Below are 72,089 nucleotides of genomic sequence, written 5' to 3'. Positions count from 1 at the left end.
ACAGCACCGAATGAGTCGGTAATACACTCCGTCACTAGTGGATGTTAGACTTGAGGGAGCACCGTGTCCCTTTTTGAGAGGCGTTACTGACTCAACTTTCCAGGATTTAGGAACAGAGCTGTGGGAGAGAAAATCGTTGAAGAGGCGAGTGAGGACGGGGGAGATACAGCCAGCACAGGATTTAAGCAATGCAGGGTGGAGGCTGTCTGATCCAGGGCATTGAGAGGAGTTGTCACAGGCGAGGGCTTCGTAGGTTTCACTTCGAAGAATGACTATGGAAGAGAGCGTGATTGCTGGTGTGGCCTTGATTGGCTGAGTTGTGGGTTGGGTGGGACAAAGGTTAGGTGCGGTAGGGTCAAGTAATGCTACAGCCCGAGAAATGTGGTAAGAGAAGAGCTGTGCTATGTCGTCGAGATTAGAATAGGGCCTGTCGTGACGTGGAACATTTTTTTTTTTATAGTGAAAACATGCCCAAGAGTTTGGGCTGGCAGGTTGCTTTTGCTCTTAGTTGGTAGGTAATCGTTATGGGAGATATGAATGAGATGCTTGACTTCGGTACGTGCCTGGTGGGCTTGGTAAAGATGAGTGGGATTTAGAAGCACTTTTTTTAATAGTCAGTGTTTACGTCTGATTAAGACTGCAATCTCCATTGTCATCTATGGAAGGCTGCCGTGCCTCCTATTGATCCTTAGGGTGAACACATTTGTGCTGAATTGCTGATATGTTGAGTGAGAGGTTGTCGGCCTCGTCAGCCGATGGGTGATCAAACACGATGAACCAGGAAGCGAGGTGGATGAGCTGATTGAGATGAGGGAAATCGTTTTTTTAGAACTACTGGAACTTCTTGGCTTGATGACGTCGCTTAGGGCAATGGATATTGGTGAGGAGAGCACTGCGATCACTGCCTGGTAGGCTGGATTTCACTGTGCAGCGGTAGGATAAGGTGGGATTATTGGTGCAGACGAGGTCGAGGAATGTAGCGTTGCTGTTTTGAGAAATGTAGAATGAGGCGTCATGAAGTTGGGTGAGGCCAGCACTTTCCAATACGTCTTACAGCATGTCATCAAGTGGATCAGATGAACAGTGCAGAGAACTTGCTGGGGTCGACGCGCTGTAGGCTCTTTTGGAGGAGGGCGTACGATTGTTCACGGAGGGAGGGTGGGCAGTAGGTAGACACCAGAAGAAGCTTTCCATGTTTACAAAATGCCTCGACAAAGATGGCTTCTAGACCCGAAGGGGTGAGGTGGTCGAGACGTTGACAGGGCAGGTGTTATGGCATGGCGAGGACGGACTCCTTCGCCCCAAGGAGGGACAGTTTTGCTGGAATAAAGAGAATTGTGCGAGATTGATCAATTCCCCATTAATTGCCCACCAAAGACAGGCGTCCAGCCATGTCTCGCACACAGCGAATATTGTATTCGGGAAAGATTACTTCAGCGCTTTAAAGTCAGGAAGGTTGTTTTTTAGGAAGCAAATGTTGGAAAACCAAACGGGATTGGAGTCTGTAGACTCCGATCGCGCACTTTTCACACGACAACTATGCCAAACACGGAGTTGTCATGCGAACGGTGAATGCTTTCGATGTCGCTCGCCGGAGGCGAATCGGAGAACTACTTGGTAGAGTTGGCGATGATGGTGGGGTACACAGGGGCTCCGTGCTGCTTAGAGGATGGAAAGAGGTCATCGGCCAGGGGTGGGAGCTGGCACGCCGCACAGAGCCACTCGGTTGATAATGAGGAGAGGCATCTATACAAAGCGAGAGATACATCTTCACATTTCTGGTGGAACCACAAATCATAAATGTCGCATTGGAGAGTGGCGACATTGTCGACAGACAGGAAACGGCAGGGGCAGGTGGGACGTGAGCCGGAGTTTGAAGGTACGCCCATGAGCGATATGAAGGTGAACAGCCCTCTTCTTGTTTTTGACGCTCCTGCAAGTTTTGGAACAAGCTCTGTTCCAGAAGAGGGCTAGAACGCAATGTTTATACCCCAAGCCACGTACTATTTGAGACGTTGAGAGTTAATATAGCTTTAGAGAGCCGTAAAACGGGCAAGAATCCAGGTAAAGTGTTCAGTTTCATATTGCTGGCGGGTGTGCTTCACCAGTGATCAGCAATAACGAGATTAGGTGAGGTTGGCGAGGGCAATGAGTGAAGAATGCTGAGCCAGGAGGTTGCTTCCATGGATTACAATGTTCAATGGTGATGCTGCAGTCAGAAAGTGGCATTCTAGGTGCTTACGGTTTGTCGATGATAGGTGATATTTTTGTCGAAGGGCCAGTAGCCCCGTTAGGCAGATCAGGAGACGGAGAGTTGTAAAGGCGCGCTGTCATCGAACCTAACAGCTTAACACTGTGCTGAAAAAATTGACTGGCTAGATCCAACATATCATAGAAAACTGACCAGGGGGGCAATGTTCGACAAATGTCTTGTTTCTCCTAAGAAGAAAGGGAAGCGATGGAAGTGACGATATCGCGTCTGATTAGTTAGAGGCTCAAATGACGAAAGCGGGAACTTTCATCATTTGAACCTCTAACCAATCAGACGCAATATCTTCACTTCCATCACTTCCGTTTCTTTTTAGGAGAAACGAAACATTTGTCGTCGAACATACCCCCCAGGTGTGTTGAACATTCATCTTGGGGGGGAAAGGACAGGCAGGTCAAATGCACCTCCAAGCACAGCTTTATTCTTTACCACATTAGCCTGTAGTTACTGTTAGAGCAACTGGTTTGTAATTGCACTCGTTATGTAAAACTCGCGTCTGTGCAGTTTTTTTTTTTTTTTTGCATGGTTTATGAATAGCTGTTTTGAAATACCTTTACCGCGACTTTACTTCTACGTGTTTAGACTGTTTGTTGATCTTAGGTTTATCATTGTTTATGCACATAGCTTGAAGGCTAACATTCAAACTGTTTGTACTACCGTGTATGTTCGATAATACCCGTCAGCAACCGCATCATTGCATGTGCTGTTTGTAACGTTTTATAAATTGTACTATGTAGAGCGAAAATAAACATTTGCCTGCTTGAAATAACTCTTGTGTGAATAAATTACCTGTGATTGTCGTCCAGTGGTGCGCACGTCACAATAAAGCGAAAGCGCAACGCAAGCGGACGCGAGAACCGGGTACACAAAATGCCATGGGGGCCGCCATCTTGAAAAGCAAAACAATAAAAACGAAGCATAAAATGTGGTTAGTTACCCCATCCGTGGTGAGAGGGCGCTTTTACGAGTTTAAATAATTGTTTAAGGAACTTTCGCTCTTTTTGAATTATTAGGTTATCAATATAATTAATATTGTGTGAGTAATATGTAATGAGTTTAGTTCTACAATGTACTTTTATTCACACAAGGCCCTCGATCACGTGGTTTGCGATTACCACAGGCTTATTCTACAGTGGGCAAACTGTATATGATAAACTGTGGTTTCGCCGGTTTTGCGACCGTTGGGTGTGTCGCGGGATGGAAATGCCTTTAGACAGGGAAATGTGCTAATTTAATCAAGTTTATCTATCTGCGAAGTTTTCTCTTGTGATGATTATGTTCAAGAAGAACGCGGAAGGCCGACGACGCGACAGAACGAGCAACTCATCGCAGTTGGTAAGCATACTTCTTTGTTTGCATTGTACGCGTTGAACGAGAAGTGAACATTATGGAGTTTTAAAATAATCTCGTGGCTGCTGTACATGCGCAGACCCAAAACAAGCTTCGGACTCGAGCTTTGGGGCCCGTTATTTCTCGATAATAGCGTGGGTACCGCGAAAGGCGGCGTACCGCAATAGGCGGCGCCCACGACATCTCTGTTGATCGCGTCTTCGACGCCGTCGCCCGCTCGGGAACTGCGTGAGTCGCACTCGGCGACCGCGGTCGGTATGGTCGAAGCGTATTGAAAACGCCACGGATCGCTGGATTCACAGCTCAAAGCTATCGAGGCGCATAGCTATCGAGGCTCGTGTACTTACGATCGCGGAAGACATGTAAGCATGCCTGGGTAGTGGATCGTCTGGGCTTCGTAAGTACAACAGAGCAGCTTGGCAGCGACAAAAACAAAACATGCGGCATTGAGTGTAAAAAAACTATAAAAATGTTACTCTGGACAAAAAGCTTGTTTAATTTTCAAGATAAAACTTTCTAACTTTCAAATAAAAGCTGTCGCGACATCTTGGTGGCGTTTTAAGCGCGAGATGCTTGCGTTTGGAGGGGTCCCCTTCAGAGAAACGCTATTCTAAAACTCTTCGCCGCAATCCTCGTTACTTTGCCGTCCGTAACGCGCGGTAAAGTAGCGCCCGTTGTTCTAAAACTCCCTATGTTCTCGTTAAGCTAGAATGTTTTTTTTCTTTTTTTACTAGTTGGGTTTGCTTTATCTGTCCTAATGTTTGGATCTATGTGTAGCGTAATGAAAAGTTGCCACTCATTCTGTGTATGGTCCGAGAAAGTGTAGCTCATGTCAACAGAGCACGTATTGAATTCCTAATCCTACTTTCAGTCCGTTGCTATAGGAAATGTCTTATTGGTCTAGCAGTGTACTGATGTCTTTCAACTATAAATTGATTACATTGATAATACTTCATTACATTTCCGAAGTTAGACTTCCTTGGAATTCGGTTCATGCAGAGACAATATTCCTTTTCGGTCGAAATGGTTGAAGAGGATATCCATCTTTTGTCTTGAAGTTATGGAAGTGGACTAAATTGTACTGTTAGGACAAACTTCGGTCCCCTAGCTTTCTAGAATTGAACTGGGTTTACATTTGTCGGTTAGAACTTTTGATAAAGCAGTTGTTCCTTTCGCCTCTTTTTTTTCTCTTTCATTTTGCAATTGTGATGTGATCAAGCCGAGGGCCGCAGTTATTCCAATATGAAGCAGCAGCAGTGTGTTCCCAGCTTGCGTCACTTCGATTAATTTCAGGGCATGCCACGGAATGAATGCCCCTGTTCATACACCGTTGGAATTGGGACTGACTTCAAAATTCAGTTCGACAGAGTGTTTAAGCGGTATAAGACGTGTGTTGAATGACCTATGCGGTTGTCACAGGTTCGTGGTTGGTCAACCCGAAACGCTTGTCTTCCTCTTCCCATTGGTTTGAAGCTTGGCCGGCATTATACTCTGTTTCATACTTAGCGTGCAACGCTGTCAAAGCTACTGGCGCGAGTGCGTAGCTTCATCTACGGTTTTGCTTGCGCTAGAAGGCGTGCAAATGATCAACAAGATCAAGCCCCACGCTCGCGCCAGTAGCTTTGACAGCGTTGCACCTTAAGTATGAAAAGGAGTATAGTCTCATCCGAGCTCAAGCCTTTGACGCTCAGGTAAATATGTGCGAAGATTGTAATTGACCCTCCCCCCAAACCACCCTTAAACAGACAAAAATGACAAAAAAAGACAAAATTTGTGACAGCGGTGTTCGAGAGAAACTGCAGACGTTTAATTACCCTGCCTGAAACTTTGCAAACATTTCAGTGTGGTTGCAGCTGTGTGGGCAAGGTAAATCCAATATGAAAAGTGGACCCTGAAGCGACACCTTCAGGATGCCGAAAATAATTTTGGTAAGTCAGAAATTAACCCATTAGTATACTTCCTAAATATTTGGGCCGGGTGTCAATTAAAAAATTTTAACCCAATTAATTTGTCACAAATTTTCAGGCATAATATCTTGAAAAGAATAGAATTGAAGATGTTCCAAACTGGCTGAGGTAAATCAGCCTTGCGTTGCACCAAGGTTTACACTGAACATACTTTTGTGTATTGTCCACGAGGTGTAGCTCTTGCATTGACGTTTTATGTTGTAGTTTCTTCAATGTTTGAACTTTCAGCGTGCCAGCTGGGTAGTGTGTAAATGTTTTTTTTTTTTTTATAGCGCAAGCAATAGCTTAATCCTGGTGGCAGAAAGTTTCGGCTAGCAGTTGACATGGTTGGACAACGGTTTGCATGCTTGCTTTTTTTGAAGCGGCCAATGAAGCGAAATAACAGCATGTGCGGATTGTCCATGCATTTAATTTTTTTGTTGTTCGTTTCAGACAAGGGGGTGGCCCTCCAGGCGCTGACGACCAGCATGTCATCTCTGCTGCGCTGTCGAGGGAAATTTAAAGGGTAAATATTGCAGCTGCAGTTTTCTATTCTGTCCCTGCTACACTTCCTGCGAATTTCTGTGCATACTTGGTCTTTTTGTTTTCATAGTACTGTAAACTTTTGTTTTAGTCCGTTGCAAATATAGAATAGCACAAGCCCCTCCCACAATTCCCTTTGCTCGCCATGATTGGCGGTGTCCTCTCGGCTCTCCTCCTCTCTAGTGTTTGCCTATTAAAAAGAGTGAAGGGCTTTGTGGGAGGGCCTTCTACTATTCTAGAGTGGCAACAGAGTATAGCATGACCTCAGTTAATTTAACCATTTCGAAGAGTCCTAGCGGGGGCACCCATGCATTTTTATGGGAAGGACTCTGCATCATATTTTGAACCGAGAAAATGACCCCACAAACGGGAAAGCACGGGCTTTCTGCTACAAAATTAACCGAACCAAACTTCGTTTTCAAGATCAGACCGGAAAAAGTCGACTCCTGTCTTAAACGGCGAGTAACAGAAATCGTGTGCTAGTCTCGCCACGTTGGGAAGCTAATGCTATGACCCCCATCTTGATTTCTTTAATGCTTGTTATGGCTTTTTTCACATCTGGTATTTTCACTGTTCTTTGGCCAAAAGTGAGTGGCAGGTCACCATAGGTTTCCAGAAGAAAGTGGTCGCATATGCAGAAATTTCTAGCAAGTTCGTAGCGCAGTGGCACTTCGCCGAAACCGAGGAAAAACTACGGTATTGTTGGTGCAAAACATTAAGCCTCACAACTAGCAGCAACTTAATCATGGATATACTGCACCGTACGGAGTTTATTTGAGCTCTACTCCACACAAAATATTACAGGGGCACTTAGGTATCCCTTTGTGGATTGAATGCGAAAGCATTGCCATTCCTAACGACACTTCCTTTTTTTTTTTCCTCTATTGTTAGGAATGGCCATGCTTTCGCATTCAATCCACGTAGGTATAACTAAGTGCCCCTCTAATATTTGTATTACGCTACATCATACGGCGTCACACATCATGGTACGTCATGTCGTCACGTGAAGTGTGATGTCATCGAACCGAGGACATATTTTTATGACCATCTTTCGGGCACATCAACGCCGATGCCGTCAAACATGATGAAAAAACAGCCTCAGATAAACAGGGACAAAGAACGGGTAAAGACATGCCATCTTTTGCTGTAATGGGACAAGCTTCTTTTTGAGGGGAGAGTAATGTCGCATTCCGAAGCGGCTGAGATAGCACAGCAGCTAGCATGCCCGGCTCTCACACAGCAGCACCGGGTTCAAATATCAGCCGTGGAAGCACATTTTATTATTTCTTTTCTTCCTCTGTTAACGTTTGGTACAACTCGAATTTTCAGCTCCATGGACATATAATGCTTTGGCATTAAAAAAGCACATCCAGTCAGGAATGTGCCTTTTCGTGTGGTAGGGTCGCACAGCTGCTCACCACTTTGAAAATCACTACCGAAGTACGAGGGGGCGCTAGTGATCACCAAATCAGGTTCACGCCATTTATAGGTGAAGGATCCTTTTGGGTGCACTGAAGATTTATTTATTTATTTATTGTACATACCCTCAAGCGCCGAAGCATTGTAGAGGGGAGGGGCAAAGCAAACAAAAATAAAACAAACTGACAAAACAATAAAAAACAAACAACAAGAAATTGAAATATCAAAAACACACAGCCATTGGCAAAAGCGGCAAGCAATATATTTCACGGAAAAAAATAAACAAAATAAAATGACTCATGTTGGCTCACCAAACAGAAATGTAGACAAAGATTGGCGAAAAAGAGAATAATCAGGTATAGTTGCGATATCTGCTGGAAGGTGGTTCCAGTCGTTTGATGTATGCGGGATAAATGAGTAAAAAAAAGTGTTTGTTTGGCAACGTGTTAATCCAACTTTATTCCGATGGTCCAGACGCGAAGAGTAATAGCTAGGCAATGTAAAGAAATGGTCTCGCAGCGACTGATGATGATACACTTTATGAAACAGGCAAAGTCGAAAAAACTTTCTGCGCAATGACAAAGAGGGTAACAATAAACTGGATTTCATTGATGATATGCTAGCTGTTCGATTATAATTAGACAGAATGAAACGAACGGCGTTATTTTGAACTATTTCGAGAGCTTTATGCAGAAACGTGTGGTTAGGATCCCAAATAGAGGCTGCGTATTCCAATTTTGACCGTACAAGAGTGTTATAAAGAAGAAGTTTTAAGTTAACTGGGGCCGTTCTGAAGTTTCGTCGTAAGTATCCTAACATGCGGTTAGCGTTGGCGATTATTATATCAATATGAGGCTTCCAGGTTAATGTCGACGATATAGTAACACCCAGATAACGGTATGAGTTTACAGATTCAAGTTGAATGTCAGTTAGTGTATATTTTGAAGGGCGTGCGCCTTGCCGGGAAACGCGCATTAGTTTGCATTTGTTAGGGTTTAGTTCCATACGCCATTTTTTGCACCAAAGAGTAATATTATTTAAATCAGATTGCAAAATGCCTACGTCATCATCATCATGAACTTCCCGATAAATTACACAGTCATCTGCATATAAATGCATGGAGGAAGAAACACAACTTGGTAAATCATTAATGAATATTAGAAAAAGAAGCGGGCCTAAAACTGAACCTTGGGGTACGCCCGATACAACATCAGTCAGGGATGAATTAACGCCATTTAGAGTTACATATTGTGAGCGGTTGGTTAGAAAGCATTCCAGCCAGGTTAACAAGTTAGGATCTAGGCTTAATGAAGAAAGTTTAAGCATTAGTAACTTACGATTAACCTTGTCGAATGCTTTAGAAAAATCGAGAAAAATACAGTCAGCCTGATGGTTTTTGTCCAGTATAGCATGCAAACAATGGGTGAAATGAAGCAGCTGCGTTTCACAAGAAAATGAGCGACGGAAACCATGTTGAGCAGGACCGAAAAATGAATTGGATTCTAGGTAATTGAAAATATGAGAGTACAAAATGTGCTCCATTATTTTACAAGGAATACTTGTTAGTGAAATGGGTCCATAATTTAATGGAGAATGCTTGTTACCGGACTTATGCAGTGGAACCACCTTCGCAGTTTTCCATTCTATTGGGAGCGTTCCACACTCAAGAGATTGCTGGAAAATTTTGGCCAAAAAAAAGGATGAGTACATTTTAGTTTGTCTTAGAAATTTTGAGTTAATATTATCGCTTCCACATGACGATGATATTTTCAAAGAATCAATTAACTTTACAATTCCAGTAGGTTCCATGGAAATTGGAAACATAGGGCTAAACTCACAACGTGGAACGTCATACGATACATTTCCATCAGCTACAGAAAAACTATTTGAAAAAACATTATTAAACACTGATGGATATTCTGCTGGAGGGATTAACGCCCCAGACTCATCGCTAAGAGAAATTAAGCCGTCGTCATTTATATTAACAGTCTTCCACAACTTTTTGGGGTCATTCAACAATAGACCCGGTAAAGTGTTCTTAAAAAAATTCTCTTTGACGTCAGATACAGCTCGGGAATATTCGACCTCAGCTGCAAAGTATGCTTCCCACCTATCAATCGTGTTACGTTGTTTAGCTGAACGAAAAAAGTCGCTGTTTTTTATTGGAAAGACGTTTTAGGGTGTTAGTATACCAAGGTGCTTTAGCATCAGATTGAATACGCCTGACGGGTACATGCGCATCAATCAGTTCGTTTACTTTTAAACAAAATAATCTCCAATTTTCCTGCACGCTTCGCTGATCAAATTCTGGCAGATATGTGTCCAGATAGCTGCACAGTTTTTCATTAATAAGATCAAAATTGGCTTTATTGTAATCAGAAATAAGCTTTACTTTTTTACTATTGATTGGGGGAGCAACTTTGAGATCAAAATTTAACAACGAGTGATCACTTAAGCCTGGAAGATACGTAAGGGAAGATAGAAGGTCAGGGTGTGTGGACAGAATTAAATCAATTGTGTTCGCTGTATCATTGACATACCTTGTTGGTTTCATTACCAGCTGTGTCAAATTAAAACACGCACACAGATCCAAAAAAAGTTGACTCTGAGTTGAAACACGTTGAAAAGAAGGTGGGTCAGACCACATGATATCGGGAAAATTAAAATCTCCTAATAAAAAAATAGGAGAACTGGGATACTGACAAACAATAGAATTCATAACGTCATGTAAATCATCAATAAATGTCACTGCGCTGTTTGGGGGGCGGTAGCAGACGCCCAATAAAATTCTTGTGTTATTTAAAGTGATACAAGCCCAAACAATTTCTAGATTGGAAGGAACATCTACGCAGTGTGGCATTTGCTTTCGTTGATTCATTGGCGCATCTCGCCGTTGATCGCAGTCCTGCACCTTGTTAGCTCTAACGGGCAGGATGGACAGCTCCGCAGACTCGTCGGCTGAATCCTCTGTGTGTAGTTTAGCGTTGCCCTCATACTGCTTCAAATAGGGATGCATGTGAACAGTGCGCAAAACACATGCCTCTTGCCCACGCTTCTATATTCATTGCTGGTCGCGGCGAAATAGCCAAGTGATGTGTGGCCATGTTTGCCCTAAAAAGTTTGTGAGACACTTTGGATAATGTCGTAATATTTCGTTGTAAGTCACACAAAAGTTGCGACAAATTTTGTTTTGTTAATACGGATTCCTCCTCGGGTTTTGTCATACACAATTTTTTATCGTAAGTTTGCTTTTTGAACTCGGCCTCTGATGTCTCGATCCTCCCAATAATTGAAACTTAGTGTGGCGGATCCAGACCTTTGTTTTGGGGTGAGCAGAACATTTTTAAGGATACTATTCTCCCATTCTTTCTTGTGCAAGGGGGTCCACTCATGTCCAGTTGCCCTCCGAGAAAGGGGGGAGGGAGGGGACTCCCCCCCCCGCCTGGATCCGCCACTGTTGTGAAACCTGCAGTTCACACTCACCCATTCGGAGCATGGCTTTATGATCCGCATAGAAGCCTATTACCGTTTCCTTCCTGTCCGTTGTGATTAAAAATACTTGTTCAAGATAGTAAACAAACAAAAAAAGTAAATAAAAATACACAGGGACAACAAGTGGACATAAAACACTGGCGCCAGTGTTTACCACCACTTATTGTCCATGTGTTTCTTGCGGCGCTTGTCTACGATCATGGATCAGTTGGCCCAAATTGCCATGTTAATTCTGCGAGATGCTTATAAGTCTTAGCTTCTCTATGTTCAAATGTGGTAAACTTCATAAGCGATAACATCTGCTCGCTTATCTTTGGTAGACCTTTTCAAAAGCCGAAATTAAAAGAGTGCAATGCGGCGGCGAAAACAGTGAGCGATTGATTCTCGCAGACTCGGGGGCAAAATATACTTTTGCATTATGGTGCCCCTGACAATGTTATTAGTGCCACTCATTAAACTATCAAGGTATTTTGTAAATTAAGTGCCTGGGTGAGCAAAAATGTAGGAATTTTGAATGTGACTTTCCGCATTTAGGGCTGCTTCACACATACAGTGCAGCACTAACTTAGTCCTGTTAAGGCAACGAGTCACTGCTACTGCCATGGCTTGTATCGTGTGTTCTGAGGGTCCTCCTTTCCTAAAGGACTGATGTCCCGGTTTGTAATACTGATTCAGCGCTGAGGTAGTGCTGCGCTGTGAACAGGATGCCTTGCGTGGACATTGAAGTTTAGATAAGCAGATCAACGTGTAACTGTGCATCTTTTTTCTTTATAGGTTACCAGTACAAGGTTTCCCATGGACATGAAGGCAGTACAAGGTCTCCCATGGACACGAAGGCAGTACAAGGTCCCCCATGGACACGAAAGCAGTGTACCGTATACTCGAATTTTGCATTTTTAATAAACCAGTTATTACTCCTTCACACGGTTTTATGCAGGCATTTTCCGAACACTGCATGCGTATATAGGCATACATAAAAGAGACACTTGCACTCACTTTCCCGTTCCCTCAAAACAACGGTTAGATCCGGACCACATGTCATGCAACCTATTGCCGTCTTCCCTCTTGGAGCCGTCTATCTAGAAACCCACGCTAGGAGTATAATTTCTAATACATTTCATTTGAAAGTCTAGATACACTGCTTTGAGTCTCTGTTGAAAATCAAATGTTATTTTCTACTGCGTTGCAGTTCAGGTTTTGATGGGCCATCTCATTAGGTATATTCCGACTCGTCGGAATATACCTAATGAGATGGCACGTCAAAACCTCAAGTACAACGTGGTAGAAAAAACATTTGATTTTCAACAGAGACTCAAAGCAGTGTATCTAGACTTTCAAATGAAATCTATTAGAAATTCTTATGAGGTGGCACGGCTGAACCCCAATTGAAACGCGGTGGCCAATAGTTTCCGTAAACTCCTTAGGGACTCGTTACAAAAAATCAATTGTTTTTCAACACAGACTCGAAACGGTGTCAATAGACTTTCAAATTATATTCATATGAAATACATTAGAAACTTTATGCGGTAGCTTTGTCGAAACATTAATTGGAACGCGGTGGCCAATAGTTTTCGTAAACTCCTTACGGATTCATTACAAAACTCATTTGCATTTCTATTGAGGCTCGAAAAGACACAATGAGTAGACTCCATAAACTTTCAAAAGAAATTCATTAAACATTTTTGTAAGCGCATGCGGGTGCCACAGCTGTCTGTGGAGGTTCATTATGCGATGCCACTCTTCGCGGCCGTATGTGGTTGGTGTGCCGGCGAATTGAACCTTGCTCTACCCGAATCATCCACGATGTCCCAGCTGACGTTCGATCACTCCCTGTATCCACTTTTTACCGTCTGGAAATGTTTTAACCCACACAGCTTACCTACATTCAGCTTGCGTGGGTTTGTAAAGGTGGCAGTGCTTTCAGGTGTCTCGAAGCTGAACGTCTTTAGTCGCTCGAGAGCAGACGGAAGTTCCCTTCCAAAAAGCATCCAAGGAGGTGTCTTTCCTGTTGCCACATGGATTGTTGTATGTTGTTTGAATAAAAATCTGGCAACCACACAATTCAGGTCTTCACTTCCTCTTTTAGCTAGTGCTATTTTCAGCTCTTGAACGATGCGTTCAGCCTGGCCGTTAGTTGCTGGATGGTATGGCGCGCATGTGATGGATATTACACCGTTATTCCGGTAGAAAGTCTTGATGTCGTCGGACACAAACGCTGTGCCGTTGTCCGAAACCACCTTCCGGAAAACGCCAAAAGTTGCGAAGATAGCCCTCAATTCTCTGATGACGGCAGCCGACGTCATGTTCCGCATCACTCGGACTTCCACTCATTTAGTGTATGCGTCCACGACCACCAGAAAAACTTGGAAAAACGGGACCCGCAAAGTCCACGTGAATAGTATCCCAAGGGTGGGAGGGTCTGTGCCAGACTGGCATGGGCTCCTTCGGTGGTGTCTTGCGGTGGGTCTGGCAGGCAGTGCATTCTGCGACGAATGACTGTATGTCTGCGTCGATACCGGGCTACCAGAGGTAGCTCCGTGCGCATGTCTTCATTGCGATAATGCCACGGTGCCCCGCGTGAATCAACGTCAACGCGTCCGTCCTCAGTCACGTGGGGATCACAATGCGTGTTCCCTAGGTCACACAATTTCGGTGTGTCGACAGTTCTGCCGCCTTTTTTGTGTAAGGTGCGAACTCTAGTGATTTGAGCCGATGAAGAGTGCCCTTCTGTATTGCTTCTAACACTTCAACCAGCACAGTGTCCTTTGCTGTCGCTTCTGCTAAGGGTGCGCTGACGGAGGAGGCCGTGACAATCCTTCAAACATCAATACGTCGCCAGGTGGATTCAGTTCGTCTTCTGTGTGTGGTAACGGAAGCCGACTGAGAGCGTCTGCGTTCTGGTGACGATTTCCTGGCCTGTATTTCAGGTCGTAGTGGTAGGCTGCCAGCTTCACGCACCATCTCGTCATCCTTGGTGATAATACTTGTGGAACAGGCTTGTTGGAGCCGACGATACCTATGAGAGGCTGATGGTCTGTGAATATGGTCACGGACCTCCCAGCTATGTATTGATGGAAGTGGTTAACTCCGTAGGCGATAGCGAGGCCTTCACGATCCAGTTGCGAATAGTTCCGCTCGGCACTGCCTAGCGTTCTGGATGCAAAAGCGATCGGAGCCTCCCGCCCATCAGCATCTTGCTGTGCAAGTACGGCTCCCACTCCATATGGTGAGGCGTCGCAAGACAACACTAGAGGTCGTTTTCCATCATAGTGTGCGAGCACAGTGTAGTTCGCCTCTATAGTCGGTTACAAGTCAAGAAGGTAGGAGAAGCTCCTCCCGCAAGCGTGATGCGCCCGTTTCAAATCTCCGCAGTCGAAAGAAGAGTTTACTGGAAACTCTCCTTGTTCCGCTTCAATGGATGCCAACTTGTCACCTATCCCACTTTTTAAGAAAGCGACCTTTGTATTCATTGGAAGGGGAACCGAGCCCCTGAAAGACAGCCTTTGTATCCATATGGGGGGGGAAGCTCATCTCTGAAAGTCGTATTTGTTTCCATCGGAGGGGGAAAACTAATACCCCTCTCGTGGCTTCCACAATGCTAAGTCAAAGTCGAAAGATAAAGCAAATATGTAGAGAAAAGCAAGACCCTTATCGCGCGTTGGCCGCGACGTCACGGAAACGATGGGACGCTATTGGATGCGGAGGTGGCGGAGGGAGATATGATTCCCTTTGAGGGGCGTTTGCCGCTACCTTCTTAACCTGTAACCGACTATAGATTTTTCAGCTTTTTGAAAGCCCTTCGGTGTTTTTCTTCCCACCTCCACTCTTTGTTCTGTTCAAGTAGTTCGTACAGCTCCTTCGCGATTGTTGCGCGATCCTTTAAAAACCTGTCGTAAAACGCCAGGAGGCCTAAAAAGGACTGTAACTGCGTCTTGTTCTCTGGTTCTGGGGCTTCGACTACTGCTTGGATCTTGTCCTGGGTTGGATGAATTCCCTCGGCGTTTATGCGATGACCTAAGAATTTGACCTCCTTCACGCCGAAGAAGCACTTGCTTTGCTTGAGCTTTAGTGCTGCCTTTTCCAGTCGTGAGAGTACCTCATCCAGCCGACGCGCGTGCTCACTTGGAGTTGTTCCGCTGATGATTATATCGTCAAGGTAAACGCTAACTCCCGGAATGGCCGCGAGTGTGGTTTCCATGACTCGTTGAAATATCGCCAAGGCGGCCGCGATTCTGAAAGGTAGTCGCTTCACTCTGTAGAACCCCTTGATCGTGTTGATCGTCAGTATGTCGGCGGTCGTATCAGTTACTCGCAGCTGCTGATACGCTTGCGCGAGATCAAGCGTCGAAAAGACAGTTCCTCCTTGAAGGTTTGATAGAGCCTCCGTCGATGTCGGGAGCGGGTAGGATGTTGGCTTTGCTGCGTCGTTCACAGTGCTGCGGTAATCCCCGCAGAGTCTCACGGAACCATCTTTCTTCATGACAACCACGACAGGAGTTGCCTACGCGGAGTGTTGAACCGGCTCTATAATGCCTTGCTTCTGCAATGCTAGCAATTCGCATCAACTACTGCCCGTAGTGCAAATGGTACTTGACGGGCTTTAAGAAACTTGGGTGTTGCTGTTTCTTTCATCTCCAAGTGTACCGTTGGTCCGACGTACCCTGGGATCTCAGACTTGAAGACCTCACTGTGCACGCTGAGCACAGTGCTCAATGTGGTGCTCAATGTGCTCAATGTGGTGAATACTGCTGAGTCGAAACTGCAGTGCTGAGAACCAGTTGCTTTCCATCAGGTTGCATCCTGTTCCGGTTGTGACTAGAAGTGGCAGGATATAGTCCCTAGACTTATGCTTTACGTGTACCTGCGCTGAACCGAGAACTCGGAGTCCTTCACCGGTCCACGTCTGCAACTTTCCGGAAGTGATACTAGGTTCGATAAAGCGTTGGTGTTGCAGACTACGGAGCCGGTACGAAGGAGAGGGGTGAGAATTGCGCGGCCTCGCAAGCTAGCCAACGCGATACCTTCTCCCCCATTTCCGTGGGCTCGTCCGACTCGGCTACTCGAGCGTTGTTGCTTTGGTAACCTGCGCCTGCTCACGCATGTCACGTGGTAGCAGAGGAAAGACGATAGGGTATGAACATCAACCAAAACGATGCCTGTGGCAGCGTAAACACATTGCAACAGGTGTCACCTATTTGAATACGTAATGCGTCTTAACTTACCTTCACGTCTTCTAGTGTCACCGAATCCACTAATGTTGCATCGCAACCGTGTCAGGATTTGTCTGGGTGCGACAAAGCGTTCGCATAGCAGACGACGATGTGATTATGAACCTAAACTAAAACGGAGGACTCCCGTAATTCGTCGGGCGACGCACGCAGGCTTTTGGTATTTTTGCAAAAGTTCTATTGTCATATAGGCGGTGTATGAAATAAGACTGACTACGAGGGTTTGACTTCTAAAATGTGCTCTATTCTTTGCTTATTTTATTTTTTGTGATCTGTTGTAGTATCTTTTCCCAGCGCAGCAGGTATTTCGTTGGAACACCTCAAGTAACAATGTTGTTTCTTTGTTTGTGTATACCTTTTGCGGTATAATACATTTCTTCACTTCTGCCATGCACGAATACTCTCTTTGATAAACAGTGAAATGGGCTTTCTGGTTTGAGTCCTCTGCGTTGGCAATCTTTAACCAAGATGTTGACGGGGAGGTTGCACCCAATTAACTTGCAGAAGCTTGTGCTAGAGTCACACAACTGACTGTCACACCCGCGGATTATCAGTCTATCAAGATCATTTGCACTGAAAGTAAGGGTGAACCAGACCACTTTGCAAACCTACAGTGACCTCAAATGCCAGCAGCGCATAGCGGCACCGTTGTTCCAAGAGTAAAAGCAACGTCTGTTACTACGGCTGTGGCGCCACCGCATTACGACGAAAAGAGATTGCTGTGTGCCGGTTTCCCTTACGGAATGAGGCTGGAGGGACGCTGCGGTAGGCTGAGTTTGAAGTGCCACTGGCTTTGCTAACCCAAGGCGCGCCACAAGTAAAGTCCTGCTAAGGGTGGCTACGCATGGAAGGGACAGAGTCCCGAGTGTTTGCGGATGTTCTCATACCCGGTGAGCTCGCGCACAACACTCGGTTCACAGCTGCTGAAAAGGCCTTACTGGATAAAATTGCGGTGTTAGGGCGCCGCCCTCACACCGCAAGTGGTTGTTAGGGCGCCACCTTGGCACGAGGTATGTTGGTGAGCCGGGCCCGGGAAGGCTACGATGGAAAGGCTTGAAATTTGCCGACCAAGCTTATCCATTACGGGTCGGTTTCTTTCGACTTCGGGCGGCACCAGTTCCGTAGTTTTCCTTGCCGCTTCCACTTCCCTCACCACTGGCCATCGTCCCGGATCTATCTCCTCGCTCACTTCGAAACCAGACACACCCACGTGTTCCCTCGTGGTCTTCTTTGACCCGTTGAGTGCACAAATAACTACAGCCATCTTTGTATGGTTCGTCGGGAAAAACGTTATTGTGTTTCCAAACTAAGCTTTTTCAAGAAAATCACCCGACTATTTGAGACTGCGCTTCGGCAGACGAGATGCGGAGCACAGAAGTCGATGAGTGATGGTCGGGAGATACACGGCCTGCGGACAAAAATTACAATTCGGTTCGTTGTGTGAATCTGTCATTAACAGTGCGAAAGCTAACATTTCAAAGTCACGTCTGAATCCTTCGGTATTTTACACTCGTATGACCTCATTGTAATGTGCCACTCCACATCCATCTTGGGAAGCCTGCCCTTTAGGGGACACTAACACGGCAAATACGAACCTAACAAGGTTTTTATTTGTATATGGCACATGAAAGCCCAACTACTCAGAACACGATTCGCGGCTGTAGTTCGTTTTCTTTCCGCCCGACAACAACCAATTGAGGACTCGCCTGTTTGGGTCGTGCTCACTCTGTTGTCCATGGTCACGTGGAGCTCTCTATGATTTAGATACGCACACCAAATATAATCAAAGTCGTGGGTCATCGAAGCCATGCACTCAATATTTAAAATATAAAAATGTAATACCCATTTTTTGTGGCTTCTAAAAATATTCAAATACGTTGGTTAATAAATAAAAAAAGAAAGTTGCACAGTGAACCGGAAGCCCTCTGTGCATTCTCTGCATAATGCTCAACATGGCGTCGTAAAGCGGAGCCGCGCAGCGAAGTCGCGGGTTGAACGGCTGAACGAAGCGGAATACGCGATGGTGGCGGACGAGAGGCGTGGGATCTCTACTTCAAAACAGTTGTTCTCGGTACCGGGGAGTCGGTCTAGCTTCGAAAGAAAAATCGTTTACCGATCAAAACAATTGGGATTTATTCCGTACGAAATGCTCGACCCTGAACTGATGCGCACGAGGAAGTTGCCGAGTCGTCGTCCCCTCTCCTAGCTGAAGACAGCGCAAGTCTTACGAACACGAATTGGTAAGAGCTCGAGACGCGCGCCAACGTCAAGCACGAGGTGCTTGACTTTGGCGTTTTTCGTGCGACGTGCTAATTTTTCATCTTCCTCTCACGGATATATAAACAAAGGGAAAAGAAAAAAGAAAACGCGACTCCTCTACGTTTCATCGTCCTCAATGGTCCAGTTTCGGTTTCAGGAAGTCGCTTTTTTTAACTTTATTAAAAGTTTATCTGACGAAACAAAATATTGATTGGGTAGTCTTCTGACACCCTACTAAATCACCTGGCACATAAAATATAAAACAAAATTGGGTGGTGTCAGTGTCTCTTTAAATCTGACAAGTTCCCTATGATTGCTCTCAAAGGGGTGGTGGTTGCGCCACGGGTCTGTCACTTTAACGAGATATAAGATGCCTTTTCTCACATGGAACGCTGCGAAGTGCACTTGCAATACTTACCACTGTTTTTGATACAGGTCACGGTGAAAGAAGCGAGAGTTGTATTGAAACAAGTCCAGAAAGCGGGTCCACATTCACTCTGACTTCGCGCATTTCCCAGCAGGGGCACTCCTGGCATAGCACTCCCACGCGGCCTTGAAAATATGGGCCAATAAAAGCGATTTCTCAAGCCCCCAGTCACGTCGGAGATCTCACGGCGTTCGCCACAAATGCCAGCAAACGTTCGCCACACTTGTTTTATGGCGAGGGGGTGCGGTTCAGACACACTTCCGTCGTGACGCAGGTCTAGTCACTGGCAGGATGAGAACAACAGGGAGCTCTGTCAGTTGTCTGGCCTCTAGCACAGACTTCCCATCTTCGATGACACTTGAACGTCTCGTGAACTAATAGCGCGTGCCGGAGGCTGGGCATCTGAGAGCAGACCTATAAAAGTTGCTCATGGAGAGTAATTAAGTTACAGTTGCATGCTTCCAATTGGTGACTCGCTAAAGTTGTAGTGGCTTGCAATATACCGCATAAAGAATGGCTGTTGGGGAGGAGATCAAACTGCCATACCCGTAGCGGCTATGTTGTGTGCCACACTCCTGAGGACGACCAACAGTAGGATAATAAAAACAATACTAATATTACTTTTTTTATCGGTAGATAGGAAGAAACAATGCATATTCATGTCTGCCTATGCCAATGAAGGCTTGTGTGGCAAAGTTTGTTTGCCTTTCTGATGCGGTGTTAGGCTGGGGCTTGTGTTCAACCAGTCAAGCACCAATTTATCACAAGGCCGCACACCGATGTGGCACGCGCGTCTGATCTTTACCCTGCACTCGGTTAAGTTAGGGGTCGTAAAAAATCCAGTCTACAAGCCTTCTGTTGGTTGAACACCCTGCTCTAAGGAAAACAAGCTGGTCAAAGTGCCCTTTGGGTTTTGATCTGGACAATGGTTGATGTAAATACTGACACCCTATTCAGTTTCCAAAGATGTTTTTCGTTACTGTCAAAGAAGCTTCTTGAGTCAAGCCAATACAATCCCGGACAGGCTTTTGACTTGTATTGGCTCGTTCGACGTAGCAGTCAACCAACGTTACTAGAACACTCAGTCGGGAAGCTCGCCCTTGAAACCTGGGCCGCTGGCGTCCACCGAGACCTAGTTAAATACGATAACAGCGCCACGCTTTAGCGACGAGTTTAAACATGAAAATGGCTTTATATGGCTACTGCCACAGTCACTGAATGTTCCCCGAGTACTGAAACTCCCAGACTCGAGGTATCATATGGCGGCTCAATCTTTCTCTCGTTACTGTAGTCACCATGAGGTTTTAGGAAGCATGTTTTGCCTAAAAACAAATAAAGAAAAAAAAAACGTTTTTTGGATGAATTCTTATTGGAGATTAGAAAAGATAACAGGAACGTGATTCTTTCTAAAATGTTTAATTTACAAGTTTTTGCGGCGCAAATAATATTGCTTTTCTACAACCATGTCTCACCGATGATATCAGGTAGTGCGTCTCAGCCTGGGCGCGTCCTAACTTCGCTACCATTACGCGGCGCGTCCGCTTGGGAGACGGGGGTTGGCATCCCTGAAACAGCTTCCATCGTATATGCCTTGGCCCCAAATTGGCTGACTAAACCCAAGATAGAACAATTACAGCGGACGCTATCGAATGCGATAGTTCCGAGCCAACACAAGCAGCCGTGCAGTTCCCTGAGTGGCCGCTGCGTGATAAATGGCGGCGTTGCGATCGCTACTAGCTCTGTTCTCGAGCACGGATAGGTGCTACTTTTTCAGAGTAGCCTCTATAGCCGTTTCCCGGCTGAGTTGTTCTAGCAACGTCGCAGTCAGCGCAGAAAGTTTCCTATCGGTGCGGCATTTTGGACACTGATCTGTGCGTGATGGAGGACTTGGTTTTTATGTACGCTGTTTTACACTCACGTAGAGGCTTTTGCACTAAGTAGCGGCTGCCGTTACCTTGTTCAAACGCACAGTAATAGCTGGTCAGGCCTTTTTATGGGAGAATAACTTTGCACTCAAATGGAGCAGGAACTAATATCATGGAAATGTTAATCTCAGAGTTTCAAGTGGCAACATGCAAGCTGCCCCTGGGAAAGGCAGGGGTAGGGGCCGTGCAAGGGTACTTCCACTCACTCGAGGCCCCCCTGTTGCAGCCAGAGGTGAGCATTTTGGAGCATCTGCACGTGCCGTTATGTTCGAAGATTTCCACGGCGATGACTGAACCACGAGTCGCGTGAGAAAAGAGCAGTTGGACAGAAATATCCCTGTGTCTCTGCACTGTGCTCCAGACCCTGTGTGTGCTGCTTTATAATAAGTAGGCATGTGCAAATAGTCGAGTTTCGGAATTAGAATCTAATATTGATTGTCCGGATAACTCGACTTTTGAATTCCTGGTATTTGTTTTTCTTTTTTTTTATAATTTGCTTAAAGGCCGACCTACGAAACCATTTTCCGCGGGAGAATAGGTTTCCTCCTTGCCACCCAGAAAGGAGGAAACCCCTTCTCCTTTCCACGGAGACCAGCCTCCGGACCCGCCCTTTTGAGGGGAGGAGGAGGAAGGAGTGCGAGAGGGGAGGGAGCGAAGGTCGTTGGGGAGCACTTTCCTACCCTGCGGAAAATGGTTTCGTAAGTCGGCCTTTAATCGAACATTGGCACTGTTGGGAGAAATTCAGATTTATTCAGTAGCGCGGCTCATATGCTGAAATAGTCCTGACAGGTCTGTGAGGGATCTAAATCAAGCCTGCAGTATTCAGCGGATATGACTAGCGAATTATTTCGACATAAAGCACTCCATGCTTGTTCGGTGTGCTCAGTGAACACTCGAAAACCACGCACATTGCATGTTGTAATAGACCTCCTTCAAAATACTAGTTCTTTAAGGAATACTTAACCGACATTTGGAACTCTCAAAACAAGGCTGGAGCGATATGCGGGAAGCTGCAAAACCAAAAAACGCCACTCGTACCGCGATATTTTTAACGGATGGCAGTATTTTGGGAAAAGTGCGCGTTTGACACGGCCGATGAGACATATGACGTCACGATTCTCATTCCCCCTCCTCTTCGCTTCGTCCCCTCAAGCTGGTGAACCGATGCGAGGAGGAGAGAAGCGAGGTCGCTAAAGCGCCGTTCACACAGATACAACCGAGTACGACCAATAGAGCCAAGACCGGTCTTTAAGTCTTTTGCGAAGGCGACGGACCGGATGCGCTGCTGCGCAGCAGGTTGTACGTCGTCGCAAGAGGCTTAAAAACCGGTCTTGTCTCTCTTGGTCGTACTCGGCTGCAAGTGTTTGAACGGCACTTCACCCTCATTCTCATCTGTTCCAGGAGGATCGTGACGTCATAGTCCTTGCTTGATTGCACCCTTATTTTCTCAGAATACGGTCATCCTGTCGAGATGAGACATCGATGTATGAGTTATGCTTTGGGGTTTACAGCGTCCCGCTCAACGCATCTGCGGCCCTAATCTACGAAATCCAAATTCCGGTTCAGCATCCCTTTAAAGGTGCAGTTTAATTTGAGATTAGATACATTCTTGTTAAAGAATTTTGTATTTGTATATAAATTCAGTTTTAAATGTATCTACCCCATGTCATGTCCATGACTTGGAGGAAAGGGAGGGGGGGGGGGGTCAAAATAAATGTGTATATTATAGGCAGGATTTCGTGTTTTCGGAGTTTATTTTTTGCCAAATTTGGAGGGTGCTTTTCGGAGTTTATTTTTGTCGAAACTTTGAAGTTTATCGGGATGTACTTTTCTTCTATTCTCGATTCTTCAAAATATCAACCTTAATGTTGCAGTTCTTTTTTTTTAAGCACATATTATCAGGGCGTAAACTTGTCCTAAATTAAAAAAAAAAAAAACGAGCTTGAATCAAGGAATATTTTTTCAGCCGAATTTGGCGTTGGCACCAGTACCATTACTAATTTCTCCGAGGACAAAAGTTGCAAACAAGTGTTGCCTCGGTAAACGTCAAAATCTTAAAATCGATAAACTCCTTGAGATTGTCGCGAGGCTGCGTGGGAACAGTGGTAAGTGGTGTAATATAGAAGCTTCAACTGTCTGCCCTCTCCTTCTCCTTCTACAAAATCTCTGGTTTCAGTCTTACAAAGACGCAATCTCTGATTCCTTTTAAGAAGCCCAAATAGTATGGCCCAAACTACAAATCTTTTTTTTTTCTTTATTACAAACTACAAATCGGAACAGTGCTTTTGTCGTGTTCCGAAAGACCTATTGTCCTGATTAAACTTGATGAAATAAATGGTAAGAGTCAATGATCAGAGATTTGAACGAAAACTGGGGTGACATTGTCTCAAGGCCATTGATCCCGTGTACTGTCCAAGCATAACTGCTATTTATTTATTTTTTACTTTGCTTTTTAGAAACTTCGAGTTTACCAGATAAATCTGAGCTAACAAATTTTTTACCGGCAAGTGTTTTTCTTTTTGTTAAGTTTTATTTGAAGACCTGAAACCCTAAGTGTAGGGTCGGCTGGGTTTCGGAGGTAGCTGAACATCCATAAATCCCTGGCTACACCACAAATCCACGTAGTTGCCTCGTAATGCACCTGTTCGGTGCAGAATTCGAATCACGTATGGGTCTGTTATCTTATAATTATCCCCTTCCATCCTGGAATGCTTTACAGCTTGCATGGTCACGTAATGCTAATGAGCCAAACTGTGTTTGTGTAGCCTAAGACAAAACTTTGCCCCTGTGTTGCACAGAGGAGCTTGGTACAGGTCTTATCCTTTGACAGTAGAAACGTGATTGTGTATAATGTCTCCGAGAAACGCCCTGGCGAAGGTATCACTCCGGAGGGAGTGGAACGTGAAGTTCACGTCTCTTGCGGTCTCACGCCTCAGCTTTGAACCTGCTATTTTGCTACTCCTCGTTTTCTCAAAAGCACAGGCTTGTTCTCTTCCTTCTCTCCTTATGCACACTCTCGCGCCATACGTTCCAGCGCACTCCATAAACCTGTGCAAAGGCCCATCCACATGGTACCGTTTTACTACTTTTGACTGCATCGCACGAGTCACCAGGACGTTTGTGGTTAAGATGAAGCCTAGCAATCAAATTGGGGAGCTGTCTGTCATACGGCAGCATATGGAACACGGCTGTGCCCCATGTTGACCTCCGGAAGATGGCCAGTGCAGAGTGGAAATTAGATTGTAAACAAGTGCGGAGTCGGTGCTTGGTTGCGGACTCGCGCTCAGTCGATGAGTATGCGAGTTCCAGCCGAACGCTGACGCGCGACTCGCGTCCAATATGTTCTCAAATTATGCAAGACGAAGTGTAGCATAAACCTGAAATACTTTAGAGAAAATGTGATCCAATCACACATGGTGATTCTCGATGGGCGCTTGTTACGTTCTTAAGTCCCGCACCCAGTCATGTTCTTGAAATAGCCGACAAAGTGTCACTCTCAAAATTGCCGCGACTGCGTTCAGTGCCGAAGCAGAAAAGATTTAATGACTGTATGACTTCTCTTATAGTGGAAATTTAGACAAGCTTATTTTCGCAATTACTCTTGGCAGTTGCACCATCTTACGTCTTCTCAGTAATGTTGCCCTTGGCGTCCACAGAGCCTCCCACCCCTTCTCCAAATAATATTTCTGGCTATCCCACTGCTGTTCGTATACGGAACTCGCTAGTTGTTCAATACCATATTATAAATGAGAAGCATACTTATTACCTGCATTCCGACATAGAGCTATTCCTTGTTTTCTTGTGCCTTGTTTCCACACTGAACCTTCTGCTTCTTTTTTTAAGCACTTCTGACTGAAGTGACGCGAACTCTGCAGCAGTCTTGCCTGCAACGCACCCTTTCTGGAGCACCTCTCCCTGAAACACCTCGTGAAACAGCATCACCGAAATCGCCATCACGGCTCATGCCGGGGGCCCATTCCCTTGCTCAGCACCAGGCAAAACCAGTACTGAGCAGTGGAAAGACCGCCCTTGTTCAGAGCAGCGACGCGGTTGGCATCACACTTGCTCCCCGTGCTGAAGCATTTCCTGCACGTCCAGGCTACGGCAGAGACGGTCACCCCATTGCACTTCTCGCCAACCACTTTGAGCTCCAGCTTCCCACTGGGCTCTTCTACCACTACGACGTGGAGATTGGCAGCCTCCGCCACTCGGGAGCAGTTCAACCCGTCATCTCGAAGGACTACAAGAGACGGGCGTTCCAGCTGCTTGTCCGCCAGCACGAGCATCACCTGAACGGCAACCTGCCAGTCTTTGACGGCCAGAAGAACATGTACACGAGAAAGTTTCTCAAATTCCAGAAGAAAGTTTTCAACGTGACCATGGAGGAGGAAGGCTGGAAGCCGGATAGCTTCATCGTTTACATTCAGTATGCTGCCACCTTAGACATGAGTCTGCTCCAGGCTGTCTATGACAAAAAGTTGAAGGAAGTCCCTCAGGCAGTTGGTCAGGCATTCGACATCGTCCTGCGGTACGGGCCGTCGACTGTGCACGCTATGGTTGGGAGGTCTTTCTTTACTCCGCCGAGGAACTACGGCGGTATTGGAGGTGGCCTGGAGCTCTGGCATGGCTATCAGACGAGCGTGCGGCCCGCTCAGTGGAAGCCCCTTCTCAATGTCAACACGGTGGCAACTGCCTTTTTTGAAGCTGGCCCCCTTCTCGAGCTTGTCTCCAAGGTGCTCGGTGACCGTAAAGGAAACCTTGACGTAAACCAGTCACGAAGCTTGAATGACATCCAGTTTGTCAAACTGAACAAGAAGCTCAGGAAGCTGAAGGTGAAAGTGACTCACCTGCCCTACCCTCGTAAGTATGTCATAGAGAGGGTGACAAGGGCAACTGCGAACGAAATCGAGTTTGGAGACCCACCCACAACTGTGGCAGCTTACTTTGATTCCAAGTATCGCCCACTAAAGTTCCCATTTTTGCCATGCATCGAAGTGGGCACGAAGAAGACCTTCATTCCCTGGGAGGTGTGTGTAGTTCTCAATGGCCAGCACTGCCGGCAGAAACTGGATGAAAACCAGACTGCGACGGTTGTGAAGAAGGCCGCAGTCCCGACAGCGGAGCGTTTTCAGAACATCAAGGCAACTGTTCAAGACTGTATCAACAACAAAAAAGAATACGTGGACCACTTTGGCATTCGCATCAGCACCAACCCGGTGAAGTTAAAAGACAGAGTGCTGCCAGCTCCCGATGTCCTCTACAAAGATAATGTTCCGGTGAGCCCCAGGAATGGCGCCTGGGAGCTACAAAACACAGAGTTCTACCGACCCGCCAACATGACCAAATGGTCGGTGCTGGGCTTGTGCAGCCCTTGCTTATGTCCTCGACCGGCAATCGACAAGTTTGTATCCATGGTGGTATCCTGTGGTAAGAAGCTTGGCATGTCTGTGGAACAACCCCAGGACATTAAGGAATGTGGACTGACTAACCAAATGCTGGATCTTTTACGGAAGGAGAAGGAGGCTATTCCAGGACTACAAATTATCTTTGTGGTGGTAGTCAACAAGTCTCCCATCTACCATGAACTCAAGAGCGCGGCGGAGACGGAGATCGGTGTGTCATGGAAAAGTGTGTCACGGACAAGAGCATCACCACCAAGTGTGATCCGATGGTGGTAGTCAACATCCTGCAGAAAGTAAATGCCAAGCTTGGAGGTGTAAATAACACTTTACCGAAATCTGTCAGGTCCATTATCTTCAGCACGCCAGTCATTGTGATGGGTTCTGACGTAACTCACCCTGGTTCCAAGGAGTTCAACAGGCCCTCCATCGCAGCTGTTGTTGCAAGCACCGATCCATTTGCCTTCCGCTATATCACTACCTTACGGATCCAGAAGCAGAACATGGAGGTCAAGGCCCGTGTAGAGATCATCAAAGATATGAATAACATTGTCAAAGAGCTGCTGCTAAGCTTCTACACTGCGAAAAAACAAGTACGCCCAGAGAAGGTCCTATTCTACCGTGACGGTGTGAGTGAGAGCCAGTTTCGCCAGGTCCTGGACCATGAGCTAGCTGCGATCCGCGCTGCCTGCATGGAGCTCGAACCTGAGTACAAGCCAGGCATCACGTTTCTGATCGTGCAGAAGCGCCACCACACGCGTTTCATGTCAGAGAACCGTCGTGACGGTTGCGGGAAGAGTGGCAACATTCCACCGGGGACTACGATTGACACCACCGTCACTCACCCGGTAGACTTTGACTTTTTCCTCTGCTCCCATTCCGGAATCCAGGGTACCAGCAGGCCAGCACACTACTATGTGCTCTGGTATGACAACGAGTTCACTGCAGATGCCCTGCAGAAGCTGACCTACGGGCTGTGCCACACGTATGCCCGCTGTGCACGCTCTGTGTCCATCCCAGTGCCTGTGTACTATGCTCACCACGCCGCCCAGAGGGCCAAGTGCCACGTGGATGCCTGCTCGGACATCTACGACTCTTCTGGCAGCAGCTCCTGTGGGTCTCTGCCATCAATGGACTTCCTCGATGCTGCCGCCTCTGTGCAATCTCTCACGAAGGAGGCCATGTTCTTCGTGTAAGCGTTATGTTGCTTCTCGTTACTGTGATAATAACACCATCGAGTTTGTTTTGATCTCGAATTCAGAGCATGGAAAGCAACATGACACTACAATTGCTTTTTTTATTGTCATTTCGTATGTTATGTTACTACATAAAATATATTTACTATACTACAGTACCTGCCCAAGTTTAATGCTCGCTCGGGGCCTTTGGCTCAAGTTAACCAAACGAAGCTTGAACTCTTGGCTTTTGTGGCCTTAGTAAGCAAGTGTTCCTAATCCAGTACCTTTGGCTATTATCTGTTTTTCTTTTCTTCGTGCATAGCTGTTGCCTTGTCATTTAGCCTGGTGACTTTAAACAAGATTCCTTCTATCTTTTACAAGTGCAATGTAATTTTTGGTGTCTCAGAATGATTTCAATTTTAATGCAGAATTTGGACGTTCACTCGATAATAAAATCAATTTAGAGTGTTATTTTGTGCTGGTTTCGTTTTTGCTGTTGCAGCTATGGGAACAATTTCAATGGAAATGCGGGATGCTGAAAAGTACAAGAGCTGCTCAAACCAGTACCTAGATAGCAGTGTGTGGAGTATCTATACATGGCTTGCACGTGACATCATACAAAGACCACTCTGGTGGCCTCCAGAGAAGAAGGGAAGGAGCTCCCCTCTTACCAAGACCCTCTTTTGTGTCTCCCAGATTTCGCTATTCTCCACCCAGGATAAAATTAAAAAAAAAATAAACACGCCACACACGAATTCCCACAAAAGCAGCTTCTCTTTTTCTCTCTTACACGTGGTGGCCAAAAGTACACGATGCGGCGTCAGTGCAAGCCATGTTTAGTCAATTAGTGGCTGAGAGTTCAGGGAGTACTCCTCCCACCCCTTTCAACTTTGGAGGAGCAAACACTGGAGAGGGGGTCACCTCCTCTCCAGTGTTCACTCTGCTCAAGTGGAAAGCGCTGGGAGTAGTTTCCCCTAAACTCATGACATATGTGAGGGAAAACAAGTTATTTTTCTAAACAGCTTGAGTGGAAAAAGGATCTCATAATACGAAATTACAACGAAAACAAAATTAAGAGCTATATTGACGGCGCGAGACGAATTTGTAGTTGGCGCCCGCGGGAGTCACGTGGTAGGCCTATGTGGCGCCGCCGAAAACTAGATGAAACTAATGAATGGCAAACCGAAATTTGAATTTCGCAAAATAGGGCCGGAGAAGCGTAGAATAGGACGCCCCGAACTCCAAAACATCCTTCATACATCCATATCTCAAACAAAAAACCTTATTTTTAGAAAAAAAAAAAAAAAAGGCGCGATTTAGCGAGGATTTTGACCTCACGATACTTTTCGAACAATTGAAAATGAGGGGAAGCGGCCTCGCTTCTCTACTCGCTTCGGTTCACCAGCTCGAAGGGACGAAGCGAAGAGGCGAGGGAATGAGAATCGTGACGTCACATGTCTCGTCGGCCGTGTTCAATCGCACACTTTTCCAAAAATACGGCCATCCGTTAAAGATATCGCTGTACGAGTGACATTTTGGGGTTTGGCAGTGTCTCGCTTATCGCTTCAACCTTGTTTCGTGTGCTCCGAATTTCGGTTTCGCATCCCTTTAAACGCGGTCCCAAGCGACACGTATTCCGGATTCGTAAGCTGGAACACGTATAGGTCCCGGCTTCCGGTTCTAACTTCACCTCTCTCTTTTGGCGTGTTCCGGCACGAGCATTTGAAGTTGAAATATCAACCTCTACGCGTACAGCATTGTTACATATAGGTGCCCGTATTCTGACCTTGGCGTCCGTATTAGAGGAGTGGTCAATCACCAGCGCGCCTCCTCCTCGCCGCGGATCACGTGCTCTTTCCGTGCTTGACTAACGAACCAGCGAACGCCGTCCGCCCGGTCTCCAACGCCCGTGTTGCCGAGCGCGGACGCGTGGGGTGAGCTGCTGCCGGCTTTTCACAGTGATTTTTCTGCGCCGAGTCTCGTCTCGCCCGTCGCAAATTTGTGTCGGTATTCGCTTTTGTACGCAGTGGTTTCTGCGTGATGACGTGAGAATTGGCCTGTTCCGCTGACGATTGTTCAACGTTCGCACGCTTGGTCGAGCCGAGCGTGGTGACGAGATGCCCGTCGATACCGGAAGAAAATTTGTCTGGGCCGCTTTTCTGTTAGTTATGTTGCAAGTTACGTCCCAAACTCGTGGTAGTGTTAGCTTCTCTCGAGGTGGTTTCTCTGGATAGTTATGTCGGTATCCACCTTTGTGCGCGGTAATTTCTGTTTGATGACGTGAAACTTCGCCTGATCCGCCGACAACTGTCCAACGTTTTCGCGCTTGGTCGATCTGAGCGTGGAGACGAAGTGCCCGTCCAGACCGGGGGAAGGTGTGTCAGCGCCGCTTCTTCGTTCGTCAAGTTTCGTCGCAAACTCGTGGTGGTGTGAGCTTCCCTCGCGATGCTTTCTGTGGGCGGCGTGGAGAGAGAGAGAGTGAGAGATGAAACTTTATTAGGCCCAAAAAGTACAAGCAGGGGGCCCCTGTCTAAGCCCCCTCTGCTGGCATACTCCAGAGTGCACGGATTGAACGAACGCAAACAGGTAAATTTGATCTAAGAGTGTGGTGACCGTAGTCAGCCACCCGGCATTGGGGAGGAAGGACAGGAAGGAGTGAGGTTAGAGAGGAGGTGTGGAAAGGGGATGGCAGATCCATAAGATGTGATGGGTATTTGGGTGATCGCAATGGATGCAGGGGGAAGGATCCTCAGGGTGTAAACCTTGTAGGAGGTGGATGCGGGCTTTGGTGGGGAGGGTGTTACTTTGTGCGTTAACGATAATGGTGCCATTACCGGCGTGTGAGGTGAGGGTGAAAGGGGGGGGGGGAGGGAGAAGAGACTCGACGGGCGTGTCTATATATGATCGAGTGAAGGTAAGGTCACGGGAACCGTCTGGCAGATATGGGAATGTCGGGTGCCCGGTAGAGCATTTCGCTGGCGAGCAGGTGTGTTTTCTCGTGGGCCGGCGTGCCCCCATGACCTGGGATCCGTACGATCTGAACGGGTGATAGTAGATCGCGTTGTATTTGTTTTGCCATGACAAGTGGAAGAAAGTTGTGTATTAATTACGGCCAGGCAGCTCTAGAGTATGCGAAGACGATGGGAATAGGGAAGGTAAAAGAACCCGCGGAGGTGTATATGATAGCCGCTGCAATAGCGTGTAGTTTGGCAAGCATGGGTTCATGGGAGGAAGAACGGCGGTGTGTATTGCATTCCTGACGGCGTTTGTGGATAGCAACGAGCTCATCTGCGGTACTGTGATAGCCCACATCGAAGAGACTGTGGGTTTTAGCCGTAATGGGTAGGCCTATGGCGAGCTTGGTGTCTTTACGAATGAGAGCATTTAGTTTGGTTTTTTGTCCCTGTGTGAGTCTGGTGAACGGAAGGTGTAGCGGAGGCGGTATTTCAGTAAGGCATCCCAGAGCCTCATTATGCCCCTTTCTTTGAGTCCGCGAGAGGATGGTTATTTAGGTGGCGTGTTTCGCTGCTGCAGACATCAGATAGCGCCGACTTCGCTCCATGAGAGTTAATGCTTTCGCATTGAAAGAAAATCAGAGAGGCTGTGAAGCCCTGACGCACGAAGCACAAGCAGTAATCTGAAGCCGCGGGCATGTTTTTTTTTTTAATTTTTAAAGTTTCAATGTAAACAGTAACTTTGAGTCGATTTTATTCATTAAAAAAGGTCGCTCACAAAAACGTGATTTACGTATCTTTAATGAATAAGCCGTTTCTAGTCGGCATAAAGGCGAACTGACATAGCCACTCCGTGCCTTGACATAGCGCGTCGTCTGCTCGCAGCCTAGCAGCTCCGTCGAAGGAGGTTGTCCGCGAGGTGGCGACGATAAAGTCCCTCTATATTGGAAAAGTAGCGACAACCTTTCATCACGTCAACGAGCTCAGCGGTAGGCCGGTGTATGACACGTGACCTTCCCTAGCGCTCCACCCCTTTGGCCGCCAGGAAGGATCCAGCAGATTTGGCCGTGTCTCGTCGCTGGCTGCGCCATCGCCGGGTTCGCTTTACGTCGCGTAGATCCGCACTTGTTTTTATGCTCGTGCTAATTTTGTTGTTGTTGCTTATATAAAGCGTATACATCCCTATTTGAATCGTGCACTGCCCTATATGCCAGATACATTGGTGTAAATAAGGCAAATTTCGGGAAGGGCATAGTACCTTTTGCTTATCACTGAGCCCTGCATATCCGCGAATTATCGCGGATATCCGCAGTAAACTGGCGGATGCGGATAAAAAATGAATCAGATTTGAAGGATTGTGGATAGGATGAGGATGCCAGGGAGTGCGGATGCGGTTCGGATGCAGATATCCGCGGGTACGGATCTACATTTTTGCCTAGGCGGCCTACAAACGTGTGCGACCGCACAGTAGAGTGAATAAGTGGTGACATTATGAAGTGCATAAGCTGACACTCGCGTGCCGAAGAATCTGAGCAGAATATACGGCACGCCTTGTCCGCTGGTATTTGAGACCGCTCACTAACGGAGCCTGGGACAAAAACGCTGAGAAGGGATATTGGTCTGACAGTTCCACGCTTATTTTTCTTAAGAGTCGGAAGAAACGTTTGAACCTAATGTCAAATTGGCAGTTAGTAACCGTTTTGGCCAGGCCGACGCTCTCGTCATGCCTTCGCCCCGAAGACCGCTACCTTGCACCGCCAACGGTCTATCCTGACGCGAATTCATCGCGGTGCCGGGACACCATCGTCGAAATGCGAAGCTCGGGGGATTCTTGTATTAATCCACTGTTTTTCAATGAATGTAAATGCGCATCGCGGCGAATGACGTCAAAGTAAACGAGTGCGCGAGGAAACGAAAGAAGGCGGGCGATAACCTTAAAAATGCAGACTATCAAATTTTGTTTTGAAAACGTTTTTTTTGTCCGTTCGAATAAAAAAATGTTCCGCTAGATTTAGCAGGGAAAATTTTCCGCTAGATTTAGCGGGGAAAATCTCCCGCTAGATTCAGCGGGGAAATTCTTCCGCTAGATTCAGCGGGAAAATTTTTCCGCTAGATTTAGCGGGGAAATTTTTCCGCTAGATTTAGCGGGGAAATATTTCCGCTAGATTTAGTGGGAAAATTTTCCGCTAGATTTAGCGGGAAAATTTTTCCGCTAAGTTTAGCGGGGAAAATTTTCCGCTAAATTTAGCGGGAAAACTTTTCCGCTAGATTTAGTGGTGAAATTTTTCCGCTAAAATTTGCCGGGAATTTTTTCCGCTAGATTTAGCGGGAAACTTTTTCCGCTAGATTTGGCGGGAAAGTTTCCGCTAGATTTAGCCGGGAAATTTCACCGCTAAATTTAGCGGGGAAATTTTTCTGCTAGGTTTAGCGGGGAAATTTTCCCGCTAGATTCAGCGAAGAAATTTTCCCGCTAAATTAAGCGGGTAAATTTTCCGCTAGATTTGGCGGGGAAATTCACCCATAATGCACCGCGCGGTTACGCCGACGGCGACGGCGACGCTGACGCCGACGCCGCGCAAGCCAGAAAAGGGCGCCTAAGAGCTGCGCTCTAAAATTCAAAGAAAATATAATCTTTAGATACTTAAAAGAAAAATTATGACATATTATCCCATCACACCACAAATAACGTAGCATACGGCGTGCGGTGGAGACACACAAGAGCTAACAGGAAGAGATGACAACCTGCGTTGCCTTTCCGGAAGTCGATGAAAGCACCAGTTTTAAAGCGGTGGCTGCACTGGCTTTAGACCGTCACTGAGAGACTCCTGAACCCAAGTGAACTCGTCCTGAGCTAGCTCTGGGCTTTGTGGGTGAATCGAACAGACCTGAACACTCAAGTGATTATTGCGAAGCTGATTTTTGTTTCTTCTAAAAACTAGCAATGGTGTAGTATAAATCCGCTTTTTGTGTGTGTTGGACGTGTTCTATGATAAGTAGTTCGTTTAGTTCATTATTTTGCGTAATTATAGCGTAAAGAGGTGCCCTCACCCACGATTCAATCAGACTTCTGGGCCCCGTATGTTCACGACAAATTGTTCACGAGAAAAGTCAGACCAAGTCGACTTCAGTGAAGGTAGCTCTTCATAGGCTTAGCGCACGTCGCGGCTAATAATACTATTCACAAAAAAAAAAGTATATTCTGGAGTTTTTTCTATTTTTTTATATTAGCTCTACCGTTTTGAACACAGCCGCACAGTGGACGCCGCCGGGTGAAATTCGTCGCGTACCAGTTGTATATTCCTTGCAGAGAGTTCAGCCAGCCACGACTCGGCACTCAAGGAAATCTGGAGCGTCTCCACTCCCGCAAAGCATTTGGGTGATCCAATGGCCAAAATATACGGAGGTCGTTCGGCAATGTTAAGAAAAAAAATAATAGTCAGCGCTATGAAACTAAGCATGACGTTTCACAGTGCTGAAGTGATCATACTTCTGGGACCAATTCCACTACCCATGATTTCTTTTTTTTTAAACTCTGCTATTCCCAAGTTTTTCACAGGCAACTTTCATAACGCAACTTGTTTTAGATGGACCTTTTATACAATTCCTACTTTTCGAGGGCTCGGGAGATCTTCTCTTTAAATGTAAACATAGTTTTTATGACAATATTTTTCTTCCAAATAGTACACATTCGCCTCAAGAGCGCCTTTTCAAAATTAAGAGTATTACATTATGTTGTGAATTTACTTTTTTTTATTTTTACAAGTTACGCTGTTTTCCTATCACGTTTATCCAGAGTCGTACAAAGTTGTTTGAGAACTTTAAAATTATTCACGTCCCGCAATTTTCTGCAAACATTCTAGCTTTCGGATAACCTTGTGTGTCATGAAACGGTTCACTCTGCGGTCAATACGTGATCGGACGGACGATAACGCACGGCAGAGGTTTAATGCAGCTAACAAATGCCGTGACGTTGCTGGAGGGACAACTTTATAGATACAGAATGACATCAAGCTGACAGGGTGGTGACTCAGACTCATCTTAGGGGGAACTTTCCTGTCACCGAGGAAGGGCTCTTCAGTACACCTACTCCCAAAGCCGTCTCTTCTGACTACCCAAACCTCGAAGAACAATGCAACCTGCACGGTCACATGTCCATCAGCTGCCAAGCACGAAGGCCAAAGTTGGCCTAATTTCTCTCCTCTGAAAACCGTGTTCGGGTGTGCCACGCTAATCCGCACTGTCGCGTTCCGCCAACAGCACTCCGTTTATTGTCAGCACTTTTTACATTACAATACGTGGCAGTCAACGTTCTTGCACGTACGAAGTCGGCTATGCCGCGTCGGCGGCGTCGCTACCCTCCCGCGCAATTGGGCTCCTCGCGACTTCAGACTCCCAGTGTAATGGCGGGGATATTTTTGTGCTCTGCCAACGGCTGGAACGCCTACTTGTTCCATCGGGGGTCCTCTGGACATATACTCCTTCAGGATACACCGGAAGATCTAAAACAATTAGAGGCGGAACCCGAATCAGCGGAGCTAAAAGCCTTGGCGTCCGACTACTTCGGCAAGCGACGGACCAGCCAAGAATCAAGATGGACTTTTCGTAACATGTGGCGCGTTACAGACAGTTAACTAATGGCGCGTGCCGCCGACGTGAACGGTTCAGTTTTCTTCGATTTTTTTTTACGTTTAGTGAATATTTTGGGTTTAGCGGATGTGATGTTTGGATTCATCAGGCACAAATTCCTCAAAATTAACAATTAACTCAATTTTCTTTTTAAATCTCTTCAGCTCTCTTAATGGTTCGCGAAGCGGTTTTACATCTCTCTCTTCATGGTTCGCGAAGCGAACTTTCTGCCGGGTACGAAGGACGTTGGGGGTCCCGGGAGTATTCACTCCACCAAGTTTAGCCTTAAAAATGAATACTCAACCCTGCACCCAAACCCAATATAAGTCTTTGCCATCTGGATTATGGATATGGTAATCTTATTGGATTGTATATGAATTTCAGGATTTCGGAAATCATTTATTTTTCTGTAATATGTATTTTAGGTTTCCAGAAATAAATCGAGTTAGATTTACAGCTCCATAATCCAGACAGCGAAACGTTACACTGGGTTTCGGGGTAGGGAACTGTTCAGGAATCTACAGTCTACCTTAATATACTAACTTCGAATATATGAGCTAGAATATACACTATTTTATTCAATTTGATCTGTTCATCTACAGCCAATCATCGTGGTTATTCCTGGAATGAAGCTTCGTGTCGTGCCATGCTCAACACACGGCAACGCGAGGAGGAACTTTGATGCCCAGAGTGCGCTCATCCTCTTGTTGAAACAGTCTGGATACGTGTGCATTCCGCGCTGATTGCTACAGTCACTCACTTCTCATTGTAGAAAAAAATCCTGGAGTATAAGACACATCCTGGCAGTCTGCAAAAGGAAACACGATCTGATATGTTTTAAACCAACACGCTTATGCAGTTTCTGGCACCATACAACTAAAGCCAGTCGTTCTTGGATGTCTCAGGGTCTGACGTGATGGGTCTTCGCTTCATTCTGGGGTGACTTCATTGTGCGGCTCTGGGAATGAGTGTCACCTCAAGACCATTCGCTGGCCTTAAAGTTAACTCCAGCGACAGTTGGACGTCCTCCATGGGAATCTTAGACACCACCTTGAAGCTTCGCATGATATGAGCCAGCAAGATTTTGTCTTCAAGCTGTGCAAACTTGAATCCTAAAAAGGCAAAATAAAAAAAAACATTTTTCTTAGAATTTGGGAGTACGACCTTAATTACGTCAAAGACCTAAATGTATGTATTCCAGCACCGAAGCATAATGTGAGATAAGCTCGTGGCAGTTCTTTACAAACTCATTATATTACATATTTAGGTAGGGTCGACTCTGTCAACTTCGGTCAGTTCCGTCAAGACCGAAATCTTTGTAGATTTTGAATGCTTCTAAGAATAAGAGATAACAAAGTTTCATAATAACAGCACTCCTGAGGTTTGTAAGACATATAATCCCAGACGCACACACTAAAAACGTAGGGGCACCGCGTAATCTCGGCACTTTATTGATTTAGCCTATGAAAGCACACCCCCAGAAGGACGTCAATTTCCATGACCTTGCGTTTTCTTAGTTGACTTCATCGACTCGTAGTGTCGGCTACGCGCTAGGAATTATAATTCTTCAAATATATTGACCGTACATGAATGGTTGCGATCTTTAGGTAATTCCAAATTGTCAAATTTTTCCGCGGTTGCTAACATATGCACAGTAACCACATCTTCAATGCACGCAAATACTTTAGCTAAATTATCCGCTCACGCGTCAAAAGGCGTTAATGTAGCGTTTTATTAATATGTTTTTGGAATAATTTTATTTAAAAATAAAATCGTATATTTTGTTCTTGATAGCCGTAAGACACTGAACATAAGCATGGCGAGATTGCGACACGAGAGATGGAAGCAAACACTATATGCTTCCCAATGTGACTGATCTTCGCCAGCTTTGCTGCGTTCTTAGAATCTTTTAAAAATTATCACGTTTTCTTGGTTTTCTTTACAAAACAAGATCCATCAAAACAAGTCTTGCATGATTTATACAGTCTTTCAATTTCTGATGTATGTCATGCTCAGACTGTTTTACTGACCTATACAGTTCCGTGGGCCAGCAGAGAAAGGAACATAGGCAAAAGGATGACGTTCTTGCGCCTCCATAAACCTTTCAGGAACAAAGTCTTCAGGCCTATCGAAATACCTCGGATGTCTCTGAAGAAAGATCAAGGGAATAACCGCAACGGATCCCCTAGGAATCAAGTAACCAGCTGGAAATAAAACGAATAGTTGGTTAGCAACTCTTATGAAAAATATGAGCAGCGCTGGACAAGTGGAAGTTTAATCGCGTTATGCAAAATGCAATGACAAATGAAATATATACTCTCGTGCACGTTCATTCATGGTGACCTGCATGAGTCAGGAAGTAGTTAGCGTCCGTCAGATTTAATCTTCATTAGTTTCCCGGAGTCAGCTGATTGGTCAAAACCTTTCCTGACTCTTTGCAAATCTTCAAAGTAACCTAACATTCCAACCTCAATGGCAGATATTATCGCTAATGAGACACATGACAAAACATTTTGAAATGTGCATTTGACAAGGCTACGCAAATGGGAATCGATTAAAGCGTAGAGGCGCTAGCACATTGCGAAAGACTTACGGCTTCTCCTCGAATTTTCTTAGCGCAATAAAGGAGCTCCGTGTGTCATTTAGCTTGATTACTTCTTTTTTGTGTGTGAGTTTTTGAACTGAAGCGTTGCGTTGTAGGTTTTTTTCGCTCACCTGTTTTCACGTCTTGATCAATGTCCCTGGCAATGACTGGAATAGGGGGATAAAGGCGAAGTGCTTCCTGGAAGAATAACGGAAGTGACTCAAAGGATTTAAAGGCTTAGCCACAAAGATGGAGTATTTATCGGGTAATCCTGAACAAATCATTTCCAAGCCACAGGTCACAGTTCACATCTTCAACCTTGCAAGCATAGTATTCCGTGCAAAGAAGAAACTGATAAAAATGCAGTAGGCACTTTTGAACCAACTGTTGGTTCAACAATACTTGTGTAAAAAGTAACAGGTGGCCACAAAAAAGACATTACTATGTCTTCAAGATCATAACGTTCACAGTCGGACTTCCATTTCATGTCTCGATGTTTAGCGTCTGAACTTATTTATGACCGACCAATTTCCAATCTGGGATTTCTTTGAAACTTCATTTTTATATGCAAACTTTGGATACCTTTATGACACACTCCAAATACGTAAGCTGCTTCATGTCCTCGTCCGTGACCGGCCTTTCCCTGTCGCTCCCAAAAACAATGTCCAGCTCTTTGTGAACCTTGGCCTGGACTTCCGGATGGTTCCCGAGCAGGTGAACGGCGAATGCTGCAGCTTTAGCAGTGGTGTCGAAGCCCTGTAGGTGTTCCAAAATATATTTAGATCTTTGAGTCAAAAAGAAAATAAATATTTCATGTCCGAACATGTCTAGAAGCTGTGATACTGAATCGCGCGATAAATCACCATTCTTAGAAAACCTCAATTACAGTCCGAGATAAGCGTTAAGCCTAGAACAAAATGGTGGGTGCAAAAAACTCATCGTTTTCCACATGTATGACAAACACACTGTGCCGAAATCATTGATTTAAGTGTACAAATGAACAAAGGAGATCGACTGGATACGTTCGCACAGTGAGAAGTTATGTTGAAGCGATTTGCGTTACCGTAAGATCTCTGCATAGTTTATTGGAAAGCAAACTATCAGTAAAAATAAAATATTTTTCAAAATTATTAAAATTTCAGAACCATGTATTAGTGTTATAATCACTACAAATGAAGATAAAAAAGATCGCTTGGGATCGAAATATTTATCAGGTGTTTGTTAAAATAGAAGTCCGCTTTATCGACAAGGTGCCTTACCCCAATCATAAATGTGTTGACTTCTTCTCTGATCTCGTCTTCTGTGAACATCCCTTCCTCGATATGCATCCTCAGGATAATGTCCATGAAGCTGCTCCTTTTGAAATTATCCTCCAAGCCAGCCTTGTAAGTTTGTTTTCTAGTCTTTATGACCTTAAAAAGCACATGAACATACATCACATATCGATCAAATAGGTACACTAATAGAGATTACTCCCGAGAAGGATGTACCGAACAAACAAGGATGGTTAAAGAATACCGGAAAATAGTATACTATCAAATCGATATACTGCTCTTCGTTTTATGCACTGTTTGCATGGAATATCCGCCGGAAAAACAATCACGTTAAACCGTGTCTCGGTTACGGTGCGCATTACAGAATAGCGTGGCTGTAGTTAATATTGGCTTGACCTTTAGCTATAACCTCGACAAGACAGGCTTAGATGACTGGCTGGCACATTATAGCGTGTGAGTGAATGAGTCTTAGTATTCATGCATCGCATTTTATGATTTGGTCATAATAATGGAAACAATTTAAACAATACTGAATATGAATGGGATGAAAATACTTGCATTTCTTGTGTATTGCTTCACAAAGTCAACGTTCTTATAAAACGCCTTTCCTTCTGCACTAAAAGTATAAATCAAAGATGGCCACTCAAGGGGGTTGATCATTCTTGAAACAATGCTGGCAGCCATTCTGCGATACAAAATATAAAATCAATAAGAAACCATTTTGTTATGAACACCTCTTAAACATTCAATCGGGTTATTTTTATCACCATTATTTCTATTTGTGTTATGTTCATTGTGTAGGATTTGTAAAAAAAAAAAGAGGTAGCATACGACTACTTCTGCAGGAGTTAAAAAATATACAAGTTCCCCAGAAGTTAACTGCTAGTACAAAAAGCTTGATAATTTAAAAATACAGGAGTTAGAACATGTCTGTAACCAACGTATAAGTACACCTCTCTCTGTTTTTTTTATTTCTGCGAAAAGTATAGGTGGGAGAAGCCCGTAAAATTAGAAACGAATGAGACTAATTTTATGTTCCTATGCTTCAAATAAAACAAAAAATTGGTTTACTGCAAGGCCTTATCTTTTATTGAGCAGCTTTAGTAATCCGCCGAAATAAAAAAAAAAAGAACTAATTATACCTTGTGATCAAAAGACATGCAGTTGCAAAAAGACAATCGGGGTTATGTATGAACATACTCCTACATTTGCATTTTATGGACTGTCAGAGTCTGCGCTCTATAGTACTATAATATTTATAATTACGCGAGGGACCAGGGTGTTATCAACAGACTCGTACCGTACGCATTACAAGTAATCAAATTACTTGTAATCGATTACTTTTTGGAGTAATTTTGTAATCAGTTGATTACTTTTATTAAGCAGTAATCCCAAGAGTAATCTGATTACTTTTTGAAGTAATAAAATTACTTGTAACCAACGGAAAAAAGAAAGATTATGCGGAGCTGTAGGAAACGAGGTCAATCTCTTTCTATGTACAGTTTCTGTGAAATGTCCCATCTTTTTTTTTTTTTTTCGAGCTGTCATTGGGAGTGGGATGCCCCAGGGAAGCCACAGTGCGTGACAATGGCCATTCAGGGCGAAGTTTGAGGAAACAGAATGTAGCTTTGTGAGTCCTTTGTTCAAACTAGCCCCCTCACGCACACATACACGTAAATAAAAAATAAAACAATCCTGCTTAGGGTACCTACTCGCAGCCCATAGGAGAACCAGAACCGAAGAATGCCTAAAGCGGATGCAAAATATAACAAAGGCAGTTGAAATATTTCCCCATTTCCCCTACGTGGTCTTTGTGACAAGCAAGGTTTCGAGTTGAGAAGTGGTCGGGGCGATCTCTTCCGCTAATGGATACTACACATGATCCGTTTCAAATCCTGGAGCTGCTGCTCTTTTGTATAACATGCGAGCTCATCCACATGTGAATAATAAAATGAGCGACGCAAACTTTGAGCGACAACCCTTGCTCAAGCTTAACAAGATCTAGAACCTCCTCCGCTCCCCCCCCCCCCCCCCCCCACACACACACACTGGCGAACGCCCAAATCATTAAACGTCTTCAAACGAATTCTATGCTTATGTCCGTATTGTGAAGGTGCAACAACCACGAAGAGGGAGCCAGTTTTTCTTCAATACTTGTGCAAATGTGAAATATAGGTTGGAAGTTGTTCATTGTTACGAGCGCTAAAGGTGTGTCTTCACACAATAAAGTAATTGGAAAAGTAACGATTATTTCTCTAAGTAATGTCGAATTACTTTTGCCGTCGAGAAATCAAGTAATCTAATCGAATACTTTTTAGCCAAAAGTAATAGTAATTGTAATCGATTACTTTTTTTCAGACATGTACAAATTACTCAAAAAAGGTAGTTAAGTTACTGAGTATCGACGCCAAAAGTAATTGGAGTAGAGTAGAAATTACGCATTTGTAATAGTAATTGAGTAAACTACTAACTACTCTAAAAAGTAGCGAGTTACTTTCAAGTTACTTTCGAAGTTACTTTTTTATATTTTTGTGGTAGCAAAATGAACAGCAGTTTTGATCAATGAAAAATTCTGCGAGCCTAAAATAAATGCAGTCTATTTATAGCTTGCGTTTTCGCCAAAATAGTTCATTCGGTCGCAGAAGCAATTGACTTTCAAAGTTCTTGATAGGAGAGTTCTCGCCTTTTTGCTTTTAAAGACGTCCCCAGCAAAGCTAAATAGACGTTCCACCGTGGCACTGAATGGAACGGCAGCGTTGAATTTGAGAAACAGGCTGTGCAGGGTCGAGTAAGCGAGTGTCGGCATCTTAGGTGTCCATGACGAAACATGTGAGGTTTGCCTCGGATAGAGAGTCTTTTATAACAATCTTTCCTACTTTTTTCTTTTTTCTTCGTCAAGTTGAGGTTGTTATGACTGGCCCCCCTTCCTTCCGACGTCGTTCTGAGAGTACGCTGAGCGAGTGCACCAGACCGTCAAGGGTTCAAGTCTCACGCCACGACAATGAGATCATCCGGACGACTGCGCGTCCCGTTGTAGTGCTAGTGCTACGCGACTGAAAAAAGAAATGTTTTGGTTAGGGTGCCTTCATGTGCGCTTCGCAAAGCAAAGCGCACATGAAGGCTCCCTAGTTTTGGTCTAACAGAAGATGAACCGAAGTATACTTCGCCGCTGACGCCGGGTCCAACAAAAGGATCTCCCAAGGGTAACTCGCAATCCTCGCCGGCGACTACAATATTCTGACGCGCCTGACACGCCTGACAAGTATATCGTTTTTAACAAAAAGGAGGTCTCCCTGGCGTGGATGGTCGGAAGGACACGAGGGATTACGTGAACAAGCATTGACGCTCGTATAAAGTTGCAGCTGGAAGCGGCAACGTGCTTCCATGAACGGATTATCCGTGCCAGGGATAGTGCGCGGGGGAGTCCGGCTTTGCAAAGGCGTATGCGCTGACGACAAGGCGACCATGGGAGCAGGCGCCCAGCTGCGAGGTCATTCCAATGGCGCCTCCCGTGGAACCTACCGCTGGAGTCAGAACTCTCTAAAGACAGACAACAACTCTCGGAGTGTCCCCGTCTTTCACGGTTGCAGCTGGAAACGCGGCGCCTGCGTGCATTACCGGATTAGGTCAATACCTGACCAAGGCTTGTTAAGCATCTCTTCCTGCATTCGTGCGTGCCGGTGTTATGTTTTGGCTGCTCGTCGCCACCTTGACCCAAGGACGCCTTCCCGAACAAGGAGGCCCCATGTTAGGGAATGCCTCTTCATCTGCCGGCGTCTTATTCAGTTCTGCGCTCAAACTTTCGTGATGGGCAAAATTAGCACTATATAATTTCGAAAGTAGTTAGTAATTTGAGTAGAAGTTACCTGAAAAAAGTAGTTGAATTAAACTACTAATTACCCAAATCAAATTGTAATTGAAAGTTACCAAGTTACTCAAAAAAGTAGTTAAACTACAGTAATTTGAGTAGAGTAGTTGAACTACGTCCAAGTCAGCTTTTTTTAGAACGCAGCTCTTAGGGGCCCGTTTCCGGCTTGAGCGGCGTCGGCGTCGCCGTCGGCGTCGGCGTAACCGCGAGGTCACGTGACCCCCCCGAGGTCACGTGACCCCCCCCGAGGTCACGTGACCCACCCAGGTCACGTGACACCCCTAGGTCACGTGACCCCTTAGGTCCGTGACCCCCTGAGGTCACGTGACCCCCAGAAGTCACGTGACCCCCTGAGGTCACGTGACCCCCTGAAGTCACGTGACTTCTGGGGTCACGTGACCCCCTAAGGTCATGTGACCCCTTCAGGTCACGTGACCTCAAGGAGTCACCTACACCTCAGTACGCTACCATCTTCCTCCTCAAGAGCTGCGCTCTAACCGGCGTTACAGGGAATTGTAAAGGGCTTTAATTTTTTTAGTAACGTGTACAAGACTGGTTATCAACCATTCCATAGTATACCAGTATTTATTTTTCAGGCCTGTGCTTACAATTTAGCTTTTAATTAAATAATTCTGCTATTACACACATCTGAAACCTGATTGAGGTGGTAATTTAATACAACTCTCTCACATACCATAGGAGTGCCATATCCTTTGTGTTCACGCCATCGACACGAGCTGCTATCATTGGCTGCTATCCAGTATTTTATCTACTTGACAAGCCCCAGTTTCACTTGCTTTGTGAGTGGAGTTAAAATTTCACGAGGGTTGACGGTTATAGCAATATTTTTTCCTGGATCACATACCATTCGTTTACGCTTATGACAATAACTTATTAGTCACCCCCTCCCCAACGGTTTCCAATGTACTGGGTGGTCGTGAAGAAAGAGTATAGTTATTTTTTATCGGAAAAATAATCTAGGGATCGTCGAACGCTTAGTCTGTCCAAATGAAGGGCTAGTGGTGCGGTTCAGGTACCAAAGCTTCAGAACTAACCCTTTTAATTCAATAACAAGAGTTACCAGCGATCTAGAAAAAAATCAATCATATAATAATTTTTGGCAGCGTTCGCCATCCATTTCCATGTATTCGCGGACTCCGTTGGTCACCATTTTCTCATTAACAAACTCTGAAAATTGCTTATATAATTTAATAAGATACCGATAAGTTCCGAACCTATGGCGTCTTGCTTAAACCCCTAGTGCTACATTTGGCGGAGGCAAAGCGTATGCTAGTGAGTATGTTGTTTTTCCGTTTAAAAAAGCTCTAGTTTCTCTCTAACATTCGATTATAAATAAGCTGATAAAACAAATTGCTGAATAACTAAAGAGTAAGTTGTTGTGGGAGTCAAGTAATCAAAATGTTTCCAAAAGGGTGAGCCAGCGGATTGTAACTACGTCCTAGTTTTTCATTGCAAAAGCATAAAATGACAAACACTTACTTGTCATTGACCTCCAAAAATCCGTGCTTTGCGATTTCCTCCTCGTTCAGGTAAATTCCCATTGCTGTTTCTGCGTCCCGTAATTGCCATAGACATTTTTAATTTCCTCAAGAAACCTGAGATTGCGACGATTACATTTACTGCATCAACATCCACACGTCATTTATTAACACCGTAGATGTGCACGCATAGTGCTTCGAATCCCTAATCCATACTGTTCATACGTACCTTTTAAGACGTGCCGTAGGCATTTATCACATTGTCCTCAATGTTCAGTGCCGATAAATTGCTCCTTCAAAATGATGAGTTGGGACTCTTATCTTAGGTTAACAATACTGCGACTATGTCTTCCACAAAATGACGAAGTATATTTTTTATAACGCCTGACATTTGACACCACGTGACAGTGAATTGCAGCTAATTTTAGCCAAGAAATTTCCCACCGAATTGATCGGAGAAATAATTCCGCTTAAATAGTGGAAAATTGCTGACACCATGTTACATGACTCAACGTGACGCTCTGGTGTCACAATGTTACGACACCGAGGTTCCCGCTACATATGGCGGACAAAGTTTATCGCTAAATTTAGCGGAGCATTTACACGAAACACACACGAAATCTGCTGCGAGATCTCGCCAAGTGCGTAATAGCCAGTTTTCCAGTATGAATAATATAATAATTTGGTTACTCATTAATCGAGACAACTGCCATTGGCTTCACTTACCAAAAAGTATGACGAACGCAGTGCGTCGCATGACGGGCAATATGTCCACGTTCTTGTCTTCGAGCGACTCCAGCTTTGCGACCATTTCTGCAGCGTGTCTGTTCATGGTCGGCGTGTAGTCGACGACCACTCGAGAATGAAATGCTGGGTTAAGCAGCTTCCTCCTCACTTTCCATGTACTTTTCTCGCTGTTTTGATTTTTTAAAAGGCAAATAATAAAAAAAAAAACATTTCCATCCACCATTATCTCCAGAGTACCATAACTCACAAAATGCGATAATATAAATATGTTTGAAAGACATTAAACAGTCCCCCATTTCGGGAAAATGAAATACACATAGTTGTTGACTACATTCCTCGCTACCTTTAGCGACAAAATTAACGTCACTTCACCTGAGGTCCCACGAAAACCAAGACTTGAGAAATTGAATTCAGGTCACGTGATGTAGCGTCACGATGTCCTAATGTCACGTGACGTCAGGTCACGTCACGTAAATCTTTACGCTAAATGTAGCGGCAAACTGCGTCACGTGGTATGGCGTCATGCGGCGTGGGCAGTCCATTTCTCAATTAAAGACAGCGTGAAAATTCACGTCATGTGATTTCGCCCCACAGGATGTGAAGTGACGTCACGGTGTCGTCCTGGTGTTACATGGTACCATGACGTCATGTGACTACAATTTCTTCGCTAAATTTAGCGAGAAAATAGACAAACGAACGGACAGACAAACTTCTGAAATATGGAGTTCCGTGAAAAGCGTTCCATGTTTACAAAGGTATAAGCATTCACCTTAGCGCATCTGTGATGCTGTTGTCTTTTACTGACCGTCCAGTTAAATAAGCGTAGTTTCATCAAACCATCTCCAAAGTGTAAATTCAAAAAAAGATAGCGTTTATAATAAATATTTTTTTAAAGAAACACGTTAAATTCGATTAGGTAGTTAACTTGCTTGTTTTCTTATTTTCGAATGTACAATATTACGTTGAATATAGAGCACAATATTTGATTATCGAAGTTCACTTAAACCAGTAATAAGGGTATAGACTAACCTCGTCAAGAGCCCATTTCCTAACCACGGTCTCATCATGTCGTAGAGAAAAGACTTGTTTAAGTTTTCTTTGTGCGACAAGAATGGCTGCAAAGAAGAATGCATCAATAAAGAAATCATTTTTCGCCAAACGTATTATGGAAACAGTTCTGTCTCCTAAATTCGGAATGTTAGATCATCAAGGTCAATGAATGTCTAAATGTATTGACTGTTCTAGATTCCACCGCTATTTTCCTTTATTAATGAACTTCAAATAGCAAGCATTATTTAGAACTTAATCGTTGAAATTGACTAACGTGATCTTACCTGTATTGCGTCAGGAGAGCATGGGATCACAAATGGCTGTGGTCCAAAGAAACAAACCATTATGTCGAATTCGATATAATCATAGAATTTCTTTTTAAAGTACTGGTACATCTCTGAAAAGAATAAACAAACGTATTATGCTGATGTATGCTCAGGCAACAAATGATATTTCTATCGTTGCCAGCATAACGATGCGCTTATACTTGTGATAAATCAACACTTTCGTTTGAAAACGTTTTCATTAGGCGTTCAACAAGGGGAAAGGAATTCATAAGCCGCGAACACAATTACCCAGCGGTCATTCCGTCTCAAAGAGATAAAAATTATCTAAATCCCTCACATCTAACTGTTTCAAGGTTATATCAGTAAGCTGAGCGACAGAAGATTAGGAAGTAAAGCTAGAGTAATAAATCATTTGAGCAAAAATGGGTCACAGTTTCTATCAAACGCTTATTAGCCTTCGATTCACTCAATCAGCAGGGCGTGCAGCTTCCCGGGGTGATGCCCTTTTAAACAGCATATCGTAGCTCATGACGCCGCGCTATGCGACCTTAAAATAGGAGTAATAAGGCAAAGGAGCTGGCATTGGTTACCAGTCTCGAAAGCTGCAGCGGGCTTATTAAAAGACACTTAAAAAGCTCTCTGATTCCGTGGGTTTGTAATTCTGGTTTTACAATTTGGGAAATATTTGGATTCCATTCAATGACGCATTCGTTTTCAGTCTGCAGTTCTTTTGTCCGAAGTCTGCATCATGTGAGTATTTAAAACTTCGTACTACTTAAACACGCATCTCTGTTTTAGACGCTCGTTTGCTCGTTCATTAAATTATAGGCCTTTATCATGAACTCTGACGAGATGTCATGTGTTTAGTTGCATACAATTGCAGGTATACGCCTGACAAGATTTCTCACCCGTTTTCCCAAATTTTTTACCAGAAATGTCTGCAATGTCTTATCGCCCCCCCCCCCTTTCCCCCTGATATGTCACTCCTTCTACACTGTAATTATTTGCTCCAGTTGGAGTAATGTTAGAGACAGGGGTGCTGGTCGATACTACATGTTCAGAAGCAAGCCCTCGACAAACAAGCTTGTTAGTTTAAATAGTGGACCTGACGGGGAGGCCTGGATAATGTAATAAAAAAGAATCAAGAAAGCAAGGTGTTCTCGGACCCAGACGCTTCCTCAAACGCGTTTACTGAGCTACGTCCGCGCTGAAGCCCTTCGGCGTGTTTCTGAGAACCCAAAACACTCGCTTACCTTCAAACAAGCAGAAAAAAAAGAAAGAAAAAAAGGTTTACCATGATGTTAGCCTTTCGCTTCCCGGTGGCAGAAATGGAAGATTATAATCAATACTAAAAGTAGCGCCTTCGTTTTGGGTTTAACGCATTGGTTTGGAGGTTATCTTCGCAGTGGAGTCACGCTTGATGTTAAAAAGATAAGGCCAATCAATCGCTGAACAAACAAAAAGAAATATTTACGAAAACAAAATTGACCGGGAGCAGCGCCAAAAACTGAATGGGAGTGCCTAATCGTACCGCCTTCAGGGTTAACGATTCTTTGAGACGCCTCCATGTGAAGAGATGTGACACGAGCAATTACGCGTACGTTTTGTGAGTGCTTTTGTTACACAAGGCCTCAGCACAGAAATGGCGGTAGCCACGCTACGGTATCATCACATCTTCCTACACCAAATTTTGGGTAATTGCTGTTTTATATTAGATACGATCTATAATGCTACTTGGATCGATTGGCGTTTGCCTGCGTCTGCTAGCCATCTAATCAGGTTTTGTATACTCTCGATTACTTATTAATGTGAGTAAATGAAAAAACTAGATTGTGCAATTAACGTCATTAAAAAAAACATGGCCAGGTCACATGTTGGTTTTACAAAATATTGAATCCTGATTTTCTGATGCTCTCTTACTTTTCAGCAATATGTGCCGATTAATAAAATTGTATTCTGCTTAAAATGATTTCTAACTAATCAAACGTATTTTCAATAACTGATTAGGATGTCACAAAATAAACTTTCCTAAAAACATTACCACAGTACTCATCATATTGAATGAACCCGAGATTACGGTACAGATGTATATGTTTTATAATCGGTCCTAACTAAAAATGAGTTTCACAAGCTACATTCTGTGCCACCTTTTTAAAGTTGAGTTTATTACATACGTATCGGGTGAATACTACATATATTAGGTCAAGATGGAGCTCGTGGGGCGGGATGCTCGTTCGATGGCAGTCAAGAATGCAGTCCCCGAACGCTCTGTTCGTGCCTGTGCACGCACAGTCCACGTGCCCGTGGCGTGATACACAACATCCCTCCAACCTGATACGTGGTAACTAGCCTTGTCCGGCGTCCGTGCTCACATCGATTTTCATCCCGTCTGTCTTCTTAAAAAAAAAAAAAAAAAGAAACATGTTTGCGCAGTCGACAGGATTCGAACCTGTGCGGGGAGACCCCAATGAATTTCTAGTCCATCGCCTTAACCACTCGGCCACGACTGCGGGACCAGTAGGGGACTCTGAGATGTGGTAGTAACTCAAGAGCTGGTGGGGTTTCTGTCATGGATGAAACGTTGCATGTAGCCGCTCAACGTGTATACAGGAGAGGACGCTGCGGTCAAATGCGTATATAATCACGTTAAACTTTGCATGCATTGGCTCAACGTTTATAGTCGAGAGGGCGCTGAGGTCAAATGCTCAAATGCGTAGATAAATAACCACGTTCCATACCACGCATTCTCTTTCTGACATGGATGAAAACGAACGAAAAGCTCGGCACGCTGCGGCTCAGCGTCTACGCAGACAGCAAGCCGCTCCTGAGACCAGGGCGCGAGAAGCTGCTGCAAAGCGCCAAAAACCCCAAGCGGACCCGGAGTTAAGAGCGGAAGCACCATCAGCATTACCTATGAACAATATCAGTATCATCGGCACCACCAGAGCTTCGCCTCAATTAACATGATTCACCACGTGGAGATACGGTCATTTTTTTTTTTATTTTACAAGTAACGAGTAACTTACTTCGTTACTTTTTTCGGTAACGCGAACACTCAGTACCTACAGTGCAACGTGCGGACCGCGCATGAGCTCGGGCTGTAAAACTCTTCACAGTGTCAGCAGCAGGCAGCAGGGAGTTGCTGATATTGCTGTGGCCTCCTCCTGCCCTCGATGCGTCGGACACAAATTATCTGCACTGTATTTCCTGGAAGTCTTCCTTGATTTTCCGCTGATGGTCATCGGCGTTCTCTGCTGCCACCGCAGACAAAATGATCGCGAAGCACGACGTCCATAAGGAGCATCGTTGAGTTGATCGAGGTGGGAAATGAACCACCACCAGTGTTTACAGCAGACCCTTGGCAGACCAGTCCCAGGGGTGCTTGCCGCAGCAGGCGTTACCGTTCAAAAATTGCAATCTTCTGGAAGCTTCTTCTGGGCTGCAACAAGGTCCGTCACGGTCTCGCCCGAAGATAGATCTATACGTTGAAATTAGCACCGGCTGAACAGTTCCGACGAACGCGGATTGAAGTGGACTTGGAGCATCGTGACCGAGCTCCTCGAAAGAAAACTCACTGGGCGTCGTGCCACCTTTCAGTGTTTCAAACGTGGTTTGGCCGGGAGAACGCCTTTGGAGCGTGCGATACTAGAGCGCCGACGTTAGAGCGCCCGACATGGGGGCGCTGCGACAGTAGCGAGCTCTACACTAGAGCGCATGGCACGAGAGCGCACGACCAGTTGAGCGTGCGACACGAGAGCGCACCTCAGTTGAGCGAACAAGCAAAATGTGTGATGTACGCGCGGCTCCACAGGCGTACAGAACAAAATTGTGCGACTCATCGGACTGAAGCATTGGTGATTTCTGATTGATTGAATATGCCTTTAATAACATATAAAAAAACAAAACGGGTACGACTCTTTCTAACCGATTGTTTACTGACATTGGAGAGAAAAGCTGGCAGGGAAGTGGGGTGGGGCATATAGGTACCGGGAATGTCTGCAGTTGGATGAAACAGCCAGTCTAAGATTTCTTCGCGGTGCTGCGGTGCGCCTCTCCTATATACTATAAATAGTTCACTTTTTGATACATTCAATCTATTCTTGACAGGAATTTGGGCTCTGATCTATTTGGTGGCTATTTAGACGTCCCTCACATAATTTTAAATAGTATTGTAACGTTGATTACCGTGTTGAAGAAAGCGCTAAAAAACTATCAGTAAAAAAAGTAATCGAAGGAAAGCTCAGCGCATATTTATCGGATGCAGAGCTTTCCAGCCTTTTGACAGATACAGGAAAGCCTCCCCTGCAAATCTGTGAAATATATTTGATTTTTTTTTTTTCCAAAATCTTAATTCGTTGGCGCGTCGGGTATGGTGACGACGTTACCTTCTGTTGTTGATAGAACACAACCTTAACGCAATGCCCGTTCTGCATGTCTCAGAAAAGAGCCTACAAACAAAAAAGACTTGTGTATCGCTTTGTTCGTTCTTTGCATTCTACAGAACGGTAGCTCCTCCACGTTCGATCTTAGAAAGTAGTCCAATCTTTTAGCGCCGAACGAGAGTGCTTTGATTCAGTATGTTCATGAAAGCTGCAGAGACTACTGTGCCTGCCGCACCGAATGCTGTCGGTCTCGGCCCAGCGCTCTGTCCTTCTTCTACGCTGACATATCAACGCATATTTCACTTTCACTGTCGGCACAAGTTCCCAGATAAAGCGTTTAGTACACTCGTCATTTGTGACAGTATGAATGGTTGGCGTATGACACTTCGCACGAGAGCTCCTTTCCCAAAATTGATCTTAAAAATTCCAGAATACGGGGAAGCATGTTACATGTTGCTGCTTTATTTTTTAATGTTTGAAAATAATTTAAAATAAAATGTAGTGAGGTCGGTGGTGAAATTTGTTAATTACAATCAATGAGCCGGTTTGACCACACAACCTTAGCAAAACCGAACGCTTCTTGGCGTTGCCTCCAGTGCCGTTGGCTTCAAAATACAACCGTAGCCCTAAACCACGACGACCAGCCCTTCCCGGAAAATTCCTCCATGAATCCGTGGGTAGCCATGTTGCCGGATGCAGCAGGTCCGTCGTCTCACTCGTCGCCAGTTATAAAATACTTTATTTAAAAGATCGAAACAGAGCCTGTGCGGCAGTTTGCTCGTCGTTCGATGTCAGTCAAGAAATCCCGTAAGCTCTGTTCGTGCCCGTGCGCGCTCAATCCCCGCGCCCGTTGCGTCACACAGAACAGTATCCTATTCAGGAAATCTAAAAACTATATATATTTAGTTCTGTTTTACTTTATTCGCAAAGGATAGAAGCCAAAACTTTGGTCCGCCGCATTATTCACGAAGCTCAAGAGGCGTACACACTGACATCCATGAAAACGCAATAATGCAATGCAAAACAGCCATCTGAGCCTTCAAACACATTTTCAAATATATGAACATGAGTGAGAATAGCACTAAAATTACGTGTAGTAACTTAGAATACAAATTAAAATAAAGTAATAGAAGCCAACGTATACCTATCAGGACTTCAGAATATAACCTAACATTAATAAGAAAAATATTTGCTATTAAAGGAAAGTCATTCGGCTCTTTTTTTTTTTTTTTACTGTCCTAGTTTTATTATTTATATTTTTATTTGAAACAACTTTTTTTTGTGTTCTAGAAACCAATATACCATACATTTTTGCAGATTAATTCTAGTAAACGACTATGCCTACTAAAAGATGCGCATGAATGAAGACAAAGGCTATCGTTCAAGTAAATCACGAGACGCAAGATGTCTGGACCGTGGTCTGAGCGAATGTTTTTCCTCAGATGTGGCAATTTCGAAATATTGCTTACATTTCCTTGTACAGGGATGAAATTTAACCGCAAATTAAGCTACAATAATGTCACATTTTACGCGCCGAAAAAAAAAATTGTCAATGTAACGCACCTTAAATAAATGGATCTTAGCTTAGTAGGGAAATTGGCGAACGTTTTAGGGATCCGAAGTGTCACACTGAAGCAAAACAACAACACCCTATCCTCATACATTCATACAAATGCAGTCAACACCAAAACGTCACCTACTTGTAGGTATCGTCAGCCCGGGCTCCATCGCTGCCATTTCATTCCTCATGTCTAACACGAACGAAAAAGGAAACCGTTCACTTGGTGACGGAAGCTTCCGAAGGTGCCAGTAGATTCGGAACCAATTAAACAGTTTCGGCAGTAGGTGGATCAATAATGCCAGGCACCCCGTCCACAAAATCACAGATGTTGCCATGCTCCGCAGTTCGCCGACTTCGTATGGTCCCAACGGATGCATCGCACTAGGAAAGGGGGGAGGGGGTATGGGCAATGACAGCAAGAAAATCTAGACACGATTTGATTAAATGTATAAGCGAGATGCTGTTCGCATTCACTTAAATGCCAACTGTGTATGTCCTACAACTCCTAGTCATATCATCGGCGTTCTCAGCGGTTCTGATAAATGAGACCTGCTTCGAACAATTTAAGAACTTTGCTGGCGCTCTTCAACGCCTGATAGCCACCTGGTAACAACCCACCCTGAGAGAGGGAAACAGCCGTCGTTTCCAAGCGATGTGAACGGCGGAGCCTGCGTCTGATTTTGTCGTCGTTGAATAAAATGTCCCGTATTTTGTTGGCTTACGTCGGGGGCCTGTGCCATTAGTCGCACGAGCCGCCGATAGAGAGAAGGAATCTGGTTGGGTAATTATTCCCATCGTTTCTTCCATGTTTACGCCGCCTCCGGATAATGTGTAAGTGGCTTAACAGAAGTTGCGCCTTCATGAATCATTGTTACTTTTGTTGTCAATAGTCTGAACGTGGAGCTAACCGAGTATTACCTAACTGTTCCCCCATTCTGGTCGTTAAAAGTTCCACATGATAGGGTGTGCATATATCGCTTTCGGAGGCAGCCGCGGTTTGTTGCCGTTTTTTTCTGTCAAGGCCGTTTTCTTCTGGCGTCAGAAAAGCGAAGAGTGCGTGCTCCCGACGCGTGCCAGAACGCGAAAAAGCACAGCGTGTTTATTTTTTCTTTATTTCTAACTAAGAAAGGGGAAACTTTCGCTTTGGTAAAGGTCAATGACGGGGAAAGTTACTTTTTTATATTTAGAAACTGGTGAATATTGTTTCCTTTTATTCAGTCGAGATTAACGGGAGAAAATGTAGGTAAGCGGAAAAAATGGCTTATTTTGGAAGGTGACCAGCCAATCAAAACGTGTCGAAAAGAAAAATAGTTGTATGCGTGTTTTTTTTTTTGTTTTTGTTTTTTTTTGGGGGGGGGGGGCACTTTCAAAATTCAAAGGGACCCATCGACAACACGCTGTAGTTATATTAGAATGGACATTTCCGAAAATTTACATTGCAAGTTAATATCTCTTTATATTTACTAAACATTCCAATAAAAATAACATGGGGCAACACTTTTATACTGAAAGTTTCTTTTTTTTTTTAAATATCATTGACCCATATTTCAGTAAGAACAAATGTAAAAATTCCGAGCACACCTAAGCACTTCTTATGAGTTGTGAATGCGAAAGCATTAATGTCCAATCGAACGAAGCTGAATGCTCCTCGCTAGTGACTGTTGCGCAATTAATTGTTGTAGTTTTCGCTGGAGTGATGTGTCCGGTCGGCAGCTTTCGAGCGCGTGCTCGCTGAGTTTAATTGTTGTCCGGACTGTATGGGCAACGAGCCGCGAGCATTTGAGACATCACTCCCCGGTTCCACCGGTTGGGGGCGCGAGGATCCCTCGATTGCTATTGGCTGAGAGTGGTCCTGGTTTCGGAACAAGCTCCTCCCATCGCCGTACATGACGTTGGTGTGTTGCAATCTTTGATTGCTTTTCTTAATAGAGAAATCAAGCGCGTATCGTCGTGATTTAGAGATTTCTAGGACGCTTAGAGCCAACAGAATGAGTTTTTACCAGGTTTAGGCCATCTCAAAAGCCTCCTCGGGGCACCTTTAATGACAGCACCTAGATTACAAAGCGTGTTTTCATCGTGCCTCACCTTAAGCGGCGGAGTAAATGCGTCCGGTTCTATTTTAAGTTAGGCTTTACCCTTGGTCGCACAATAAAAACAAAGTGTAATAAAAAAAAGCTTCCTGATCGTGCTTTGGGCTGGGCGTCTTAAACACCCAGCGCGTCAGCGCATACACATCTTTGAAAATGCGCTTCTTCGCGCTCATAAAGGAAGTGTCCGTGCTGTATATTGGTAAACCTGTGACTCGACACGGAAAAGTACACGTAAGCTTCCGAGGAAAAACACAACGTTTTTAGTCTCTCATGAAACCTCTCGGTAAGGGCAGTAGTAGGATGACCGTATTCCTCAAGGTTGAAAAGGGGACATCCCAGCCCGGAAATGGGGGGGAGAGGGAGGGGGGGGGGGGGGGCATTTTCCTCAAGGTTGAAAACGGGACATCCCAGCCCGGAGGGGGGGCGGGGGGGGGGGGGAGAGAGGGACGGAGGGGGGGGGGGAATCCTAAAGATAGAGATTGGGAGAAAAAATTAAATGCAAGAACTGCTATTTCAAAGCGTTAACGTACTACATGCGTGCTGTATTCAGTAACTAAAAAAAAATATTTCTGTTCAAGAGTCTTGACAAAAAAACGTGTTTGTAGGCAAGAACAGTTCTCTCAATTTTACTGGGTAGATAATTTAAAATACCTACGTTTATCTTTTATTCTTTTTTGTAAAATATATTTGTAACAAGTTGGTTTAGCTGCATAGTTTCCGCTTCCTTCAACTCGATTTGTGGCAATTTCGAAATTGTGCACTTTTGCAAAAACGGGACATGATTCCTTATTGGGACAAAAAGACGGACGGCCGAAATGGACCTTAAAAACGGGACTGTCCCGGCCAAAACGGGACGTCTGGTCACCCTAGGCAGTAGGCTCATGACTCGAAATAGAGACATCGCTTACATCGACAATGAAGGTCCCATGCAATAAGGAAAAAAAAAAGTAATTTTTACGATACTTTGTTTTCTTAACTAGTCGCCTGTTTCCATCATGTGTAATTTACATGGTGTTTCTCGAAACGTCAGCCAAGTCGTTCCTGAGAGAAATATGCGTCGCACGTAACAAAAAAAGGTTCATGCCGTCGTGATCTCTGCCAAAAGGCCCATTAAGAAAAATTCTTTAGCGTTCAGTATAATTAGGTTATGAAACGCATTTTAGTAATTACGTTGTTAACTATTAATCTTAAAGGTATGGTTTCAATTAGAAACTAATGCGTATGATCGATAATTAATGAATCCTCCCAAATTACAACGATACGAGGCACGCACGCCATACTCCGCCGTTCCGAAGGAATGCTCCATTTGGACCGCGCTTGCAGATTTCGGGTTCTTATCGGAGCGCATCTCCGAGCCAGCAATCCTGCTTCCCGTGGCAAAAACGCGCAACATGCGTGAGCCGCCACCAATCGTTGGCCACCACGCATCGCCCGCAGAAGAGGCTAGATAAAATAGCATCTGCACTGCAACATGACGTTTGCTTTCTTGACGGTCGGTGCCAGTGTGAAGGCAACGGTGGCGAAGACGCTAGTCTACGTGCAATGCGTGGTGGCACACGCATGTTGCGCCTTTTGGTCACGGGTAGCGGGATTGCTGGCGCGGAGATGCGTTGCGATAACAAACCTAAACCTAAAAACACGGCCAAAACGATTTTTTTTTAGGTCGCGGTTTTTGGTGGCGCGTACCTTATATTATTGTAATGTGGGTGGATTTTGTAGTTTTCAATGATTCGCCTCAAGTTTCTAATTAAGACTGTACCTTTAAAATTGATCAGTAATAAGATATTTACAGAAGAATATTTACTGACCTAATTACACTAAAACCCGGATCATTTTTTCTTAAAGAAACACGGAAAATAAAAAAATAACAACTGATTTTTAAAGAGTTTAGATGGGACACATTTTTTGTAGATCTTTCGACGACAAGTCGAAACATCGACGAATATTTACACCGTTAGATGTATTTAGGTGGGAGTAGCCCTGCTCTAAGCCCTGCCCATCCCGAAAAGTGTTTATCAAGCTTAGCACCGTTTCTCGGCCCGCGCTTGATGAAGAGATGATTGACGTCTGGAATTCTTCGATGTAAAATTGTTTATCCGTGTCGCAACAATATTGGTATGAACAATATCTTTTTTTTTTCTTTTTTTTGCGAAACATATAATTAAGATGAACTCATTACTGCTTTCAAAAATACTGGGAGACTGCCTTTACCGCTTCGGTTTCCAATGATAACAGACATGGCTGCCGGCTCGTTTGTTTTTATGAGTGCGAGTCGTTCTGCGTTCACCGAGTTGTTTGGAGGAAGCTTAACCCTTCAACCAACCTAGTTTTCATCAAACAACTGTCGCAAGTACGCGCCTTCGGAAGTGCTGTGCGGATGCCTGTTTTCGTTGCGAGACTCGCCTAAGTCTAGCGTTCCCCGTCAACTAGTCTGCTTGATCTGGCTCGATTGGTTCGTTTGCGCGTGTTGATGCTCAATAAAGATGTTGGTTCACGTGAAAGCGGCCCCGCTGCTCCGTGAAATGTGCAAGCATTGTTATGGCTACCATGGATTTCATACCGAGAAGATGCCAAAACAGGTAAGCATTTGTGAACCATTTGGCCGGAAGCAATCGGGCGTTCCGCTCGCATCAAGTTTGCCCAGGTATGTTGCCGTCATTTTAATTCGAAAGGCGAGTAGCTCTCAAGTTTTTCAGCGCATTTGGTCTACCAATGCGAATAATTTTAGGTCGCGTTTAAAAAGCGTCCATGACGCTCACTCACCTTCCTAAAAAAATGCCACTCGAAGAAAAAAAAAAAGGCAGAAAGTTGAAAAGACCGCGTATTTGTTTTGTTGATATTTTTTAGCCCTCTCGGTCCCTCCTTTTATCGCGCATCGACAGACGCAAGGCATTTTTTGCAAACCGTTACCGTGTTCCGCGTACCCCACTACCGGAGCCTTTGAAGCAATGCTTTTAAGCTCGCGCCCCGCGTTCACAGTCTCACCCGGGCGCGCGCTTAAAAAGCATGCTTCAAGGACTCCTGTAGTGCGGTACGCGGAACGCGGTAACGGTTCGCTAAAAGTCCCTGGTGACAGACGCTTGTATTGGACCGTGGCTAGTGTATGATGGAACGCTAGAACGCCGCTTTCATGGTGGCGTCTTGCGAGTGTTGCAGACGCTTTTAGACCGGGGGCGGAATAGCAGACCGACGCAGGCGGTAACGGGCGCTGACGCGCCGCTTTCCTGGCCGCGTCTTACGGGCGTTGCAGACGACTATAGACGGGTGTGGAATAGCAGACGATGTCGGAGGCTGTCACGCGTCTGCTCGCACGACTAGCAGGCGGTATCAGATGCCAGACTAGACGCAACGGACGCATACCGGATGTCACGACAGGGAGACACTAGTCTTTTGAGCGTGTTCTCCTGAGTAGCCAAGCCAATCCAGTAGTAATGAGCGGGACCACTGATCTGTGGGCGGGCTTAGAGCGGGCCGTGACCTCGACCTAAATTGCATATAACGGCAAAAATAATGTGATTTTTTAACAAGAATACGTGTTTTATCCAACCATATAAAATAAAATATTTTTTTTTGTATCAGCGTTTCTTTAATGGGCCGTTGGGCAAAACCCCTGTGGCATAGAGTTCTTTTTTTTTACGATGCGTATCTTTTACAGAAACGACTTGGCTGACGTCTTAAGAAATCCCCTGTATATATTGTGGTGACGAAAATTACCTCCTATTTTTACGGCGAACATCGTGGCTGAGACGAAAGGACGTATTTTAGCGAAACGTTTTATTTTATTTCACATTTCCTTATTATCTTCCTCACAAAGAAGTGTTGGCGACCATCAGGGAAGCAGTGGTAGCATGTGACTCGTTGTGAAGTCTTAATTACGCCAGTTTTGTCACAGTTGATTCTTACAAACGCCTTGTCACATTCGCTACAGAATCACTCATTTTCACAAAGTATGACAATAAAATACTTCCAAAAATTATCTTCATTTCTAGCACTCACTCAAATACAAAAGGCGGCCATATTTGATTCGTGTGATTTCACCAGATACATTGGGTGCGATCATTTTATCAAAGTTCTATAAGGTTTAATTTGTTCCTGTGATCGTGCTGGACGACGCTTGACTTCGGTCTGATTCTAACTCAATCTCAACACGTACGAGAGTCACCGGCAAAAACATCATCACAGCCAGAGTTGCCTGAAGAGGTTTTGGAAAGTGGCTACAGATATTCTTTCGGTGCACTTCCGCCAATTCAAGGCCCGCGTGTAGCTCGCCGTCTATTACTGCTTATCCCACGACAATTGAACGGGACATCAATTAATTACGATTTATAATTTCAACGCCGACATCCTTAACTCAATTGAGTTTAAACGCATCTGGGTTTCTGTTGTGATTGTCACATTTTGTTTGGTCAGTCACACTTGGAATTTAGATGACGGACGGGTCATGTGTCCAGTCAATCACAGATTGCGATGGATGCGAAATGGTAACCGGGCTTGTTTCGATTTCGCTAATTTGTTCAACAGCAAGAAGCACTCGAGTCTCTTTTGTTTCGATTCGATGATGTCGATTCGGTGATTCTGTCACGGCTGCCGCTCTCCGTAAGGATGAACTTGGGGTGTGTTCAATTTATGGCCACTGAGAGCTTACCAAAAAAAAAAAAAAGGGCGCGACTTCTTGTGTTCTTCCTCCTTGCTTAATGATTTGTTCTTCGGAGCTTTCATCCGCTAATACAAAATTGTTATTAGTTGCGGAGACATCGTAACATACTCAAGATTCGCCACACCCTACGTTCGTATGCGTTCGGCGAATATATATTTTAAAAAAAACTTTATTGTATACGTTCTAAATAAAGAGACGTTGTACGCGGAGGAAATGTTCGCGTAAATTCCTGTGCAAGTCTGGTCTAAACAATAATATGCCATATCTTTACCGATATTTCTATCAACGAAAATCATTACCCGTTTAAGGTCATAAAATCAAAATATCAGCTTCTGTAAGGCTGACAGTTTTATGTGGGTATTTTATGGCTGCATCGGGAGCCAGAAAATTTATATCTGGTCTATGCAGGACACTATATCAACTTTCCAGAAAAAAGTTCCTCTCGCGTCAGGAGACTCATAACATCCTGAATATCATAATCAGAGACAATAATTAAATAGTCGTAGATAGTAGTAGATTTATTGGGTTTAAGAGTACCTATATTTAAGTCCGTGATAAGACAAAAATTAGTTTTGGAACAGAACTGTTTAAGGAGAACTTCTAGCCCAGCAAGAAAGAGTGAAATGTTTTCTGAATATGGCCTATAATCGCTGATAACGGCAAATAAAACCGAGTACAAAATATTAAAAGCGATGGATTCGGCATGAGCGGACTACTCATAGATAGCCAATTGTCTTAATGCTAATAATAATATTATAATATAATATAACATAATACTATATTTTATTTTCACACAAATTGGAATTCAAGTACTAAACGCTTATGGTCAAGAGGTCCAACGAGTCAAGGGGTCCAATAGCCACCTGACAGCCGAGTCAAGAGGTCCAACGAGTCAAAAGGTCCAATTCGAGTCAAGAGGTCCAACGAGTCAAAAGGTCCAACTTGTGTCAAGAGGTCCAACGCGTTAAGAGGTCCATCGAGTCAAGAGGTCCAATGCGTCAAGAGCATACTTGGGTAGTAATTCAATTACAGTAATTAAATTACTGTAATTTAATTACTTTTCCTGGTAATTTGTAATTGTAATAATTACTTTTGGCTAAAAGGAATTATAATTGTAATTTAATTACTTTCTAGCGTCTGTAATTGCTAAATTTCAGGCACAATTACAATTACTTTTGCAAGATTTTGTGGCGGCGGCGCTTTTCCCCCCTGGCCACGGAGACGACAGCACAGCCAAAGCGACAGGGGAGAGAGCGTCTCCCAACCTGCTAAAAAAAATGGAAAAGAGAGGTGGGAAAGAGAGGCTGGGATAGAACGGAATGAAGGATTTTGTAGACTGTAAAACGACTTAATGAAGAATTTGAGAAATAATTTGATAAATGAGGGCTACATTCGCGTCCGTTTTCGTTCCTGTTTTAGTTAAATCTGACTCTTCGTCTCGTTTGCTTCCTGTTGCTCCTGCTTCTAGGGGTCTTTCTTATTTCTCATTCCCACACGGGGGCATCGGAGGTCGAAGTCGAGCTGGTTGGCTCCGATCACATCATCCGGTCGAGGCGGGGAGGTTCGAGGTTCTCCTTACGCGTCTTCGCCGCAAAGCATATTAGCTTACATATTTCAGTCAAGTTTAGGGACTTTTTTGTTCATGAAATTATTCTCTTTTCTTTATGAGTTTTTCACGTCCTTCTCCTCTATCTCGTATGTTAATACCACTAACAGTAAGTCGTGCTACTCTAACATCGAGGCGAAGAAGCAAAGAAGCAGCAGGTCTCATTAATACGACTCACCCTGCATTACTTCCAACTGTTGTTGCTACACTGCTCTTCCTTCTCCCAATCCTCGTCTACCTTTTTGTATAAATCTTCATTATTTAGTGTTCACTCTACCTAACCCTTTCAACCGTTTGTCAGCCTGATTGGACGAGATTCCAAAACCTTCAAACCGCGGCTTTAGCTGTAGGGAGCTTGTTTTTACATTTGTTGTTCGTTGAAGGCTTCTTTTTTTATAGAGGGCTTTGCTTGCACTTTGTTTTTACACCTCTATCGTGACCCTCCACGCGTTGTCCTCTAGTCTTGGCCTGTGGAACCGTCCCGAGGCGCGCAGTGCTGCTTTGCATTGAGAAGCTGCAACAGTCTTATCTACAATGGAAAAGGAAAGGCTGCCGGGGCCTTGTTGCGAAAAATTCTTTAAACAGATTAGCAGCAATGTAAAAATATAATCGTGAGGAGCAAACTCTCCGCACCGTTTCTGAAAACAAATTCAATAAACCGAAAGGCGACCTCCAATTTGCGGAAACACTTGCAGGTAGGCAACTTTCTTGTTACTTTGAATAATACTTACAGTTATAAAAAAAAAATAATATTAGCTCGTCTAGATCTTCCAGCTGAAACACGCCCAAGTAAATCGTGAAATCAAGGCGTCCAAGAGGCCGCAGTTTTGGAATAATTCGCGGATTCTAATTTTCGCGACGCGGTGCGGTCGCGATATAGATTCCAATGTGTTTACTTTTTTTTTTCGCGAATTGTAGGCGATTCGCGAAATTCGCGAAAATAAAGTCGTTTGCAGTGTATCATGGATTTTTCGAGGTTGTTCTTGCCATGCTAAATTCAAATCGATCTTCTTCATGAGACGCATAACATCGATACAATCATTGCTATCCTAATGATTAGCTACATGACGATCCTAAATTTATTATTTATCTCGGGAGCTTTTTGGGTGTTACCGTGCACTGAATTAACCCAGAATCCCTGGCAATAGAGTTGCTGCTATTGTGACACTAGTTTTGTGAAAGCGACCACAGTTCGTGTGCTACGGTTACCCAAATCCGGCATGTTTCAAGTGCACAGACAGGGAGAGGAAGCGAATCATCGTGGCTGAAATGTTTTCGTAAGTTGTCGTATCCTTTAAATGTTTGACGTCGTTTACAAGTTTCTCTTATTAGCCATTTTTCCGTGAGTTTTATGATACCAGTACTGTTGCATATTTGTTTCCTTGTATTATTTTTAAGTTTATTTTTTCTTGGTTTGACTTGGATACCATTTGCATAAGCTCTAAGGAGATTCACCTCGCACCTGTGAATTTTGTCGCCATTTTTTATGTTTTGAGAATATATGAACGCAGGAGTTCATTACTCCAAACTATTAAGTTCTATAATCCATTTAACAAATTTTATAAAAGTAAAGTACAATGCGTGACATTTATACAGCGGCCATATAAGTCGTTTACAGTTATATGGCCCAATGTGGGGGGTAACTCTCAGAAATAAGTAATTGTAAAGTAATTGCATTACTTTTGAAAAGTAATTTGTAATTGCAATGAACTACTTTCGCGTAGTAGTAATTGTAATTGTAGTTAAACTACTTTTGGAGTTAAGTAATTGTAATTGTAATTAAATTACATTTTGAAAGTAATTTACCCATGTATGGTCAAGAGGTCCAAGGCGTCAAGAGGTCCATCGAGCCAAAAGGCCTGCGGACCCAGGCTGGGCCCGCAGGCCTTTTGGTATGGGCACTCTGCCTTCTGCGGCCCTTGCAGGCCTGGATCTCCTCAAATATATGCAAATAAAGTATTATTATTATTATTATTATTATTATTATTATATTGCTATTAATGGGGGGACTGTTTGTGACGGTTACTGACTGTTTTACCTATTTGAATTATTTTAGACAATACAAGTACTACATATATCTATTGGAGACAAGTAGACCGATACTATTTGCCACAATGTATATGTATTTAAGTGTTAAATAATGGATAGTGCCTGGTGAGATATTTTGAACTTGTAGAACTTAATATCTGTGTTCCAGTCTCTCTGTTCTAGAACTCATATATGCCATTTCTACAGAAGTGTCTCTCTAATTCCCGAGATATAAAATACAAATGTACCTCAGCCATCTTGCGTTCAGCCTTCCCTTTCATGTATTTCAGTATTTGTAATCGCAAATATTTCCTTGGGTAACTTCGTCCAGTCCCGGGTTCTCGTATGTTCTATTAAAAATATGATGCACTACAATTTTATGCTTTGTTTTTAGTACTGAGTTCACCGAATCACTAAAGAGGTAAATAACACAACATGGGAAGAAGCTCAAATATCGTTGGAGGGTGTCTTTAAACGAGCCAAGATTATGCCACTTGGCGTCCAATAGAGTGTTGCAAATGAATGCGGGCATTGTCTCCTTGAAACGTTATGACCGGTGCAAGCTATAGCGGGTTAATTTGGGCCGTTGGCTTACTCAAAAGCAGGGAGCAACCACAAATACTTAATGCTAGCGATATCTTTGCATTCTCAGAAATTTATCTTTTAGAATTCTGTGAAATAAACCATGAAACTAAACGTTTCATTATTAAGCATTCTTGACACAAATTACCGAACACTTGTCTGTCGATATCATTTATTTTTAGTTAAAATTGCGTGATTAGTTAGTCGGTTGGCTTTGTAAGATGGTGGGATTGTGTGCGGAACGGGGCGTCACTCTGGCTATACTCCGTTTCACTCGTACAGTACTGTTTAAACCAGCAGCGCAAGAATGCGGCTCTTTCTGGTGGCTCAACAGTACGAGTCCAAGAATAATGAAATGCCAGACGCCCACGCTTTTGTGCTATTAGCTTTGACAGTAGTGTGGAATTAACTGTAAAACTGATTATGGTGCTTTTTATTTCCAGAGTCCCATTTGGCACGTGCTGGTCAGTGTTGCAAGCACACCTCCCTGCTTAAGCCTCTAACCTTGGCACTGCCACAGTGGCATTTTGTTCCACTCATTTTCTTTGTACTTTTACCATGAATGCGCTTACAACAAAGGGTTGTATCACTCTATGCAATGTGCATGCGAAGACAACCTATATGTGCGTAGTTCTGGCGTCCTGGAAGTATGTCTTCCTCATAATGCATTTTACATCAAAACATAGGATCCAGTTCACGTAAATAATCTCGCAAACGGGCTCAGTATGTCACCATAACTGCGGACGCTAACGCAGAGATTATGATGCCGAATTGCGGAGCGTCGGGGTGAGCGTGTCGTTAAAGCGGCGGCCAAAGATGGATGTCTGATCAAAGGCTTAGAGAATAGAGCTTCCGATAATGAAAGCTAATAACTATCGCTATTATCTGGACTAAGAATGCTCACGGGTGGCAGAAGTTGCGCAGGATTTCTCCACATAGTACATATAGCCCCTGACAGCTTCAGAAACGCAGGGATTTGCTTATTATTAACGTGAGGCGGCGGATTTCCTGAAACCGCATTTTGTGAAGCCAGGGCCTGAGGCGTTCCATAATGCCACGCGAGCAATGTTGCATTATAGCACGTCACATACATACACACACATTCAGTTTCTCTCCTAAATAGAGTAGAATCGTGTATAGGTCACGGTAGTCACGTGATGTTAGTTTCAACGCTAAATTTAGCGGGAAAATGAATGTCCCATGATCTACATACCAATTCAGTTTCCCAGCTAAATTTAGCGTTACACCACTGACATACAAACATTTTGTTTCTCAGTGGTGTAACACCCCTGAGAAACATACAAAACGTTTGTATGTTTCTCACACACTCTAAGAAAAATCCGTTCTTGAAAGGTTCTTTTCCGCCCCAAGAACTCTTTTTCCTCGTGAAGAACTGTTTTCGCTCAAACAGTGTCGCCCCCTGGCGCACCAGAAAGGCGACCGGGCGATGAAGAACGTTTGCCTGGAAAAAAGTTCTTCATAACGTTTTTTTTTTTGTTTTTTTTTTTTTCGAAGAAGCGGTTGCGCGCGAAGGAGTGCCGGTGTCGCCGCCAGCGCCGCTGCGCCGCGCTGTTTGCCTGCGTGAGATTCTGTAAAGGCGAAAGTAACGGCGGCCAACAATTCGTGGTTGCTGTTTACTGTTTCGACCTGGTTCTGTGGGCGGCATTCAATGGATGGGGTCATGGTGCGAGAACATACAAATGTGTCTAGATGGAAGCTCCAGGACGTGTCAGATTGGTTGACAAAGCAAAACCTTGGAGACTTCGCCCAGAGATTCGAAGGTAAGCAGAATGCTCCGTCCTCTTTGTTTGTGTTGGTTGGCGGCGTCGGTTTCGTCTCGCGTTTTCAGTTTCCAAGTTGAGTGCCGGTAACGGTGGCTGATCGGGGTCTCGATGGCGCTATCCTTCCATACTTCCATGTGCACGCGAATATTTTTTGATGATACTTGTAGTGAAGTGTGGATATTTGGACATGTTTTGTGAGCGAGGAAGTGCTTCCGGGTCTTTCGGCGATTGGTGAGATTTGTCATCGTTTGTGCGATTTCAGCATGAGCGGATACGAGTGTTCAAAGTTTTCGCAGTGCTACAACATCGGGAGTCATCGGACAAATCATGTCCAGATAGCTCATGGTGACCCGGACTTTAATTCTGTTTGCAAATTGGGTGAGTGCTCTCCGTCTAGACGGTATTTTATTGCATTTGAGAGCTTCAGGAAGCACATGAAACGTAAAAATGTCGAGGGAGGATCTGGGGAACTAGAAAATGGAAGCAGTGTGGGGGTGATGCATGCCACTGCTTTATGGTTGTCCCCCCCCCCCCTCCCCCCCCCCCCCCATCTTCACTCTCTTTATACTATATTTGTGTACACCATCGGAATAAAAGGGTAGAAAAATGTGGTATAACTTCTGTCATTAACATATATAACATATATGTATGATGTAAACTGTATGTGCGATATTTTATCTCCCTTTATGCAGAAGAGGTTGATGGGAAGACGTTACTAAACTTGTCAGTGTGGATGATTGAGCAGTCGCTCCCTGCTATGAAACTGCGAGTCAAACTGCTAAAACTGATTGAACAGCTAAAAGGAGACATAAAAGAAAGGTGGGGCACATTACCGAATTGGAAATTTGCGTTTCATTTGTGAAATTCGAGATGCACTAATTACATTGTTATCTTTCAGCTTGCCTGGTGCTCGTGCCTCGTGCTAGTAACACAGCAGCCTCAGTTTGGTCTACAGAGGTTGTAAGGAATGTATGGCCACAGAGATATACTCTCCCATAGTTTCCCTCGCTACTGTTACAGAGGCTGTGTGAAAAGAGTGAATTTTTCCTTCAACCACAGTGAAATGAAGCACGAACAAAGTTGGTCGCTGCGTTGGCAGACGACATTCTGAGCAAAACTCCGAAAGCAGCAGCATTTGAAGTCCTCAATTATATATCTTAAATAGAGGCTAACATTTGTTGTTTTTTCTTTCCAGAACGCCAAGTCGGTCTTAGCGAGATGATGTCATGCGTGCCCTCCAAGCGGCATACCCCTTCCTGGCCGACTCCACTGCACGCTGCGTAATTTACAAGAACTTGTTTTCATTCTGACAATTGAAATGCTTGTATCGAAGTTCATTATCTGCATTGTAACAGGCTTGCTACTCATCAGTCTCACTGTAGGATTCACTGCGACACAGCCTTATTAACAAAATGAAAAAAAGAAAGGTTGCTTCTTATGCATCTGCCAGAAGTTCAGCAAAACAAGGAAAACTATGGCAAAGGTGGTGGGCGAAAGCGAAAGGAAAAACGCCAACGCAGTGACTCTATTCAAAAATACAAAAGGACCATGGTAAGTTTGTTACAACCTGGTTCTGATACAGTTAAAAGAAATAAAACTAACCTGGAAGCGGGAACTGTTCTTAAATAGTTATTCAGCTAAATGAAGTTATGTAATTGCTGCACCACATACTTCAAAGTGCTTAGCCTGTTACATTTTGCCAAAATGAGAGGAATCTTTATACAGTTTTCAGTTGCCCGTCCGGAGGAATGGTTAGAAGCTTGGGATTACCATACCAAATTCGGCTTTATTGTTTTTAAAGGGTATATTTATTGTTTGCATGCAGATTCTTGTTATGAAGTCTTAAATATACGACATTGATATTCACAATCAAATGACGAAATCTTTGTTTTATTATAACCTTTAGAACTGTAACAAAACATCACTTTGAGTACTCAAAATGTGTCTATTTTTACATTATTTTATGTTAGTGGTGCGTACTGTTTGCTTTACTTTTGATTCCGTACCTAAAACCACCATTCACAGCAGTTCATACTATCCATCATCACTCAGACTGTTGTTGCCATGTCTGGTGCTTCTATGTTCAACTAAGCAGATAGTGCTTTGTTCGAGAGAATCAAACTTGTCAAGCAATTGATGTTAACAAGAGGTTGCACAGGAGTGGGAGGGCAAAGTACATAGGGTTTTAGTTGAGCATGCCAACACATTAACCATATGATAATATTCACAGTGGTAAGAATAAAGACGAAGTTTTTGCTTACATGCCAATACATCTTTTAGCTGCTCTTAAACATACTTTTGGCTACTCCTAAATGGACTTCTGACTACAGCAACAGGTGCTCCAAAGTGACTTGAACGAATCACATTGCTGTAAATGTAATCTGTTAAAGTCACAGTTGCATGGCTTGTCAGATATATCAAATACTCTCTGGTTGTCTCTCGGTTAAATCTCTTTTGCTGCACTGAACTGCCTTATCATAGCTAAAATATAGAGTGCATATAACTTGATCTATTTGGACCCGTGCACCCACTGTTTAAATTACAATTTTTTACATAACATAAAATAAGGCTTGCTGGAGTTCGTCTGGTACACAACTTTGTTCTTCAAATCTCATATTGTGTGCATGGCACTGACTTTTTTTTTCAGGTTCCACATCATGACGTAGAAGGTACCGACAACTGTGGAGACCACGTAGAGATTATGGCTGCTGAATGCTCCAAGGCTGCAACAGATGTGAAGCTCTTACTTCAAATAATAGCACAGACGTCACAGGCAAGGAGTGTAGACATCGCTGGCAAGACCACCACTGATGTTATTTAGCTGTACCCGGCCCCCTGCATTCCCGAAGTGGTAATTTTAACGCCTTTTCCACTAAACTTTCAAAGCAATAGACAGCCTGAATGGTGGATCAGTTTTGTCTGGTTTTGAGTTACTTCAAACCTAAAAAGGGTATACTAGGAGACTTAGGCACTGTCTAAATTCAGCTAACAGCCTGGTTTGCAGCTGCCTATATGCACTGCCGTTGTGCTCTTTGTCTGGGTTTAACACCTGTTTGTGCCATGCGGCCTCGGCGCCTCGCAGTGTGTGGTTGGGGAGGGGCATCATGAGAAGGAAGGGGTCAGAAGTCTCGTTTTGCCGCAATTTCATTTTTCCTGCTTCCACATCTGAGTGGTTGCCTCGTCCATCTTGTCTCCAGGATAGCATTTTTATCCATAAAGTATACCTCACCAAGAAATGGTTTTGAAGTTTTTCCAAGTCACTTTTTGTTTTCTTTTGTTAGTGGTCAAATAATAGATCTGAGCTCGCTAACGTGCCACATATGAGATCAGACATCTGGAACGTTGTCTAAATTTTCTCAAGGCCAAAATTTCAGCGTCTCATTTCAGTGTTCCACTAGGCCGTGTTTTATTTGATCTATATTTTAGGCAGAGAAGCATTATACCAATGTGCTAAGTTGCAATCTAGTCATGTTCAATAAACGTCCGTATGTTTTTTTTTGTGAACCGCGGTATCTTGTCTTCATTTCACCATTGACAGGTTGGACATTGCAGATCATCTCTTGTTTCTCCTACCTCTATTCCCTATACCTCATACTTGGTCTTGACACGAGTATCAACGATGAATGTGTACTTGAAAACCCATCCAAGCCAGTAATTCTGCAGTAGATGTAGTGCCCCAGAAAAGGAGCCTTGTCGTTCAAAGCCTGTTTTGCACGTCTGTTGACGTTTACAAAACGTCTAGGTGATGTATATTGCCTCTTTGAACAGTTCGAGACAGTCGATAAAGAGCGGTTTACAAAAGAGCTACTGTACACCTAAAATTGCTGCCCAAGTCGCTTTTTGCGAATAAGTTATTCAAGCTAACTCGAAAGTGGTCTTTGCAACAAACCTTTCATTGAAAATGTTCATAATAGAAAGCTCTTTTGGTGAAAAGTAACTTAAAAGTTAGGGGTGAGCAAGTAGTGGTTGAAATGAAATCCTTTGTAGTTTTTTTTAGTTCTGTCTTGGATGGAACGGTTTTTCATCGAATACCTTTGCAAGCTTATCAGCTCTTTCAATTGACCAGTAAAACATGAACATCTTTATTGAGTTTTTTTAGGGTCTAAGGAAATAACAGTGCTAAATAACCTTTCAAGGGAACTTTACTGTTGGGGTGTGCGAATACCCCTCGGTTCAAATAGCGCAGAGATATTTCTAGATTCAAGAAGTCCACTGTACACAATGACTTTCATTGCAGTGTTGAACCTAGAAATATCGCTCTTCTTTTTGAACCGAGGGGGTATTCGCACACCCAACATAAAAGTTCCCTTGAAAGGTTATTTAGACCTTATTTCCTTAGACCCTAAAATATCTCAATAAAGGTTCTTCATATTATTAACTGGTTAATTAAAAAAAAGCTCATAAGAACCTTCCAAAGGTACTTGATGAAAAATCGTTTCATCCGATAGAGAACTAAAAAGAACTGTTTCAGCGACACAAGGGCTGGAAAGAACTTTTTAAACGTTCCTCACGAAGAACTGTTCCATTGAAAAGAGAACTTAAAAGAACTGTGAAACGGTTCTTCACCAAGAACTGTTTTAGCGAGAGAAGGGCTGAAAAGAACTTTTTAAAAGTTCCTCACGAAGAACTGTTTCATTTAAAAGAGAGCTTAAAAGAACTCCTTAAAGGTTCTTCGTGAAGAACTTTTTTATAAGGTGCTTAAAAGAACCTTTTAGAGTGCAAAATATGGACAAGCCGAAGAACTCCAAAAAGTTCTTTTTCGAACTGATTTTTTTAGTGTGCATACAAACATACAAAAAGTTTGTTTCTCCACTGAATTTTGCAGTAAAATTAACGTCACGTGACCTACACACCAATCCAGTTTCCCCGCTAAATTTAGCGGGGAAATTTGCGTCACGTGACCTGATCTCACATGGTGCTAGAACATTTCACGTCTGCAACACAGTTGCCCAAAAATTTGTCATGCAGCATTTTTTTTATGTTGACTCTTTTTTGCTCGATGATTTGTTTTTGACTGCCGAGCGATATTAAAGAGGCTTGAAATCGGCCACGCCCTGCATATCTTAGGCGGTCGGTGACGACTACACACCAGCTACAGGGTGTCTCAAATAGCGGCCAGGCTCTTTAAATTGATCGCGAAAAACAGTTTCTTAACTTATTGCGCTACGATTTTGTGCAGCGTTGCCCACAGGTGGTGCATTTTTATATATTTACCAGGAGCGAACTTCCCTGAGGAAAAGTAAAAAAGTGAAAGCCGTTTGCAACTCCCTGTAACACCGAATTAGAGCGCAGCTCTTGAGGAGGAGGAGGGAAGGGTACTGGGGGGGGTCACGTGACCTGGGGGTCACTTGACGATGACAATGCCGCTGATGTCATCAGTGACGTCACTGATGACGTCATCAGTGACGATGTCGATGCGGATACCAATGACGCCATTAGTGACGTCATTGATGGCGTCACCAGTGATGATGATGATGATGCGGATGTCAGTGACGTCATCAGTGATGATGACGATGACGATGCGAATGCCGATGACGTCATCGGGGGGAAGGGTCACGTGACCTTGGGGGTCACGTGACAAGTAGTGGTTGAAAGTTTACTCCGGACTTCATGAACCCGACGGCGCAAGATCAAAGAGCACCGCCGCCATCGCCACCCGGTTTTCTCTGCACTTTGCGCGACGACGGCACTGCAACGGAGGGCACTTGCCTCGCCGAGGTCACGTGCCGACTTGCCGAGGTCACGTGACCTTGGGGGTCACGTGACCTCGGGGGGAGTCCCGTGACCTCGGGAGGGTCACGTGCCCCACCCCCGAGGTCACGTGACCCCGGGGGGGGGGGGGGGGGCTCGCGTGGTGCATTATGGGGCATTTCCCATAATGCACCGCGCGGTTACGCCAACGCCGACAGCGACGCCGACGCCGACGCCGCTCAAGCCGGAAACGGGCGCCTAAGAGCTGCGTTCTAAAAAAAAAAAAAGATAAAGCGGTCGCGACGCCTACTGCCGGCACCGAACGAGCATACGGCAACGAGACCCGGGTGTCAAATAGCAGACGATCTTTTCGACTCAAAAGCGGCGCGCGTTCCGCAGGCGGCGACTGTCGCAGAACCAAAAACAGGCGCGTTAACAAGGAACTGCAAAGCAAACGACATAAGTACCCCGAAAAAAAAAAACAGTCAAAAGAACCCGACAGAGCATATTTTTTTTTTCTATCGATTATTTGTCCATTCAATATGTTCTATTAGTAAGGATGATAAAATCATGTATTGCCAACTGACATCGAAAAAGCTCGCGCCTCGTTTGAGTCGAAAATATCGTTTGCTATAGACCAGTGTCCGCGCCAATTCCAGGGCGCCGCCATGTTTATCTACGCTCGCGCCACCACGCGGAGAGAACTGGCAGGCAGGAGGGGGGGGGCTGCGTTGGCGGCGTTGCTTTGGGGAGCCGGATGCGGCAGGCTGTCCGAATGCACCGGCACATCGTGAACGATGTCTTAACCAGAAGCCTCCGCGACCCGTTCTTCAACAGATAAGATGTCGTGAACATTCGAGAACCCATCTCGATCAAGAAAACAAGAGAAAACCTTTCTTGTCTTAAATGTTCTCGGTGTCTGCTGACCTTTGACATCCGCGTTTCAGTCCAGGTTCATTGCGTAGTAAATATTTCGCTACCGCTTTCTTGTAGCTTTCAAATGCTTGATTGTTGGCTTCTTGTATACGACATTACATTCGTGGCACGTTTGAGACCGATTTTCGCGATCTGCTTGCCTTTCTGCGGCAGCGCGGCTCTGCCGAGCCGAAATAAGTGGGACGCGTTCACTTGATCGAACGCCGTTTTAGCGAATGAAAACGAGACAACGACGTTTCATCGAATGACTAGCGAATGGGTCTAGTTACATAGACAGCTCGGATTAGCTTTCTTTTGTAATGTGGCGCCTTGTCTGCCGCTGCGAAGCGGCGTAAACGAGGGCTCCGAGTATGTTAGCACGCGTCCCCCCACACACACACACTGCGAGCGTCTGGGTTCGAAACTATTAATTGCCAGTTCTAAAGGATGGTACTTACTTGAAGTGGGA

General features: G+C 44.4%; 1 protein-coding gene and 1 pseudogene across 1 annotated transcript; one reads left to right on the top strand and one right to left on the bottom strand.

Annotated features, from left to right (window-relative positions):
* Nucleotides 1-21,005: 21,005 nt before the first annotated feature.
* Nucleotides 21,006-27,453, top strand: LOC115312940 (annotated as a pseudogene).
* Nucleotides 27,454-35,960: 8,507 nt separating this feature from the next.
* LOC8038888 (cytochrome P450 4V2) lies at nt 35,961-52,644 on the bottom strand. The gene is made up of 11 exons (XM_029971889.4): nt 52,407-52,644; nt 46,322-46,434; nt 46,017-46,102; nt 44,967-45,154; nt 44,242-44,311; nt 39,432-39,558; nt 38,859-39,011; nt 38,182-38,355; nt 37,731-37,797; nt 37,046-37,219; nt 35,961-36,127 (listed from the first exon to the last, which is right to left on the bottom strand). The coding sequence occupies exons 1-11, from the start codon at nt 52,642-52,644 to the stop codon at nt 35,961-35,963; spliced, it is 1,557 nt and encodes a 518-aa protein (XP_029827749.4).
* Between the last annotated feature and the right edge of the window lie 19,445 nt (nt 52,645-72,089).

This window comes from Ixodes scapularis, unplaced genomic scaffold (assembly GCF_016920785.2).
Source record: "Ixodes scapularis isolate PalLabHiFi unplaced genomic scaffold, ASM1692078v2 PGA_scaffold3__209_contigs__length_174095766, whole genome shotgun sequence".
Classification (NCBI taxonomy): domain Eukaryota; kingdom Metazoa; phylum Arthropoda; class Arachnida; order Ixodida; family Ixodidae; genus Ixodes; species Ixodes scapularis.
The sequence above is the reverse complement of the archived record's forward strand: the minus strand, read 5'-3'. Positions and strand labels throughout refer to the sequence as shown.

Excerpts from the sequence above, each read along its gene's own strand:
- LOC8038888 (XM_029971889.4), bottom strand. The coding sequence starts at position 52,644 with ATGCATCCGTTGGGACCATACGAAGTCGGCGAACTGCGGAGCATGGCA. Across the intron at positions 46,103-46,321 it reads GCTCTCCTGACGCAATACAG|CCATTCTTGTCGCACAAAGA; the intron begins GTAAGATCACGT and ends TCTTCTTTGCAG. Across the intron at positions 45,155-46,016 it reads GGAAATGGGCTCTTGACGAG|CGAGAAAAGTACATGGAAAG; the intron begins GTTAGTCTATAC and ends AAATCAAAACAG.